The sequence below is a fragment of the Molothrus aeneus genome, chromosome 9, assembly GCF_037042795.1.
Source record: "Molothrus aeneus isolate 106 chromosome 9, BPBGC_Maene_1.0, whole genome shotgun sequence".
NCBI lineage: Eukaryota > Metazoa > Chordata > Aves > Passeriformes > Icteridae > Molothrus > Molothrus aeneus.
In genome coordinates, this window is record NC_089654.1 from 20,041,394 (window position 1) to 20,113,482 (window position 72,089).

A 72,089-nucleotide genomic window follows, 5' to 3' on the forward strand; every position below is an offset into this window, starting at 1 on the left:
CAGCATATCTTGTTAATCAGTCTGATAGGAGCTGTACATCCTATCCAGAAGGTTAACTACCTAAGCTGTAAAATGAAATATTCAAAGCATCTCTCTAGAAATATTCAACAGGCCCTTGACAAAATTATTTTAAGCTTTTTAGGAGCATTTCTGGTACAATAATAACATAGGGGAAAAAATTAACCAAACTTTAATATATCAAAATCATATGAAATGAAGAAATGATTCAAAACTATTGACCCCATCCTTTTTTTCTAAGGTGTGATTTATTCCTCTTGATTATAGTCAATGTTGGATCAATGCAGTTTTATCCCCTTGCTTACATCAGCATTATAACTAAGCTTTGTTTCAGTTTACATAAATGTCTTCCAAAGATCAGAGGGGAAAAGTCCCTGTCATAAAAAGGAAACTGATACACTGCATCAGCAGCAAAACCAGAGAGTGCTGGGACAATCAGTAGGTTTATGGACAGATGGCAGAAAGGAAGGAAGAGAATAAAAATAACCATGCCATGCAATCCAGAAAAGATGTAATGATTTGTTTTGAAAAAGTGAAGCCATTTCTACTGCACTAGAAAAAAAGAAATTTTGTAGTATCATTTCTGATATCAATGCTGGAATTTCCACCCCTGAGCTACATCCTTGCAGAGATGTAAGTACACACACATGCTGGATGTCTGTCTAGAATAAAATGTGCTGGGAAATAAACTTTGCAAATGCAAAATTTAGACTGCTTCCCTCCACATTTCCAAAAAGAATGTGCTACTGATAAGTCTTCAGGTTTCTCTCAGAAGGATGAAATACACCTTTCCATGGCAGAAAGGAGTCAGTTTCTCTTATCCCCTTTTCCTTTATTGAAATTCCATTTAGAATATTTGCCATAACGTTGACTGAAACATAAGACTGCATTTACAGCCCCAAACAACTGCAGCTGGCTCACTCCACAACTGGCCACACACATTTTCACTAATAACAAAAAAAAGACATCTAGTCAGAAAGAGGATACTGCATTGCACTGTGTGATTCTTCTGGTACACAGGTTGAGAAAACTAAAACTTAAATGTTGAGGCTAACATAAATTTTCTTAAGTAACCCATTTCTCAGCTAAAATTCTAAGTATTGTTTACTTCTACCCAGATAATTAGGATATTACTGTGGTGTTTTACAATTTTGGTGATAATTTCCTATAATATATTTTGTATAATCCACGTTCTGTTCTGCTTAATTCCTTACAGGTTCTGTTTTTCCAACTTAGGGCCTTTTAATATATCCAGTTGAAAAAAAAATGATTTGCCACATTAATGCTTCTCATGTTCTTGGCAGGTAAATAAGTGAATGGGGCTTTCTGATACATTTGACTTATTTGAGATATTTGCAATCTTTTTTCCCCTTATTCCTGGCATTATTATCCATTTAAAATCACCACAACATAGAAAAAGCTCTTGCCAGATTAAAAATCAATTTCTTTCTAAGAAAAAAAATTACCAGTTTTCACAAATAGCTTTACTGAAACCTCTAAACTGAGTTACAAGTGTAGAGGCTAAGATAATGCCTCACTGTTTTCAGCCTCCTTCTAACAATTCTGCTCAGGTTTTTTCCAGGCAGATTTGTTTTATTTTTTTCCCCCCTATGTTTGGTTGGGGTTTTTTGTTTGTTGTTTGGTTAGGTTTTCTTAAAACCTCAAACAATTTCTAAACAGCACTACTGAAGTTAGAGCTGCACAGATATGTTTTAATTTTGGCAAAGCTCTCTGATTTGTTTCAGCCCCAACAGAAAATCTTGACTAGAAATGGGATCCATTTTTTTTTCTTTTCCTAGTAGGACATGCCCCTGCTATTTTTTTTCCAAATAAAATGTTTCCTAGATCCATGTTCCTACATCTAAAGTATTATGGAAAGGATCATAGAAATCACATGCAATAAAAATACCTTACGGACAACACTCCTCAGAAAAAACAAAATATCTGTAATACAGTCTATTTCCAGTTATAACAAGTGCAGAAAATTGTTTCTATTGTGATTTTGACAGGTTGTTTGATGGGATGCCACAGCCATCCCAGTTTATCTGTCAGAGCAGCACAGAACACGAGCACCCAAAGACAGGGATTGCTTTGGGCTTTGCTACCCCCTGGAAGCCAGGCTGGTTGATGCAGTGGAATCCCTCCCAAGCACTGGTTTGGGGGACACAGGGGGCTCTGCCAAGCCCCTCATAGTGCAGGTGTGCTCCACACCTCCCTGCTAAGCAGCACCAGGGTGCAGCCAACTAAAGAAACTCCTCTGAAAAGCTCTGGTGGCATCAGCAGTGCCTTGCATCTCTGGGCAAGCACACTTGAGGCTGCAGTGTGCTTAGTATGCTCATCAGTCAGACTAAATAAAAAGCTTGAAACAAAACAATTAAGCTTCTTTATTGAGTGAGATAAAGAAAATAATAGATGGTACCATTAAAGATAGAGCTACATGGCAATAGCAGAGCAAGAGCTTACTGGGAGAGAGAAAAGCACAGCATCCCAAGCAACAGCTCCACACACAGGAGTGGGCTCATGGGTGTGTTTAAACTGAAAACAACAGGAAAGAAAACAGGACTTCAAGGAGAAAGCTCCAATACAAGAAAAGACATTAAAAAAGCATAAACTGTGGGAAAAATTCTGATAGTGTCAGTTGCTTTTGTGTTTGTTTTTTTTTCCAAACAGAAAACACACAGAGTTAGATATTGATTGTTTCAGGGATACCCAAACCTGCATTTCCCAAGTACTGACAACAGCCAGTCATGGCTGATGCTAGGGAAGGGGAGGATGGTGCTCTGAATTTATTATATATTATTTATGGCTGGCAGCAGCTGCAGATCCCAACCCCATGACACGTACAGAAATCAGGTGTTCTTATCCACCCTTTCCAACTGTACTCATCAAGCACTTCCTCCCCAAGAGTGCAGCCTTACTCAGCAATACCTCACTCAAGAATCACACATTGAAACACTTTTTTTTGCTTCCATTTCCTTAGATTATAATAGTTCCATCTCTGCAATCACTTCTAATCCAGACGGGCACTGTCTTGGCTAGAAGGTGCTGGCCCTTCATCTGTGCACAGGTGCTTACAGAAATAAGAGGCCAGCTGCTGGCTGCCTGCAAAAGCCATCAGAAACTAAAAATACTGAAATTCCAACTGTCCCCTATCTACTGTCTAAAAAGGTATCATATGCTAGCAGCATGAAAATTGCATCAAGTCTGTTTCAGATTCCTTCTGCTTTTCAGGCAGCTGTGAATAACAAAGCATGCATGGTAGCACATGAATCAGTATAAAGTTCTTTTCCTCCGCACATTCAGGAACAGTAGCACTTTCAACACCACCTTCACTTGTTTATTCTGAATTAGCCACAATCAGATAAACTGCTTAGGCTTCCCTTTAATGGGCTGCTCATACAAAGCACTTCTTAAAAATCTTTTTCTGGCCGTGGGCTGCTCAGATGCAATTACAGCTTAGCTCTTAGATTTACTTCTGTGAATTTAATAAGGTCCCAGTTTTGAAAGGAATATTATTTAGGGTATTATTTAGGGGTTTGAAAGCTTGATGAATTTGATATTTAAAGCCAAATTACATACTACTCAGAGAGGCCTCTACTGAAGTTTTCATGCAGCATTCTGTAATTCAGCACTTAAACAGAACCAAAGCACCTCCAGCAGGTTCTTCCACTCTGGAATTTGTTGCTCCTCACCTGAAATGCCAAGTGCCTTTGTGATATTTAAGAACACAGTGCTTTAGTGAGTCCAGCTCAAATGAAACCAGTCAGGTTATTCTACTTCTTCAGCAGGGAAATGCATTATGAAGCAGCAAGGTCACAGCTCAGGAGACCATATCACAGAATTGCAACCAGACCTATTAATAGGAGCAATGTAAGTTCACTGTAATTTACTCCTAGACAAAGCTGGTAACCTTAGTGACAGAATCAGGAAACCCTCCATTACTGTTACTGTAATATTTACAAAGAATATGTGTATGTGTGTGCATATATATAGAGGTAGTGATTCAATCATATTTCTCTATAGTAAAGTACCACCTGAGAAATAAAATATCACAGTCTAAGCTGAAAGAAAAGGAGAATATGTTTAATTGCTTCTCACTTATCATCACAACTCCTGCTGAAAATTATTTGGATATGTATATAAAAAATTAAGGAAGGATTACAACAGGATCCTATCTGCCACAAAAGCTCTATTCCCACTAGTAATAAGATAATTATTACATCTCTCACAATATTCTCTGTGAACGTGGCTGTGTGTCAGGGGGTCAAACAGGTTTCTGCCTTCCTTAATTTTGTTCTTCTCAGTGACACTGCCATTCTAAGGTAGCACTTTGAGACAAGAGCTGCAGATCTTTGTCTGAGGGCAGGAGGGGATTCCCAGTGAACTACACCACACTTGTGTAAGAAATCACAACTGAATTACCAATACAGTTGCACTTCTGAGGGTTAGTGCAGAAATACTTAAGAACACACACCTCAAACTCTAAATTGTGTAGGGAACCATTTCTTAGTGTTCCCAGAATGCAGTCAAGCTACTGACAACCTGCCCCACTAGAATTACTGTTTTTCTATAAAATACACTATTTCCCCCTCTGGCTTTTGAAAATACATTAAAGGGAAAGAGCACCTGCTTTTTCTGTATGTATTATGACTACAGGTTAGCAGGTTCAAAGAGCATATAATATTGAAAATTTGTCATCTTCCAGATTAATGAATTTGTATGTACTGGTGACAAGGTAGGAAACAAATCTTTTGGGCAGCTGAAAGATTTCACAAGGCATATTATGACCCAGCTTTAAGGTATCAACCCATAAACATGAGGAAAAAAACCCTAAACTTTGTGCTATCACTTACTGTGCTGGATGTGGATCTATTTCCTAGGGCAAAATTTCTTATTTGAATCTGAATTTTGTAGAAAAAAATTAAATACAATATTTAGAGATATGGAAAAACCCCATGTATCATCTGTTCATAGCTATATATCCAACTGTTGACTAAATATTAAAATCAACTCAGATGGGAACTGCATAATTGATTCCTTTTTCTCCTATGGGACAAAGCAGAGTTATAAAAATAATTGCTTTCAAATGGTTTGCTGAAATTATTCCTGTTGTAGTTACATTATGTCAAGTACAGAAAAAGCCTCTTGGGTTTAGTCTAAGCCTCACTGAATGTTATTAAATCATATCTATACAATTAATGCTTCTTTCTGTACACATTATGTTGCCTGAATTCTGTCAACAGCCAAAGAAGTCACTCAGGTTCCCTGCACAGTACTATTGGTGACACCCCAGGGAATCCAGAAGGCAGAAAGAATGATAATTAAACTACAAGATCCAGGGTCCTGGGTTGATGATCTAAGGAGAGCAGCCATGCCATAGCTCCAGGTTTTTGGTGTAGGCCACATTTTCCCACGGTTTCAGCAAGTGCCTCAACCATCACTTGGCAATGGGTGTATCTGGCCCACTGTTTTGGCACAGCACCTGTTTGGCAATGGCACTGGGAGCAAGCTGGTAAAAGCTAAACCCTCAATTATGAGGCAGGATTTGTTCTGGAGCTTGCAAATATTTGCTGTGAGCTGCAGTGAGTGACATTAACGTGTCCAATATACAAAGCCTAAAGGAATGTATGACTGAAGGGAACCTGAGGAATGAAGTCACTACAAAATGTATTATTTGATACTGTTGGGGACAGACAAACATGCTGCTTTCAGGTTTTTTCTGTTTCGCAGGTCTGTAGGAGAGACCGTGTGATGGTAAGAATCAATGTGTAACTAAATTTCCAGAATTCAGAAGTTTCACTGAGCATAAGACATATTTATTTTATGAATTTTTGTCAAAAAATTGCATAATATATTTTAGATATAATAGGTTACCTCTCTTTGATCTGCTTTTTCAAAAACAAGCATCAATTCCCTTATTTAGCATATTTTACTTAACAGCTTCAGTTTAAAGATCTGCAACTGTAAATGCTCTCTGACACAGCTAAAGGTTGGCTTTTTAACTACAATTATATCTTTAATGCTGATTTCATAAAGTGTAACCAAAAAAGTGCCAGTGCAAAGCGTGCCACCACCAATGAGTGTTTTGGGACAATGCTGTTCCTCCCACTCCCCTCTGAGTATTTTGTTTTCTCAGAGAAATTTTAAAATGTCTCCTTCTGTCCCCTGAGGCATCATTGCAACCAGACATGTAGCTGTGCTTCCTGAAGGTGCCACAAGCCTGTTAGTTAGCAAAATCCATAATTTACACGATGTATTTGGTAATTCTGCTTAATTAGGAAAAAAATCAAAATAAATGTCTTAGTCAGACCCCTTGCTGCTGACTTTCAATTAATACCTTACACTTCTAGCTGAGTATCAGAGAATACTATTTGAGTTGTAGAGGTCCTGAACAACAGCTATATTCTTATCTACAATTGTCACCTTTTCCCTAGGCAGATGCATTTCCTGTTGGATTTTATGCCCCAGAGAGAAATGCTGGAGAAAGTCCCAGGTACATATGGGAGTGCAGCTGAAGCAACATCCAGAAATCAACAGGAATTTCTGCAATAGGGAGACTGTGATCAATAGGTATCTAATTTAATTGTGATTTAAATGGATTCTCTAGAAAGCCATTTGCATTCCCATTTCAAAGATGCCTATGCTCTAGTAAGTTTAATTTTAAATATATTTTGATAACTCCTTTCCCCAAACAGATATCTTGTGCAAGTGCTTTTAAGTGCATGAAGAAATATCAGTTTGCATTGCAAGTTGCTTTTAAATAACGATTAGCCCGTTCTGCTCCAATCCACTTTGCTACATTAAAATAAAGAGAAGCTGCTAAAATTAAAGGTTTCATTTACAAACTTCTAGTTTGTAAATTGCTTTCATTTCTGTGTTTTCCTACAGCATCTCTTGCAATTGCTGCATGGATGGTGCATGGGAGGGCTGAGCTGCCCTGTTCTACACTCCACAGCACGTGGAGCAGGTGGAGCCACAGCTCATGCACAGATGAAAATACCAGGACAGGGAGAGTGAGAGCTGATATTGGCTCTCAGGATACTACAGGAAGCACAGCACCCTTTTGGCCTATGAAAGAATAACAGGTGCTGGCTGTGCAGTAGTTTTTGGGAACACCCCAATGTGCTGACAAACATTTAACTGATTTCAGGCACGTGTCACTGAGCTCATGAGACAGCAGTAGCTTTCAACACTGGTGGTCACTAGATGATGACTAGATAAGGTAACCAAGGAGTACAAGAGAGATAAGGAGATAAGAAGTACAAGACCAGCTACTTGCCCTCATTATATTCTGCAACCCATCACACTTTATCTTTTATTTTAGGGACTACTTAGGCAATGTTCACATTTTATTTCATTGCTGTTTCAGAAAGTGTTTTCCAACTATACTTAGATTAATAATTAATACATTTCTTTAATAAAACCCAATTTCAAAGTTGTTACAAACAGGCTATAAATTATTCTTTTTCTTTGATTTGAAAGAACTTGCTTACTTCTTGCTTCATTGAAAAAATCATCTCTAATATCTACATAGTCTGCAAGTGTGGGTGCATTTGTTTAAATGCAGAAATTGTGAAGAATGAAAGTTAAAGACCTTAAATATTAAATGTGCAGCAGCAGACTCATTAAACCAAGACATCTAAAAAAAAAAATGAATGCCCTATGTGAGTGAGTACATAATCCTGTGAGTTTTATCACACCTTTTGAAGTTTTTTTTACTTTTTTCTTGGGCAAATTTAGTGTTCCACATAGTAGGCATTTCAACTGGACAATCAATAGGCTAATCTAAAATTTTGTACACATGGACTGAACCTAGCAATCAGCCAGCTGAAGCACTACATTATCTTATCAGCTCATGGTTTCCTCCAATTAGGAATGTATGAACCTCACCACATTTCCATTAAACAATTAAGCCATAAGAATAGTAGCTATAGAAACACTGCCAATTTATTTCCTTCCTTATTTCATGTCCTTGGCTTATTACTAAATCATCCTGGAAAATAATACATGGGCCATGAATCACTCGGCTCAGTGAAATGATAAATGAACTGTAGGTGTTGCCTTGGACAAATATAATATCTGGCTCTGGTCAGAGATTGTTTTTCCACCTATGTGTGCTAGATGAATTAAAACTGAGCTTTTAACTGATACTTGCACTGTAGACCTTTTTTTTTTTAATCTATAATTCTGAGAATTTGTTTTCACATGGTCTTATTTTTCTTCACATGCTGCCACATACACAAAATAACTTTCTGCAGTAGTGTGGGCTTTCCATGGAAACCACCCACTGAGCAAAAACACAGTTCTGCAAATTCTACCCAGTTTACTTTTTCCGAATAACTTGATACAACACTAATTAGTCTGAGAGTCCAAAAAATAATTTAACTTGCTCAAGAAGACTTGGTGTAACACCAAAAATAATTTGCTACAATTGCAACCATTTCTTGGCAGTGTCTATTGTTATATAACTTATTTTGAGCAAACCAAGAGACAGTAATTTACATTTCCACAGAACACTTGAAAACTGACAAGAAAAATTTCTAAAGTGTTCTAAAATGTTAAACACCTCCAGTTTATCAGTTTTCTCTTCCATAAAGAGAGAGGTAAAACAGATTGATTCTTTCAAAGAGTTCAGATGCTTACTACAGACATTTATTCTATTTTAATTTTGATAATTCTAATTATGCTTAAAAAAACAACCAATGAAGTCCTTTTTCAAAGTAGCCCTTGTTTTTCCACATTCATTTTTAAAAGGGCTCTTTAGTCACAGGAGGCCAGTAGCACTGTAAAACACTGTCAGAAGGGCATGAGCTCTTCAGGCTTGAGCTCTTTTCCACAGTGCCACAGCAAAACATACATCAGAAAAAGCACAATTATAGAAACTGATACTACATTTTATAAACTATTAGACTAAATTCTGCTAAAAACTAGAACTCACAAGCAAGAAGTATTTGAAGAAAAGTGGTATATTTAGAAAAGCAAAGTCACATTAATAGCACTACGTAAGAGTACCATGCAGTACATTGTAATGAAGTGGTGCATTAAGGTTTTAGGGGTCTTACTCTAAAATATAAGGAGATTTTTGGCAGCTCCTTGGAGGCCATATACTTTAGAAGTCACAGCACTACTTCAACACAGCTTTGGTGTGCAACACACTGCATTTCATTTCAAGCCGCCTCACAGGGAGAGCAGATGAAATATGAATTTGTTGTTAAAATGGTTCTTAAAGGTAAAAATTCCCGTGATAACTAAGTTCTGTCAGACTGGAAGCTGAGCTACTGCTACAAAACGCAGTGCTCTCTGCCTCTGGGGCCCAGCTCACCCAGAGGACTGGGCACTACTGAGCTAACCAGTTTATTGTTCCAATAAGAAAGACACAGACTGATAAGCCTTTGCTATTTTCAAACCCTGTTTTTAGTCTCCTTTCTACCTCTGGTACATGTCTGGACATGAATAACCCAGATTCAGTCTCAGACTTCCTGTGACCTTAATGTTGCAACAACTTGAAGCAGATTAGGATCAGATCCAGCAGCAGGCGCTTGCAACCCATCTGCATTGCAAAACACAAGTTCAGCTGAACCCTCCTTTGATTTACTTTCCTTGGTACATATCAACAAATGTTGAGATGCCATTAATACTGGCACATCCAGACATAATTCATTACAAAGTCCCATTTCCCAACTGGACAGTTCCACATTTCCTGTGGTCACCTAATTAATGGATGTCTATCAGCCCCATCTGCAAACCTTACTGGGTAATACTTCCACAAAACTAAATTGAGCTTGCCACAGCAGAAATGATGCAGTACCGTGGGGTACAATTAACTATACAGAGACATACTTTATCCTAAGCCTTAGGCACAATCAATAATGAGTTTCTTTTCTGAGATGTTATGGGGTTATAAGCACGAGATGATAGCCTTGAATTACTTAAGTTTTGGTGACCTTTTTCTACTTGGATCTTAACTCTCAGCAAATATGCAGCTAGACAAAGCTTTATAACACAATAAAATTCCCTACCAATTCTAAAAATGTTTAACTGCCTAAATATAAAACAGTATCTTGTCAGTGAAAAATTTAATTTGTAATATTAATAAAACAGTGAGGACCAACAAATATCTTTTCTGTGCTTCCATTTTCTGGACACACAGGACTGCTTTTGATTTTTGCTTTTTTAAGACACTAATTTAGGCAAAAAAAGAATATTCTAACTGGCTTAGGAGAATTGGAAGCTACATCTCAGTCCAGGTGACAGTGCAAGCCTTGCAAATCTGCTGAAGACAGAGGATGCTTTGTCCAGCCTCAGTGTGAGCATCTGAGCAATGAAATCTCCAATCTCTTCAAATATCACTTGGAGATTGATTTTCACTAATTATGTCACTGTTTCAAGCATTTGTTTTCACTAATGTTACAGACAGGATTTTGCTTATTTACTTTTCCTAAGGGTTTTATATTGAGAGGAAAGACTGACTTTTTTCTTTTAACTAACCCCTTAGGATATTCTTATTCCATCAATATTTCTCTCAAAGTCCGCTAGAAATTCCTCCTCAGACACAAAATTTGTTTAATGGAATGAGTTTCACCTCAGCTACCTGTAGCTACTTAGGCTTAAGCACACAGTACCTGCACACCTCCAAACAATGGATAATCTCATTTAGCTGGTAGTCTGTTGGATGTCAACTGCCCACACACAAATTTAGAAGGCTTTCAGATTAAGTGAGACCAATCATCTAAAAATCTACAGAAGAGAGAACAAATACAATGTCCAGCAACCACCTCCATCCACATTTTCCCTCGACCCACATGGTCTCCAACCACCTCTAAATTTTTTGAGAATATGTATTCAAGTAGAACATAGGGATTTTAAGTGGATAAGAAAATCAAACTGTGCTGTTGGTTTGCTGTGCCAGTCAAACTTGTTTTCAAACTTTTAACTTTAAACAGATCACGAGAAAATTATTCATCTATTTACAAAGAATTTTGTTGCAGCCTTGAAGAAATAACATCAGAATGTACAATTTATTACATTATTTTATTACATTTATTATAATTTATTACATTAACATTTATGTACATTTATTACGTACAATTTATTACATAGTACTTTGGAAGCCAAACTATTTCAGCAAAAGCCTAAAGGTGATTCTCTCACAGGACTATAGCATGGGGGAAAAAGCCCACAAAGAAAGTTAATTTCAAATCTAATTTCAAAATTCACAATGTTCATGCCTCTCCAAGGTCACACAGCAAGACATGCAAAATCAGGGAACACAGCCTGGAGCACAGCAAGAAAAATGATTGGTATAGGCAGTAAGTGAATAAGCTTTAAAACCAATTAGCAGGTGTGTGTTATGATGCATTAGGATTGGTGCTGTATAGGAGGGCAGGCAAAGCTGCCTGGATTTGGACTCAGCTGCTGGATGTACCCAGCTTTTTCCAGCTGCAAAATCCAGCCAGAGCTATCCAGCTGCTGGCCTCCCATCTGCACTTGTTTGCTCACCCTGTTTCTAAATAAAGGGATAAAGGAAGCACAAATAATAGGTCCAAAGACTACTTAAGTTAGTTTACAAGTGGAAGAGTAAATAAACATGTTTGAAGCTGGAGATAAGTCCAAAGAGACAAAGAAACTTGCTAGATTATACACAGAACTTGCTGATGCAGTCCTGTCAATACCTTATCAACAGCTACAAAGATCTATTGCTTACTGAAAACCACCCTGCCTCACTCCCAAATAGGTAAATGTATATTGCTTGACTTTTATATCCTTGTTCAGGTATTGGAACAGTCTAAAATCTTCACAGTAACAGTCATTTGAGTTTCTTATCTTTCCTTGTTTTCTTATGTGGGGTTGTGAATTTTAACCCTCAAAATTAACACAGAATGATGAATCTCATCCTTCAGTTCCACCAAATCCAGTAATCCCCCAGGAATGTCCCCAGGAGGAGGCAGTCTCCAGGTAACACAATAGTGCTGCATATACCACCAGCAGCTCCTTCACAGGTGCAATGATGCTTTGCTGTCTCCTAGAAAATGTCCCTTTCCAAGTGGACTCTGGAGAACACTGGGAGCTGAGCATAAAATGGAGCAGCCTCGAGGCTACTCTAATTAGGAGGGGGATCCATCTTGACCCCTGCTGTCCCCAGAATCAGGGGGTTTGCTTCTGATACCCACATGTATTCATCGTCCCTTTGCCACTGCCAGACAGAAAATCATCCAAGGTGGTTTTATAGAGCACTTTTATGTAGGCTCAGAACATTCAATAATGTTTATTATCTACTGTAGCACATGAACTTTATGAAGCAAAGTTGATTCACTGGTGGTCATAATTCAGAATTTCCTTTATGCTCTTTTTTGGCAGTGGTATTTCTTTTTACTTGAAATGTAGGGTAATTTCTTAGACTTTTCCCACTAAACTCCATTGACAATACAAAACTTAGTTCTCAAACTGTATTATATTTTCATTAAATATATGAAATTAATTAAATAGCAATTATTTTATAGAAATTTCAGGATGGAAGGATTCCACAGTGAAGTTATTTTATCGGTGCATGTTTATTTCATTATGCAGTACTTGACTACATAGCATCTTAATTTCTGTTTCAGATTTTAAAAAAGACCCCAAGAGCTCAGTATCTTAGAAAAAAAAATTACAGGAGATTTCAGTGTGTTTTCACATTTGAGCTTTCCCATGAATATTTTCTGATAACAGATTATGAGTTGCATTAAACTTTCACAGTCCTGCAAAGACTAAAACTACTTCAAAGAGTGGTATATTCCCTTGGGTAATATCTATGTGGCAGATATTAACTTTACTTAGGACCTAGCCTTCAGGATTTATTCAGCAATCATAACAGCTAGCTTGCCAGTGTTAATAGGGTTATACTACAAATACACAGTACTTGCAAGAAAATTGATACCATTCATTACCTACAACACTGTGTTTCCAAAGCTTGGCAGTGTGTGCAGTGCAGCAAAACCCCACAAGAAGCGTGGAAGCAAAAGAGAGAAATATGTGGGAGCAAAAGAGGACAAGATGTTTGGAGACTACTGTATAGGAATGAGAGCCAGGATCCCTTTCTTGTGTGACCTTGGGAAAGCAAATGTCAACACTCTAATGTCAGAAGGCAAAAAAAGGCAAAGCCTAACTCACATTAATGAAAGCACCTTTGAGCCTCAGTGTGAACAAACTTAAAGTGTCAGCAAGGCAGCTCTATTACATTGGTCCTGGTGCAGCACAGAGCTGTTAGCAAGGAGCTTCAAGATCAGTCCTTGCCTGAGGGGACCTGACACCACATCCCCTCGCTGCAATAATGCTTCTCCTTCCTGCCCCTTTGCCAAGTGGGACAAAAGAGACTTGGCTCAGCTACAGATGCACATCAGCATCTCTTCAGTGGCATTGGCTGCTGGGCAAGCTTACACTTTTTAGCACTGAAAGAGAGGTACAGGGCATTTACCAGGTGAACTGCAATGCCAACCTCCACCCAACGTGTTCTGAACCACTTGGTCAGTTCATGCAGTGACAGTCATAAAAAAGCTGTAGGAGAAACAGCATTTGAAAACTTAAAGGAAATGGTCTCTTCTGCAGATGAAGATGTTTAGAAAGTAGGTGGTCTGAAACCTTTTTTCCTGAAGTACTTTGATATCATGTGAATCATGAACCATGTGGTGCTTATCATACTGCACAGCTCTCCAGGGTTTGGCAGAACTGCTGTGCCTAAACCCTGCTTTGTAACCCGTGGATCACTGGAAAAACCAATAGGTCCAAGAGCATACCTAAGCAAACAAACAGATAGAGACAGATATTCCTTGTGCTCATGCCAGGCAAAGAGATGCGGCTCCAAGTCCAAGCTCATTTGCACCCAGCCAGTTTCCTGCAGGCAGAGCCAGAGTATGACAGCGAGCTCAAACTGCATCCTTGCTCCAAACCTCATATGGTGCTTATTGAGAGCAGTGGAGACCCACAGTGCAATGACTAATCCCTGTGAAAGCCTGAGCCTGCAGTGACTCAACCAACTCCTGAAATTAAGACATTAGTATTAAATTTTTTTTTTTAAAAGCTTCTGAATTAAACTTTCTATTTAGTGGGGTCAGTCAACTTTTGCTCACCTCAAGGAGAGCAAACACATATCTTTGATTTCCATCAGACTGTTCTGGAGCGTGGCAGTAGATCACATCTGTCAACATTTGAAAGCTACCATATGAGGCAAAAAATAGGGATAGACCTTTCACTGAAATACTCTGTTGAACTCTATTGAAATGCATTAGTCTAAGAGATCTTTTGTTCCAGGAGAGCTTTCTAGGGCACAGAGCAGAAATGTGGCTGCTTTATTTGTTTGCTCTCTCCTTTAAGTAGATAGCAATAGAATAGCTAATAGACAGCAATAGAAAAATGTTTTTCAAAGAGGAGTTGACAAATATATGTTTAATATTTCTAATATACTTTGCTTTAACCAGGTTAGCACTTGGAATAATTGATTTACTCATCCTTATGACAAATTTGAAAGTAGCTTTGAGGAAATGCTTCATACACTTGATAGTTAGCTTTTGAGGTCAGAATTGAAGAGTGTAACCGTGTAGTCTGATTACTTCCATTACTGTGGCTACAGATTTTCAGTCAGCATTTTTCCTTATATGTAATGGGAATCTAATTATCTTAATAACGTAATTAATTCCTCTAACTAAGAAAAAAATAGAAAGCAATAATAGTATTCTATATTATTTCCAGCCAAACATTTAATTCAGTCTACAACATTTCCTAAAGGCTTTGCAAACCTTTGAGGTTCAGCCATAGCTGACATAGATGTAGTCCAAAATGAAAGAAAAAAATTTTGCAGCACCCTTCCAGCTTCCCTCCCAGTGCTCTGCCAGGCATCTCCACTCAGATGAGTGCATGACAACAACAGCCTGAAGATAGTTCTGATAAACTGGAACACAACCCAAGGACTTGACCTTCATCTGCATGTGGTATTGATGTGTCTTATAGTAAAAACCTAACAAAGTCCCTCCCCACAGTCTCTGGTGGTTCTGCCCACCAAGGATCATGGCACAGAAACCTGTTGCTATTTCTCCTCATTTTCAGCATTGACAGTTTACTCCACATCCAACTTCCAGAGAGCTTTGTTGCCTCCAGGGGTCTCTCTCATACCAGAAAAGAAGAGATAACAACGAGTAACCTGAGAGGAGCTGGGTGATGCTATTGCAGTTCAAGGATATCAAGGATTTCTAATGCTCCCAGCATGCTTGGGAAAAGCCTTTTTTTGGATTAAAGTGTTCAAGAGATAGTGACCTCAAAACTTGAAAACAGCACAAGAATGATCTAAATATTTGTAATTGTATGTATTAGTCAAGAGACCAATCCATACAAACCACTTTCTTTTGAATCTCTCACCAGTGTCCCCAATTGCAAAGACTGGTGCAGCCTGTGAAACAATCCAAATGATGTCTGGCCCTAAAGTAGAAAATGTCTTACAAAAAGAAGCCACAGCAGTCTCTGCAGTGGACAAAAGGCAGCAGTGCTAAGCCATTATAATAGATACAATCCCTAAAGTAGGGCAATTTCAAAGGAAGATATAATTTAAAAATACTGCTGTTCTTCACTATTAACCAAATACTGTTCCCACAAAAAAAAAAGACACAAAGAAAAGCCTCCAAAAATTGTAAAGGAACAACAGCTGCACTATTTCTATACACATGGTTTGCTAAATGTAAAGTCTAAAGAAAAGGAAACGTGCACTTGTAATACAGTGAACACCACACTCCAGCTCACAGTCATTGTGCCTTTTTGGGTGGTGGGGAGGAGTAAAGCAAAGGACTAAAACACACATGCTAGGTGGCTGAAATTGTCAGTAGCTAAGATGGTGTGGTTACATCCTATAAGTGATTGCAAAATAGCTCTGAATAAGCCTTCCAGGGGAGCAGTGATTTTTATACCTCAGCTTCCTCAGTGGTTGGTGTGATAGCTTACCTTTCACAGCACTGGGCCTGCTGTGGCTCAGCCTAAAACCTATTCAAGCTTCTCTTTCCTCCAAGGGTGATTCTTATACCATGGCTTAGAATTTTAAATAAAATTCTTTATTCAGTTGTGACTTTGCATGCAGGTACGTTTTCCATGGAAGCTTTTACATGCCACAGCTGACATTGGAAGTTTTACATTTAGTCAGTGACAAGTAAAAACTTAATACATATATCCACATCTGATAGTGATACAACAAGGCTCTGGGCTGCTCATTGCCCAAAGGAAACATTTCTGGCATATAAACAAGCTGATAGTTACAGCTACTTCCAAACAATGCTAATGATACTGTATTGAAAAAGATCCCAAAATGCCACTGTCCTTCATGGGGTGTCCTTTCTGCAGTCCAGCAGCAAAACAACTGCCAGTTAAGCTTCTACACCACATATGCTCAGCTCGAGCTACTTTCTGCTAGATTCAGCTATTGATGCAGCAGGTCACAATGCAATTTAGAAGCAATTAAAAGGTAATGAATGTGCTGAACTGAAACCACTGCCTGGGAGGCTTTTTCTGTGTACGAGGGAAAGAGACAGATTTGTGTCCTTCAGTGATTTCTGTTAGTGAAACGGCAAAGAAAAATGCTTCTGAAATGGGCCTCAGATGTCTGAAGGACAGCCTGTTTTTGCAAATGTGAGCACTGCTGAAGTGATGTGATACACCAGCTTAAACTCCTACACACAAAATCAAAGGAACTTCTTACACTACCCAAGAATTCTCCCTGCATAGTAAGGCTTTGGGGAAAAAGAGAAAAAAATAATATCATACGACTCTTGGGATACCATGCAGTTTCCACATAGTGCTGCATAGCTGTGGAATTAATATCCTATTAAACAAGGTAGACATAATCTCCACAGTTAATGACGGTGTATGTCAAACACTGATTAAAACAATTACATTCTATTAAGCCACATGTACCCTGAGTGGTTTATCCCCATTTGAAAGCTTTATTTGAAATCACATTTCATGGTTCTCTTTTCTTTAAAGGTATTGCACTCTGCATCTCCAAACACTTTGTTGATATTTCACAGTAGGTCAAGCAGGTGCAAAAACAGTGTTCTGAGCTTTCTACACCTGTTAATTTATGTGTATGCTTCTGCATTTTTAACTCTTTAAACACTCTTATTGGAATGAATGGATTAACTGGCTTTAGACCTATTCCAACCATGAGACATTCAGGATATCAGTCTTAGTATCCTAAGCAGCTACAAAAATATTGGAAAGAGATATACATATACACACTAGTATGCACAGTTTTAAAACCACAGTGGCTGTATATATTCTTTAAGATAGGCATATACCATGTACACACAGAAATAGCTTTGAAAATGGCCATCTAGATAATACTGTGACAGGACTATATCTGTCTAAAAAAATGACTTTTGCATGCACCCTAACTTGCAGGTATCAGAGTTTGCTGCCTCTTCTCCTCCTTAGCAGCATCTGAAGCAAGAAATGTTTTACAGCACATCCAAGCAGTTTATGCTCAGGTTACCCCGAGACTCTTTAGCAATGGTTTGAACTGTTGACATTTCCAAGAACTGCATAGAAGTAATCAGAACATTCATTGCATTATATTCTATTTTATGATCCATGAATTGCTCACACACCAATTGGATTTCTTGAAGCCAGCAGCACCAGGGGTTGCCAAAAGCCTCTGGTGCCTCTCTGGTCTCCCAGGGCTCCACACAAAGAGCGAAGGGAGACAGGGAGAGCAAAGGGGACAGACAGACAGACAGTATTTCTGGCATAAGCAGACTTACTAGTGACAAACTCTAGACCAATGTATTCAAAGATAATTTTCTTTGGGTATTTGAAAATTGATAATTCTGACCTAGACTTTTTCCAGAGATCAGTAACTCATAATATACAGTCATGTTGCATGTTGAGATGTGGTACAGGATTTTATTTCATTGAAAAAAGGAAAGCTCTCATACAAGCTGGTTTTTAAAAATAATTATAATCTTTAAAATATTATAGGATGGCAGTCTTCAAAACTAGCAATGTCTTACTCTTTGGAACAGAAATTTAAACTTGACTGCTGTTCCTTCAAAAACAGGTGTCAAGTCACTAGGTCCAAAACCTGCCCTTTAGGAGATGGCAGAAAAATATACTCTTCATTCTAGAATTTTTTTCCTGTGGTCCCACAGATGAAGAAAATTCAGTTACATGCATTTTTTTCTACTTTAATTTTTCTAAGAAAAAAAAATAATCTCTATTTAATCTGCTGTTTAACACAATCAACAATTAAATGAGACAGCTATAAAGTAATGCATAACAAACCATAATAAATAGAGACTTACTATACTAATCTTGTGTGCCCATAAAATACCCTTATCAATAACATTAATTCAACAATTCACTCCTGATATTTGCCAAAGGATTCTATCAAAATTTCTCCTCAAAATATATTTTATACCACACACACATAAAATCTTTTATAAGCCACAAATATTAAGATATCCTCATGAAAACCAGCTTATAAAAAATTGGCTAAACTTCTTCTAAGTTAGCATGCTTTTCTGATATTAATAAGGACTGCAGGATCAGGCTTAAAGAAGGAAAGAATCTGTATCAGACTACCCTTGTACGTGGCTATGGATTCTGTTTAAATTGCTATTTCCAAGGCTAGGAAGGAAAGAAAAAAAAGTCCAAGTGCCTGGGGGCGGCTTCCCAGCTTGCATTTTGTGAGTTTGTGAATTATTTCATATGACAGAGGATAACTGCACATAACCCCATTTAATGTGGTATGGCACTTTTTTAAAAGCAATTTATTTCAGCTGCTCATAAAAACATGATGAAATCTTATTAGAGAGAGTCTATCAGGGCTATCTGTTGTAGCTGCTTTACAAATCTAGGTATTGTGACTCTGCCACAAAGGTTAGCTCTGTTACAGGGTAATACTGAACTGCACAGAGCAGCCACCAGCTCTCTAGGATGGAAATCTCTGAACAGTCTGTCTCAAAGTAAACTGCTATTTTGACAGGAAATACTGAAATGTTTACAACAGAAGAGAAAAACAGAGAAACCAGGAATCAAAGAAAAAATGACAGTAATCGACTTCAGAGAGGCATTTTCTGAATATGACAAAGAGAAACCTTCCCTCAAAGATGCCTGTAACAAAAACCTGCACAGTCTGACTGGTGTCAAGGAACAAGCCTGAATCCATCCCTTCCACTTGAGACACAAACTCCTTGCATTTGTCTGACACACTTAAAAAATTATTCTGCAATTACAGGAAATAAAATAACTGGCTGAGAATGGCTGAAACACGCCCAAAGTCCCACAGCAGCCACCTCCAGACCTTGGCCTATGGAGGCAAAGTGAGACCTTTGGAATATAACCAGTGGTGAGGGGCAGAAGGGTCTGAGCTGCTGCTGGAGCTGGGCAGGCTCAGGGATGGAGCTGAAACCCCACACCTGCAGCTCCTGCTGCTCTCTGCAGCCCTGTCCCACCTAGGGGGCTCAGAGCACACAGGTCAGGCTCATCATCAACAACTCCAGAACTTGCCACCAGAAAAGAGAAAAGAGCAATGCTAGGCTTTTGAAAAAGCTGCTTTATGCATGTTGAGGCTGTTAAAAAAGAAAAGGGTGAAGGGAAGTAGATTTAGCTCCAATTTTTGAGGCCTATATGCATGCAAATAAATGAAAGCTAATGTGGGGTCATAAGGAGAGTCAAAGTGTTGGGGTTTTTTTCCAAACAACCTTTAAATCACAACAAAGTTGCTACTGAACTCAGATCACAAAACTCTGATAACCCACAGAAGCTGACCTGAAAACTTTGTGCCCACCCCAAAGGTCAGGTTTTATTTCTTTGCTAAATCATACTAAAAAAAGGAATAATCAAGTACTCTGCCAGGTTTTTTATCCTTTATACTAGACATTGGATTGAGAGGTCCCAGGTAAAAACAAAAAAGAGAAAAGCTTGTCTTCACTGCTAAAAGCATGATACAATCTAGGTTTGGTGTCAAAGTGTGACAGAGCTACTCCTCAAAGGGCATTGGAAGGGTCCTGTACAGCTCCCTATATCCTTCTCCTGCACCTTTAGTTTTACCTCTGCAGAGCACTGCTCCAAATCTCGAGTGTGTGTTTATAAGACAGTTTTTCTTCCATTATGAATATGGGAAATGTACCATGCTCAGCATCTCTGGAAATCAACCTACTGATTTCTGGAGCTCCTTACTCAAATCATAGTGCAATTTTAAGCCTCCCAAGTTATCCATGTTGGGCTTCTTAAGTTCCTTGACAATACTGATAATTCTGCCATACTGACAATTCCCAGTTCCAGCTTTGTGTCCAGTGCTGCTAAACCCACCAACAAGGAGTAGAATCATGTAAGTTACCTTGAAGGATGTAAATTCTTGAAACTTCTGGACTTGAGAATTTAGCCCAAATTTATCTTGCAAAGTCTCCTTTCATTTTTGATAGTAATGATCTGAAAATGTCATTTAAGAAACATACTAATTTTGGGGAAGAAACTTAATTGGATCCAATTCTGCCCTCTAGGATAACACATTGTCAGAAGGGGCCTGGTTCATACACATATTAATAACACACCTGTAGAGTGAATAAGTGAAAATGATCCTGGAGACAACAGCAGCAAAGAAAATAAAATGGTGCAGATCTTTATACATGGAAATAAAGGGAATAATTAGCATAGTGATCTTAACCTCAAAGTCTTATCCTCTTTCTTTAAGAGTGGAAAGATCAATCCCATTTTTACAAACCTATAGCTGCACCAAAACCAGCTCTGATTTAAAAAAAAAAAAAAAAAAAAGAAAGGCAGAAAGCTGTTTCTTGGGGTTTTATGATGCTCCAGTGCTAAAGCAGCATAATGTGCCTCTCTGGCTGAAGGTATTCAAAAGCTCTTGTTTTTCATTTAGGCCTCTGGGTACCTTAGAGTTCTGATTAAAAGCTGTGAAAGTAATGAGTCTTTCCTCCAGCTTCAGTAGGCTTTGGATCAGACCCTGCATCAGAGCAAAGCAAAACAGAGCACATATTCTGGAGAAAGCTTAATCACTCAATTCAAATAAGTCAAATAACCAAAGTAACTCCAAGTCAAATAACCAAAAATAAATGCACAACTCTACAAGCAAGCATGCCAGATGTTTGTGCTACCAGAGAAGTTAACTTGGATGAATTTTCTCTCATACAAAAACATGCATGTTCCTGCAAACCTTTTAAAGGATAAAGCTCACAGAAGAGCTAAATGTATGTAAGGGCTAAATTAAACATGGAGTTGCACACTTTGCCTGACTCAGTAGGATACTTAAAACACACTTACTCTAAGTGCATTGACTTTATAGGTTTGAAGTTAAGAGCATGTGTAACATGCTGGATCAGCACTCAGGAATCCATTTTACTGAGACCTCTTCCCAGGAGACATCACCTACTCCCTCAGACATGTCTACATCCCTCTTTGTACCCCTTCTCAAATCCTCATTTCTGCAGCTCCCTTGTCTGCCATTACAGGCTCTCTCTCCCTTGTCTGCTTACCAACATATCAGGTTACCTTCTGGTCTCTCCTACCACCATAAACAGCAGTTCCCCACTCTTCTGTATCTCCACAGGGCCTCACCCTTCCCTGTCCCCCTTTGCCTTGGGTTGGATTTGGTGCCCCTTGTCAGCCACACTCCCCTTGGTGCTTGGGGACAAGAGTTCTTCAGCAGAGCTCACCGTGTCAGGACATGACCACCTTCAAATTCTGATGACAAGCATTGAACTTGTCACAGCAATTAATTCTGATCATTTAATAAATCTGGAAAAGCATCAAAAAGTCCAGAAGGTGAGTTGCTGTATAAATGTCAACCACAACTGGTTACATGATTCTGTATTTCCACTGGACATGAAGGATGCTGAAATCACAAAGAGGTTCTTGCCACAGCCCTGTGTGCAGCAAAGTCCAAAATTCAAGTCACTGGGGATACAACAGTAAATATATCTAATGTAATATATATATATATATATCTGTGTAATGCAATGTAATGCATATCTAATATATATATCTGTGTTTTGATACAACATTGCTTCTGGTCAAGGTGTCTGGTCAAGAAAACCCCTGATAACTTTTTCAATAACTCCTGAGCTATTCAGAATAAAAAGGCATGGAAAACCTGACCATTATAATGAAGAAATCGTCTCTTTCCCTGGTTAAAAGAGAGAGAAGAGATGGTTACATAGTGGAAAATGAAAATAAAGATAAGCATTTTTAAAGGGAAAAAAATGTCCACGCCTACAAGTGTAACAGGGGACAAAAGTGAATGAAGAGCCATAGGGAAGAGTGAGAAGATCAGCATTCTAATTTTGCTGCTTCTTTCTACACCACACAGTGGTGTGGTGCTCAGTCCCCTAAGATATAACTTATCTGAAAAGAACTGGAAAGGAAACACCCCCTCCATCCTTCTCAACTGTGCAATTGCACAGCATTTATCAGGTGGGGAGGCCTCCTTTGAGAAACAAGTGTTTAAAAATTACACATCATGAGCCACTAAGGCTAGAAGCAGGTATTTGACACCCCTAAACCCAACCAGTTATTTTTAAGATAGATTACAAGGTAAAGAAATTCTAGTTGTGTCTGACATCCAAATGTACAATGGATTCTTTGAATCTTAAAATGTTTTTACCTGCAGATTTCAGCTATCTTCCCTTGAAATGCTGTATTCAGAAGCACAAGGAAGCACAGTTTTGAAGATTAAAGATATGGGAAAATCAGAGGTAAAAGCTGTTTAAGCTTTTTTATTTTCTCTTACTGGTGACATTTGTATGACATAGAGCCTCATGAAAGGCAAGATAATACAATTCAATAAGACATTCTTTGCCATATGTTTACAGTGATCTCCATACTGCTCCAGTAGCCTTACATACAAAGTGAAAGGTATTTTCCATGCATGCTGCAGCTCAAACACATTTTGATAAAGCCAAGGGCCTACTTGGCGGTAAGAATTCAAAAGCTTTCTTGTACTGGGACACCCAGTCCCTTAAATATCTCACCCCTTTCACTACTCACATAGTTTATAGGCCTTCTCTGATTTATGCAACACCACCACACCAACAAGTTGTTCCACACTTGAGATATAAACAGTTTGTGCTGATACGTGACTCCATTTCCAAAATAAAACCAGACAAGTTAAACTTATTTTTCAGGCTTTTTATCTTTTTAATAAAAGGTCACAATTTCCTGCTTCAGCAGTATACATCAAACCATACAATTCTTCAGGGAGGATTATTTCTAGCACATTACTTCCTAGAGCATGACTATTCTGTAATATCCCTTAACAATCAATTAAGCCTGAAACAAAGTCTGATATAGAATTAATGGCTTCAAATCTTTCCTCAAATCCTTTGAGCAAACCAGGACCTTAAAACTGACGACATTTGAAAAACCATAGAAATGATAATACTAAAACTATTTAAAAATCTTTAGGCTAATGCTAACTCCATCAGTACTTCTCTTCTAGCACCCTGATTTTTTGCTCATCCAATGAATTGATGAAAAATCATGGAAGCATCACTACTTTGGTTACTTTTAATCTATTATCAAAACTCATTGGTCATATTCAAAGCTTAGCAGTCAAACAACATAACACTGTGTTTTTGTCCTAAGAGCTTAACACAGAGAGGGAGGCAAGAGAGGGAAGCTGTGATCAGAGGAATCTGTACCAACCTCATGCCTCAATGAACAGACACCAAACACACAATTACCTTTTCTGCTCGTGACAGCCCTCAAGAATTCAGAGGGATTTTTTTTCAGGGCACAAAGATTTTCACATGCATACATAAATATTTCAGATATTTGGCAGGCTTAAATTCTCAGAGCCTGCCCAAATACCTGTATCCAGACACTGTGCAAGCAGAACAAGAATTTTGCTGCATACCCTGCAGCTACATGTGCTCCCCATGGGCTCTCTTTAACAAGTATACGTTGAATTCAGAAGAAAGAGTCTGGAATATTGGGGTTATAACCAGCAGCAGCTCCAAAGGCATTTTTGCACATAGTACAAGTTCAAGAGGAGATGTGTTACCTGTAGATGGCAGTATCCTATCGCATTGTCCCGACGGGAAAGTAATTCCCCAAGTTTTGGTTCTCAATGGTGAGGCGGGGGAACGGGGGCTAAACAAGAAGACCCATTTGTGACACCAGCGAGCTACAATTGGGATTTTTCAAAGGTTGTTCATTATTAGTAGTATCTGCAGGGATGGTTTCTTGTTAGTTTGGTTGTCTTTTTTGTTTGTTTTGGTTTTTTCCCTAAAGCATTTCTTTGCCATTAGAAGGTTTATTGCATTTATAACCCATTTTTACAGCAGGGGTACCACACCTAGACAGCACTAAGCTTCACAGGCAAACCCATTTACCAGCACTATCTACCTTGCTCTACATTCAGTTTTCCTTGGCAAGTTCCCTGATACTTTGGGGCAATGGTTGAAATAGTTCCTAGAAAGCAGAGATCCATGCCAGCACAAGCTGAGTCTATGTGGATTTTCTGTGCAGCTGGAGAGAAGGATAAGTAAACACAATCTCCTTTGCAAGTGGGTTTAGATTCATGGGTCCCCCCCGACACAGCATAGAAAAAGACATTTTTTATCACAGTTGCTAAAACCAGAAATCTTAATATGTGATTTCATCATTTCCCATAATGAAACACATAAGCAGCTTCACTTTGAAACACAATGAACTCCTTCAAACTCAGTCTACCACTGTCAACCTCATTCATAATGCCTTGTTCAGGCACAACATTTCAAAGAAATTATGTGATTGCTTTGCATAAACTGTGCACCTGTCTTTGAATTCACAATATGTTTTTGTATAAATTGTAATAATTTTCAGTATACTGAAGAAGAAACCATATAAAGATACACTGCAAACAATAAAACAGTGAACTGAAACATAAGAAATACCTCTTCAAAAAAAGGTATTATCCCCTCAAGAGAGAGGTACCTCCCTCAGATAAGTGGAGAATGATAGCTATACAAAACAGAAAATCCAGAATTATTAAAGCAAATTTGTCATAGTGACAGAAAGAAAACTTACGAGAAATATCTTCAGTGATCACAAAATCTTCATAAAGAAAAAGGTGGGCAGGTGCACACAAGAGCTCATCATCAAACTTACCATGGCCCTTCACCAGGAACATCCCCAGGTTGGAAACATTGATAAAAGGAGACTCATGGAAGAGTAAGTATTATTCTGCCACCATAAAATTACAGAATTCAGGGGGTGTGGGGGGAAAATAGAGTTTCTCAACACTCTAAACCAGTAGATAGACATACCTGCTATCAGATTTTTTTGCAGGTTTTTTAATTCTATTATTTCATTAAAATGAGACACCAAGTTAGATGTTAGATTCAGTAGCTTAATTTCAACTCTCAACTTTCATCTCAAAGCCTTTAATGAATCAGTTTACTCTTTTTAAAGGTAATTCAGGTTTTTTATTTCCCTCTTTCCTCTATTCTTTCCAAGGTCCCTAATCAATATATTCAGAGAAATCAATCTCCCTTAGTAATCTCCATTTTTAAGGTAACCTTCATTGCTATTTATTTATTGCAGATGATGGATACATTTAAGAAGTTTCTTTTGCTCTCTCCTAATTTCTCCTTTAGGGAAGGGAGCTGTATTTTCCCATTTGCCTCCTTGTGTAGCCATCTTTACATCTTGGAAAGCAGCGTCAGCTTTCTCACTTCAAATAATGTCCATTTTGGAATGTTTGAGGTTGTTGGCAAACCAATGCAACTCTGTTTTCAATAGTGCCTTATCTTCTAGGTAAAGATGTCTGCTACACTGAATTATTTAGCTTGAAACAAAAAAATTTAAAAGAGAAAATGACACTTTTCACAAAACTCAGGTTGTCAAAGGCAAGGAGAAAACCAGGAAATTCCTCTGACCAGTAGAAAGGATAAATCTGCATCACACAATGCAAGAAGATGCATTTCACAGGACTTCCACCTCATCCAATGCAGTGCTCAAAATACTTGGTATGGAGGAGCCAGGGTATTGGAGGGATGACTTTCAGCTGGAGCACATCAATGTAGTCATGGATAAAATCATCTCTATGAATTCTGTTTTGCTGTGCTTGCATGCAACACCTTTCCTTTAGCCATTGAACCATCTTTATCTCAACCCAGGATTCTCACTCTAACCCTTCAGATTCCCTAGCCTTCCTGATGTGGGGGGAGAGGGAGCAGCTGTGTGGTTTAGCTGCCAGCTGTGGTTAAACCTCTGCTTAACACCATGCTGTTAATTGCATTGTAAATAAACCTATGTTTCTGCCTCTGAAAAAACACACCCACCCCCAGCACTTCCATTATTAAAAGGAAAATTTACCAAAACAGGAATGCATTAGTTATCTGCCTTAAGTTTTTCCTTATATTTGACTTAATAAAAGCCCAATAAATTTGACTGTACTTATCACTGCATCAACTCCTGTACTGCACAATAAACATATCACTGTAATTCCCTGAACTTTATCATTCAAGTAGAAAAGAAATAGTGCACTTTGGCCAATAATTTTGTGGATTTTTGTTTGGCTCTTTGCTATGACCAGTAAAACATTGTATATGTCTTACAGGAGCACTTTGGAAGAATTATACTGCAGCTGGGATGTCTCTATGTGCATGTGTCCATCTAGTGCTTGATCCCAGTTCGTAACTTGTCTCCCAAAGGGCTCGGTTTGAAGCGACTCAAACAAGAAGTGTACTTTGACACTGCAAGCCTCTGGTTTTTAACTCCTCCCGAGCCTCTGCTTTCCAGGGAACAGAGGTGAGAGCACAGGAAAGGCAGGCTCTCTGCTCACAGTGGCCCCAGTCTCCTCCTCAAGCAAAAACTGTCTGCAGATCCCCATCCATGGCCCTCAACACCTTCATCACTCATGTTTCAGGTCTGCACCAGGAGCTCTGGCTGGAATGCAGCTGAAAGCTCTGGGGAAGGCATCAGGACCCTGTGCCAGCTAGAGACACCTTCCCATGGATCCCACAGCAGGGCAATGTGGAGGCTTGGCAAGAAAGCAGCACCTGTGGAGCAAGGGCAGCCTGGGACAGGGCAAGAGCCCCAGGGAGATTCCTGTCAGTGCCCTCAGGTCTGAAGCAGACATCAGCATGTGCAGCTATGCCTGTGAGGATGCAGCTCTCCTGCTATTACATCATTTCTAGATGCAGTTTTATATCATTATATAGATTGGATATACATATTTGTTATACATCTAAACACAATTGGGATAAAAAGGACTTTCCAAGAGATAAGATTAGAAAAAATTGGTATTTGAGAATAGTTTTTAAATTAAACCTAAACCATGGTGTAACACTACCCTGGAGCCAAACTAATTTGAGCTTTTCCAAGCCCTTAATTTGTCATGCTCATAGCTCAATAAATAGTTACTGGATTAGTTCCTTCCATTTAGCCTGCTTCTTCATTTGTTTTCCTACTTTGCTCCCTTCTAGATCTTCCTCAAATTATGAATAAACATTATCATTGACCACCAAATTATGTTTTTATTCTTCTCCTTGTCTCTAACTACACTCCCATAAGTTACCAATATTCTCCAGAGAATCGCTAAATGATTATCTCTCAGGAGGAATTCAGTGCCTCTTATGGTCAATTCCACAGCTTGCATTTATTCTAACTCTTGCTCAGAACATGGCACACATTTCCTAATATATGGCAATGTTTTGAAATATTTCCTTATTGTTGTTCTTGCAAGTTACATTAGTGGCACTTCTGCTCAACCAGTAAATGCTGTGTTTCAGAATCCATAAAATCTAACCTAGTACCTCACTTGGTGTGATCACAGTTGCAGATAAGAAACCTAAATTTAATGTAATAGGTAGGATACTGAAAACATTACTCTACAATACTTAAAAATAATCAGAATTGGTTAAGAATTAATCTTTGCAAGGAATGCTCCAGGTCAGATTCACTGTGGCCACCTGCTGTGAGTGTCAGAGCACAGACACACACTAATGGCAGAAGCATGTGATAAACCACGTTTCTCTCCTGGGCCAGCATTAACAGCTTTGAGCTCAATCCTTTGACCTTCAGTTACTACTGTTAGAAGAAAAATATGTGAATGGGGAAAGTGGGGGGGGGGTGGAGAGTTGTGAGTGGAAATAGGTAGAGGTACTTCAGCTCACTATTTCCCTAACAACCTTGTACAATGCAATTAACAGCTTCTTTTATTCTGAAAACACTGTTTTGGCCTAGTGGCTGGGGTCTGTCTCTCTCTCCACTGCGTGCTGTGACAGCACCCTCTGCACCACCAACAGCTCTGTCCATTCTGAGAGCATCTGTGTGCGAATCACCCTGCAGAGAATGCTTTACAGGATTACCTGCCTTCCACTTTATCACCCTAAATGGAGCTTATTCTGGGACTGCACCAGCCTCTACACAGTCTCCAGAGGAACAGCTGGAGAACAGGAGTAGGGTTGCTTTTTTCAGGGACTGGTGGCTCTCAGGATGCCTCTGCTGTGCTGAGCTGCCCAGCTGCAGGGGATCAAGAGTGTGTGGACACCCAGGTCCTTTTCTCTATGGAGTTATCAACCTTGAGGATGCTGGATGTTGTCAAACACCCATTCCTGCTGAAGCACCCCATGGCTCCAGTAGCTCCATGTCTTCATGGCTACAGCCACCTCACCTTATTATCCTCACAAACTGATCCAGCAGGACTTTTAACACCAACCATCGTTTTTAGACCCTCATTGCAATTACTGGAAGGCTGCTGGAGAACCTCTGAAGTTACTTCTCAGCCAAACCTTTATCCTTTACCAGACATACATTTGTTCTGAATTTAAATAGCTTTTTCTCCTCCCAGCACAGGAAAACAAAGCTGAAGAAGCAAACACTTTCTACAAGTGCATCAGAGGTCTAACAGTTGCACCTTTTTCTTTTTCATGGCAAGTCATCCATTCACATTACTAGACCTTTTCTTTATCTGTTCCCATTTGAACCCATCTTCTTAAATAAATAATTCTGGGTAACCAGAATTGCAGTCAGCTTTTTTGAGGAGTGTCACTAGATTACTTTGCTCAACAACATTAACATTTCCTTTTCTCCCTTGAGAAGAAGTCCCACATATTTTAATGCATCCTGAAGGATCACATTTATCTTTCTTATGTCTCTGTCTCATTAGTGCCTGATTCTGTGAAAGAGTACACAAAGTCCTTTCCTCCCTCAGTCGTTTCCAGCTGATGAGCTTCAAACTTAGTACAGAAATCCCAATTGTTACTTTCAAAGGGCATGAATTTGCATTTTATATAACTGAATTACAGTTTTATTGCCATTATTACAGTTCTCAAGTTTCATCTAGTTCTTCCTTTGTGGTATTGTCATCCACCTTGGCACTGGACACATCCACACAAGTAATACTCACCTCCACTACTGCTCAGGAAAAGGTCTTGAATAGCTACCTCTTTCAGCCTGATAAATCTTTGATTCATTTACCAAAAAATGAAAGAACTGTAATGGTTAAGAGGCACAATTAAAGCCTTAGGAATTTTATAGCCATCCTTGTATGCAAACACACACAAATCAAATACTAACGTTACATATAAAAATCATAACATGCAAGTGATCTTGAAATTTGCTTTTGCATCCAAGCACTACCAAACCATTGTGGATAGAGCTTTACATTTATACCCTCTTTACTCACATATAATCTTGTGTTGTTATAACAAGTTCTTTAGGAATAGATCCTCATCAATGCAATGATGAGGACACACCTCTTGAGTATTATTTTATTCCAATGTTAATGACATTAGTCCAGAAACTAAAGAGCAAATAAAAAACCCCCATCTTAATTATAAAACAACTGGCAGGCCAACATACAAAGCAGGGCCAAATTATGTTCTCCAGTAGAAAACAGTACAAGTTAGAAAGCACTAAGCTCAACTCTGTATGAACACCTTGTAGGAACTCTGTAATTAGGGTTTCTTTCTTGAATATCTGAAAACAAGAGCTTCATCTGGCTTTTTGTTAGAACAAAGTGGTCAGCTGATATGAAAGTTTACACAGATTTAGTTTTTGTACTTTCCAGACATTCTAAGTTAGCTTTGTGCAGGTGTTCTGCTTTGGGTTTTTGTTTGTTTGTTTTTAACAAACACCAGAAAAGACTTTGTGGCTTGAAACTTCGTGGGTTTGCTATAAAAAAAATATGCTCTGTTGCCTTTTCACAGTTTCCTTGGGAGACCTACCTCAAAAGTAAATTTTACACTAAGAAATTTTTCTTGAGCCACAGAACTGGATATTGGAATATCCTTCTCTGTTAACTATACCCTCCTATATGGTTTTAAAAATGCATATGTTAAGTCAATTATAATAAACCTGTCTCCAAGATTCAGTTTTTGAAAGCATCAGAAGTAACCTTCCCCAAGGAAACAGATTTGAAGTGTGCCAGTGGACAGCAAATTTAAATCACAGTGACACAGGTCAGGAAAGGGTCCCTATATTCCAGGCAGCAGCAGCAGAAGAGGGAAGGAAGTAAATGCTCCACTAATGACACCATTTTCTTATTAAAAGTGCTTGATTTAATGGGGCAGAAATGTTAGTATGATCCAATGTTAACGCTTAAATAAGAACTGCTTCTGAAACCAAATTTAAGAATTAATGACCTCAGGGCCTAAATATAAATGAAGCAAAAGGAATGTGGCTTTATTGCTCCATTGTGGGGATCACATAGGAATTCAAGTGGAAAAGGAAGTGAAAGGTGAGAATTGTGGTGTTGGGAAATTATAGTTGAAAATCTGGTAGAAAGAATGTTAAGCTGACATTAATGGAGGTAGATGTCAAGGATCTCCAAGCACAGGCCCAAGTCTTTTATGTGATACAACCACTGGACATAAGGCAAAGGACTCCCCTCTATTTTACACAATTAAACTAATATGGAATACATTCAACCAAAAACCAGCCCACTTAAATTTATACCTTCTGAATTTATCATTAACAACTTGTAAATCCCAAGCTAAATTGGCATCCTGTCTCAGGGCTGTGTCCTGGTTGTAACCTCCCAACAACTGTTTTGGAGAGTGCCACTACTTGAATCACCCAACTGCAGTCTGCAACTCTCTTTTAATCCATGTGTCCCTGCTGCAAGTCCAGAACCACCATAAAATCCCGTCCAGAGCCAGCCTGGGCCTTTATTCAGCCGTGCTGGGACAACACTGCTTGCTACCAGTGCTCAAACACACCTTCCCCAGGGTACAAATGTGTCAAAATTTGTCCTCCCTACCATGAAGCCCAAAGGCAATGAGGGAAAGTCAGAAAGCATCAATCACTCAAAGCTGCTGCACAATTGATGCCATTTCAGGCTGCAGGTTCTCCTGTTGCTCTTGGCCAACTTTAAATCTGTGTTTCAGAAAAGAACATGTGCACTGTGCTGTCCCATACTAACAGCATAACCAGAAGAACTAACACCACTTTGAGTTTTGGAACATATTGAATACATCCAGCTACTTCCTCTTCAGAGAGGAGAGCTTAGACTTGTAGGTCTATTTAACACCTGGTTAAACACTACTTAACCTCACTGCACTAGCCAACTACTTTTCATAGAAGCTGAATTTTGGCTAATAATGTCCCAATTAAACAGCAGTCATTGTCATTGACTATCATTAGGCTAAATTGGTTTCCTGGGAGATGTCCCAATAAAACAGCCATCCTGGTTAAATGCTCACCAGTTAAGTAAGATATGTGACACAGAAAAGGGTTTGTTAAAGAAAAAATTCAACCACTTTACCCCACTCTATGTAGATAATTTGCCAACAATTTTAAGATCACATGCACCAAACCACAGAAACTTTGACTATTAGTTTTCAAATATAGGTGTGTGTGAGAGCTCAAGCAGGCAGTAAATAGCATCTGGGTAAATTCCATTTCTTTGCAGAGCCAGGACAACATGCAACACAAACTTACATAATATATGCCCTTGAGAGAAGAAAAACAAAATGCTGCAGAAACAAAAAATTAGAAGTAGCTCTGTAGTGCTCTTCGGGATTGGGTTCAGAAGGTTAATTTAGAATAATATGTGTTTAATATTAACAACTGAGAAAAGTGATTTCAAGATTATTTCACAGAAGTCTGGGTCTTCCTTTCCAAATCCGGCATTGGCAAGTGTTTACCCAGAACTGCAATAAGTTGGGCACCCAAGGCAATGAACAATTCATTTAAATTTAGCCATTTAGAGCAAGCTGTCTAACCTAACTCATTTCTTGAGAATTTCTCTGATGTCAAAGCAAGGCACTTCTGGTTGCAAAATCATTACCTCTGATAGGAAGAATGAATAAATTTCTTCAGATACTGATTTACCTCTAATTCCCATAGAGTGTGCTCATCCAAGTTAGGTTAGGCATTTTCTACTATGAAACTCCACAGAAGCTGCCCCAAAAGTCTGGCAGAACTGAGTATGTGCCTTTCACTGTGCAGTCTTTTTATAGGGTAGAGAAGAAACAAGCATCCCTGAGATTGGCAAATCCAATCATTCACCTGAACAGGGCATGCAGCAAGCAGCACAGGCTAAAAAGGATGAGCTGTACATCAATCTCACAACGTCTTGGACAGAAGAACAGGCCTGAAAGAAAAGCAGCTTTTAAATGATCATGTCAAATAGATATAATGCTGTGGACACACTGTCATGAAAAGGTACTAAAACCACAGCTTTAATAGCAGAGAACAGAGACAATGTGTCAGGATGCTGCCTCTCTAACCCCATTCCAAGTTAACACACCCTGATTCTTGGAACAGAACCTTTGTAGGCTTTGTAAGACAACAGGACCACACTGCTGTCTACTTGTGACAGTGTGCAATTGCAGTCTGCACCATGGCTTGTACTTCATGTCAGAAACAAAACTGAGCTGGGACTGAAGCAAAGGGAATAATAAGTACATCAAATCACACCTTCTTTGCATATAGTTCTTGGAGCAGCAGATTTAATTAGAGCAGAGACTGATACACATCTAACATCTCACTGCTAGAGAAACTCAGGTGAGCACAGGGCTCTGTGGTCTGCAGTCACAGATGCACAAAGCAATTCAGACTTCCAGCAACTCCTTTATGGTCATATTGCCCTAAAAACCCAAAGAGATTGCACCACTGCACAGTTAAGTGATATTTATAAAAGTTTCCTCAACAACCAGGAGTAAAGAGAAGGGATTTATATGTTTTAAAGGCAAGCTAAAATTTTAGTACTATTTAATGTTTTCAGAGTCTGTGGGCTGTAGGGTCCAAGCATTGAACTGGCCACAGAACAGCTTCTGTACTTAGCGCAGCAAAAACCTGTTCTTCTAATGAATTCTCCAATCCTTTTCTTTCTTTCATGACAAGAGTCAATGAGTTGCACTATTTGCAAATGCTGACTTTATGGAAATTAGGAAACAAGCAAACATAACATGTTCTTTAAAAGCATCATTCTGAAAGGGAGCTGTGAGCTTCACTTGAAAACTTCTGCCAAAGATGGAGAGAAAAAAAAATTGAAAGTTGTTGCTGAGGTTAAAGGATGGTTGGTTTTCCCTCAAGAAAATGTAGTATCTGGGACAACAGGCACACACCAGGGACATGAGAAGAGCTCAAGAAGCTGAATTTAAAAAGTCTGATGCTGGAATACTGTACAAGTCCTTACTGCTGCTTTATTCCATGTTTCTTCTAACAGATATTAGGACCAAAGAATACCATGCTCAAGGAAATATGCTCTGAACATCTCCAAAATGAACCACCAGTAGAGACTAAATAAAAGCAATTAACATCACCTTTCGTGCAAGAATGCAACCTCCAGCTGCAGAAAACCCTGAATCACCACCCACACTCCCTACAGTCTTGCAGTCAATTTAAAGACCATGAAGATTTCTTTTTCCTGCTGTCTGTCCCTGCCCCAAGAGGAAAATCCCAGCACTTCCTGAGGCCTGCACTGCAGCCTCTCCCTCTGGCAGCTGTGGGGGCTGATCAGCCCATACATCTCTTGAAGAGGTGCATTATTTACCCATCTTTTCCCCCCTGCTGTGCATAGCTAATTAGCATGAATTGAAGTCCTATCTTTCATCATTCTCACTCATCTGCCCCCCTGAAGTACATGAATACCCATCTCCCTTGCTTTACTTTCCTTCCTTCAGCTCCTTGCACTTTGGTGTATTGTCCTCACCGTGCCTGCCTCACTGCCTCTGGTCAATAAAACGTGTTACAGACCTTGTCTTCACTCTGCTCCACACCTGGACATGACCTTATCTATTTGTGTGGCAGTGCAAGGGACATGCCAAAGCCTGTCTGAGCTTTTACTAAGAATAACTAACATGTGATAGCTACCCTGAGGTAAGAAACCCCACACCTTTCCTGGCAGTGAACCAGTTGTGTAACCAAGGTCTTATTGCTTGACATTGGGAATATTTGTTTTAAATATTTTATCTAATGATATCAAGTAAAAAGTGAATGGTAGATCAAGCACCAGTACTGAAAATCAATTCACGTGTCCAAGTGCATACAGTAAAAGGTACTAAATTATTTTCACCTTTTAAGCACAGATAAAATAGAAAAGGCCAAAACCCACTTATAAGTTACTTATTTTTACCTGTAAGTTATTTTGAAGGAACCTAGCCCTCCAGTTATTAGACATTCCTGATTGCACTGAAGTTTTGATCGCAAAAAACCAATTATTCTGGAGAAAAGCACATTCAACACCTAATTTATATTTATACAAAAAACTCCAATTCTTGAAGCTTAACAATTCAGAATACCAGACAGTTTAGTTAATCATTTTTCTGAAACACACCTACAAGAGAGGAAGTCGTAGGTCACACATTTATGAACATTTTAAAACATTAAATACAGCCATTACCTGGAAAAAGTAATCTCTTTGATGAAATTTTATACCAATCCAATCTTCAATTACTACCTACTCTTCCTTCAAAGGCTTGGAATATTAAATCCTGCTACCCCTGGGATTGCTGCTGGTAAACAATGACTTTCAAGCATGAGTGATAGAAGCTTATAGCATTTCTACCCCAAGTTTATGGGTCTGAGCACCAATGCTGCTGCCCTTATTCACAGCAATGAAGGGATGGGCCTGGGCTCTGCACCTGCAATGCATGACTGAAATGGCCCTGAGCACAGGTGCACATCAAACAAAGCGCAAGCCCTGGCCCAGCTTTCAAATAGATGATTAAATCACCGTTTTAATCTGCTCTCTCCACCTTCCTGAAAACTTCTGTTGTATTTAGCTACAGCTGCAAAAACATGTCATTTGTATTGCATGCTTAGGGAAAGGAGGCAAGTTAAAGAAAGAAAAGTCAGATGTGATAGGATGCTCCTTGCTTATATTTCTTAAGAGAAAACAGAATTTTCATGCTGCTGAAGCCCAGTAGCACTTGACAGCAACTTTCCCATGTCTAATCATCCTATCTGTCCACATCATCTTTATTATTTATGCCAATGACATTGCATCACAAAGATGTCTCTAGTGAACAGCAATGGGATTGATCTGCAGAGGTTTATTTCAAAAGTTCCATACATTAGAGGTGTATTAATGAGAACTGCAACAACCCTATTTTTTACATTCTGTTGGTAGTTGTCTAATAAATTCTGCATCCTGAACATCCTATCAATACCAAAGAAGCACTGCAAGCTGCTCATGCAAATTATTGTGTGAACTTCTGTCCTATTTCATCAGCAATAACTGCATAATAGATAAATGCCTGAATTTTTAAGCTCATTGGAATATTTTTAATGTGAAATGACCTTTGCAATCAATTGACGTTCATTCTGGTTCTTGCTTTAAAAATAACTAAAAGGATTAATGAGTTTGTGTAGCTTTTATGACAACTTGGGTATTTCTGGTTGAATAGGTCTTCTTTTCATGCCAACAAGACAATTTCAACAAGTTATGGCAATACATAGCAAATAATCAAAGCACGAAATTGGGAATTAATTTTTCTAAAGATGGACATGAGTGAGGTTTATATGGACAGTAGGGATAGGATAGAAGTTGGGAGGGAGAGAGTGTTGTAATTTAAGACAAATCAATTTGCAAGTACCAAACTCCAGATGTCCAGTGCAATAGGAAGTCATACATAGAAGATAAAATCCATTTACTGTCTGGCTGAAGGGGCTGGGTGTCGCACATCTGGGGATTAATTCTGGATTTATCAAGTCTGTCTGATGCCCAACACCCATTTTGCTTTCACTGCACTTTAATTATCAAATATTATGCTTGAACATGATAGAACTAAGCACGTTAAATCTGTTTGCTGCTTAGCATTTACACACATCTTTAGCAAAAAGAATAAGGGTCAAATTTTCCACTTAGCACTGATAAGCTCATTTCACTCTTTCAGTACCTTTTTCTTTCCTTCTCCTCAGAGAACTGAGTGAGCAAATTCTGATTCTATATTCCACATGAAATTAATGTAGGCAGAATATGCAACACTCCTGTGACATTTTACTACCCTTCTTCCTTAGGCAAAGTTCATCCCTGTGCAAAGGGTCAACATAAAAACTGTTCAGCTGCTGCAAATATGAAACTTGAGCATTGACTCTGTGCACGATAAGAATTTCAGCCAAAGTATATATTATACAGACATAATTTAAATAATGCTGCCTCTAACAGGTTCAATACACCATTACTTTATCTACAGCTTTATATAAGACAAAGGTGAGCACAAATATCAGTCCCAGAACTAAAGCTACGTGCCAGAGCACAATATTAATGTACTCTGCTCTAAATACTGCTCATGCCAATGAAGACAGAGCCTGTGCTTGCAGCTGGTAAATGCAAGTAAAATGCTGTTAGAAGAGTTCCCCATTCAGACAGGAAGTATTTTATCAAAATTTTAGAACCTCTACCCTATCCTCTATGCTTTTCTGGAAATTATCATGTGCCACATATCAATTTCTCTCTATCAGCTTAAACCTGTTTGAAAAGCACCCACTGGCCTAGCTCTAGCTGCTTGAATAGTAGGATCATCATGTGCACATATCCCTTGTGGATTAAATGATTACTGGAAGTTGATCCTTCATTAACATGGACTCCGAACCTGTCTTTCCATTGTTAACAATTTTAATGGTGTAGAGGATTCCACAACAGCACCTTAATATCATAGGGGCTATTCAAGACTTTTCTGACCTCTCAGGGTGTATCAGTTTTATGACATGAGGAATATCTTAGACAAGTTGTAGATCACAGGGCGTGCACTGAGGTTCTCTTCTCTTCTCCCCTTCCCTTTGCTGATAAACAGAAGAATTTGCAAGATTTTAAATGAGGAACTGCAAATCTTCCTTCATCAGAAGTGACTTAAATTTCAAGAACTGTGATTTATAGGCACTATCCCTCTATCTGACAAAAAAACTGAGATTATTTCACTTCCAGTTTGGAAAGTGATTCTGCACTTCAATACCATGTTCAATATATTCTCTCCTGGCAAAATCAGAGAACTGGAGATGCCAGAATGTTGGCAATTAGGGGTGTAAATTCTTATAGAGAGGTTAAAATTGCTGGCAGGGATGCTTGCACAGGTGCTAGACAGCTAAAAAGTCACCAGGGAAGATCAGGAGTGAAGGATAAGGCAGAAATCCCACAGGTCTGTGAATGTGCCCCATAACACTTGGCTGTTACTCCAGATATCTGAAAAACTAAATGCTCCTCTTGTGAACTGTGTCATGTGGCTTCTCAAAATATAAGCAACAGAGAAACACGTTTTATTCATGCCTGATTTTCTGTGTTCCCTCCAAATAAAACGTGATGGTGAATTTGTCAACTACATACCATTTTATCAAAATTGAGGAATTTTTAAAAGTATTTTTAATCCTTTGTTTTTAATAGAAGAGTAAAAACAGTTTTAAAGGAAAAAAATTACATTTCTAGCTTAATGAAAGTGCTTAACAGGTTCCTTGACCAAAGAGATGTATGAGAGGGAACCAAACAGGGAAACTGCAGAATAGAGTATATTTATATTTCAAACTCCATCATGCAAAAAGCAGCAGGTTCTCATGGACATTGGCATAGCATGCTTACCAAAATGGAAATAGCATTTGAAGTACCTTGTGAAGACTTATGTAACATCTGAATAGACACAAAAAAACTACTTTGTCTTTTTCACTTTTGTAACTCACAGATCCCTTTTCAATGAGAATGGATGGTAACAAATGGGTACCCTGCTTGTCTAGGCAGCCAGGCTTCAGCAGCAACCTAACTCTTCATCAATCCATTTATAGGCAGGAGTACCAAGTTTTCCCATTTTGCAACTTAACTGCCAAAAAATAAACTGACTCTGTAGTTCTATGTCTTCCAGAACTTGAAGTTCTTGCATAAAAATAATCAGTTGCACGAAATACAAGCTGAAAAGAAAATTTCTGTAGTCACAGATAAAAAAGTAAAATAAATTTACACTTGAAGATTTTATAGTATATTAACTTTATTTTCTTTCTTCCTATGGCACAGCTCTTCAAAATGAAAGAAAAAGGCTGATGCATCTGGGCAATAATTCAATAGTACAACAATGTTTATTACAGCTTCTATAAAATCAAAGAACTTTGTTACCTCTTCAATAACATCAACAATTATGCTAACAGAATAACAGTAACTGTGGAGGTTAATTACAAGCATGCCTTCAAACACTGTACACACAATTTGCTTCCCTGTTGTGTTGTCTGTGCAGAACTGCCCTGAAAGATCTGCTCAAACAGCGAAAAAATTCCTCCTGATAAGAAACAGATCTGCACATCCCTTGGACTCCACAAATTTGTTTGTGTGTCCTGGCAGCTTTGTGGTTGTCCTGTTTTCAGAGATACTTATGGAAATTTGATTTAGCCCTAGAAAATTCTGAAAAAGCTGCAAACCTCAGAGAAGCCCTTCTGTCCTACTGCTGCATGTGAACCAGTGAGAGGAGATGAAAAGGCCAACTGCTTACACTTTGTATCCCCTAACAGTTTTCAAAGGTATCTGTGCACTAACTTAAACTGTGGAGTCAAGAGGAGGCAAGGAAGGCATTATGAAGAAAACAAAAGGACTCCACTTTTTTTTTCTCCATAATTTTACTAAAACTGTGAAAATGCTACTGGAAAGCTTTAAGTGGTAAACTCTCCACAGGTATTTCTATAAAACTGGCACATAATGTTCTTAGGGGCACAGGTTGTTAGAATACAAGAGTATCCAGTAGAAAAACTCTGTGTGATACTTTCTGGTTTTTATTAGTCATCTATCACCTATAAAGATTTCTTTTTTTTTTTAAGAAAGCAACATGACTAGTACCAGGTTTAATTTTCTGATGCAACAAAGTGAACTACCTGAAGGACTGGTTGTATCTGAAGAGTTGAATCAAGATGAATTATACACTTAATATTTCTATATTTAGAGTACTTAATTGTTTAAGAAATTAATCACTGTCTGAATGCTACCATGGTCCCCTTCACTGGCATGGTTTTGTGCCTTACATGTACAACAAGGCAAACCAGCTTGGCAGCCAGAAAATCAGTCTTGCACAGATATAAACAAACACTCAGCTGCCAAACTCTGCAAAATAGGAGGGATAATCATTTCTCATAAGAGATCCTAAAACACAAAAAGGAACTGCAAGTTTAAGTGGATATAATTCAACATAAGGATGCTGCTGCTGTTCCCAATGAGCCAAGTGTTACTGTCACAAGGGTTTTCTTGCTGGAAATCAGCAGGTATCCTCAGCTGGCAGTGGGCAAAGGGCATCACAGCAGAGATCACCTGGGGCCAAGACAGAAGTGCCATGGGACAGCCCAAGAGCAGCCAGGATGCCCGGGAGAGTCAGGCTTGGGACAAGGAGGGCGAATCTCTGTGCTGCTGCAGCTGCTGACCCACACACTCCCGGCCCCTTCCCAGGGACAGGCATCAGCCTGAGGCACCAGCCTTTCACAGAGGCAGCAAAAGCAGAGCTACCCTTCTGCTGGACACCAAATTCCCAATTTAAAATCCAGATTATGTATTTTAGAGTAGAGTTTTGAGCTGACACCCCAGTAACATTCTGAGCCGGCTGTTAGTTCAAAGTGGCAGCCCCTCAGATCAAACATATGTAAAACACAGAGATTAAAGTCTAGAACTTAAATCACTTAAAACAGTTTGCCCATAAAAGAGATCAATACCTTCTGTATTTTGTTTTTGTCTTCACATTACTTGGGGGGAAAAAAAGTAGTTTATATCTTATCTGAGCACCTTGGTGAATTTTACAATTTGTCTTTTTTAAAACAGCACCTTTTATTACTGTCACAGGTCAAAAGGTAAAGTCTCCTTGCTGCAACTCATCCGATGAGATAAATTGGTAGCTATGCTGATGTGAAAAGTGGGAAATGTGCTGCTAAAAGGGACTGGGGTGGCACACAGCTCTACCAGAATCTGGGAAAAAAAATCTGACAGCTTCAGATTTCACACCAACCCATGTAAACCCACAAATTTTGTTTGAGCATATATATATATAAAAAATATATAAACAGGACTGCAAAATGGCAAATGTAAGGAATGATGCAGCACTCGATAACACAACCATTATTTTGAGTTTCTAATCACAAAGTTATAATTTGATCAAAATGCTGCCTATTAAGCATATGGATAGAGTTACCAAATGTCCCACTCAGTACTCCAAAGGTGTTCACTTGCCATGTGAACTTGGTATGGATGCACTGATAATTTTATGATCAATTTTGCTGCTTAGACAATGAAATGTTACCAGATGCCCATATGGCAATACCTCAAAATAACTCTACACCACTAAGACACTGAGAGAGCCATATTACAGTGTTAGAATAGTTTAGTATCCCCAGATGACAAGAATCAATTAATTCATGAATAAGGATGTAATGCCTCTTGAGTGAAGTTTTTGTAAATAAAAAAATTCACTCTTCCTTTCTGTGCAGTTTGACTAAGAAAGAAATGGCTTTCTAATCAACTTTAACAACTGAGGCACAAATGTGCCTAGATGAACCAGCTGCCTATTAAATAAATGTGCATCTTTAATCCAGAAAAAACTAGGTAATTCATCATAGTAGCAGCAAGAGAAGTTATATTTCTTTTAGAGGAAGGGAAGAGGTTCAAAGTAAAAAAACTTAGTTGTGTAAACATACAGAAACACACACGAAGAAGGTTTTGCTCCAAACCAAGTAAAAATAACTATAATCTCATTCTTGAATGTGCTTCTATTATTAAATCAAGGAACAGAATTGCATAAACCTGAAGTATTGCCTAGAAAGGTCTGACATTAATCTATCCCTTTGGGAGTGCTCAAATAAGCTTGTTGAAGGTTTTATTTTTTCTTTCCCCCAAAACTTTCCTTCTTCTTTCCAGTAATGGGCACATTCAATCATATTAGGTACTAGGGTTTCAATAATCATGTTATCTTTTCCCAAAGTACATGATGGAACTTGCTGTCTGAAATTCAATTAATAAAACCTACCCTTTAATTAACCTATTAAGTTGTTAAATGCTTGAAGAATTGCTTTAGCACCTTATAAAAGCTACAGCTATGTAATAGATAATAAGTACCATTGGCATGACATCATGATTAATTGAACAAACAGCAGGAAAAACATGGACAGTGCAATACTGACTCAAAGTCTGTCAAGGAATAAGTAAATGAACAAATGCAGCATTGCAGATAAGAATTTTTTCCCAAATAAGTACCTATGTCTACAGAGGATCACAGCATGAACATTTGGCAATTATTTGCAGAAAAAACCATCTATTTCAAGCGAGGTATAGGAGCAGGAATTGATAGGTGCCAAGAAGAAAGCAGTGCATGACTATGGCTTCAGCTGCTGCCCTGTTGAGGCAGATGCACCCACCCTACAGCCATCCCCCTGGGCAGGGCTGCCAGGCATGCCCTGCTGGGAAACAGGAGCACAGCAGGCTTCATAATCAAAACCTGAGCATCAATCACATCACACTTGGCACAGGGCCATATGCCTAGAGGAAAATAGGGAGCTCTTAAACTTCTGTGAGGAGCCAGGATAACAGGAGCAGCAGTGCCTGCCATGGTGTGTGACCAAGGAGCAGAGGAAGGTCATCCTGGAGCTCAAAGGAACTGTACCTTCTCTTCTGGAGAAATCCCACATTTCACACTTCTGGGTAATCCCAAATTACCTTAAATCTTGACAGCAGCTCTAAGCTTTTTATTCCACAAATCAGAAATCCTACACATCACCTTCCAGAACTTATTACGGCTGGTTAATTTTCCTAGCAGGTATCTACTGAGAAAGCCTCTCAGTGAAGTTATTCTCATCTGTCACAAAATTTTTTCTCTTAGCCCCTGAATTCCTTACCAAGAAGCCAGGAACTGAGTTAGAAATCCATTCCTGTACAAAATGACAGCAATCTGATAGAAGCTCATTGACTCTCTGGAAAACAATATTTTTTCCCCTCCATTTAATGTCCCTGCCATCTGAAATCTCTTGCTGTTGTAGCAATTCCTTTTTTTCTGCAAAACCTTCTTAGATTTTTATCTATCTACACCTGAGAAGATAAAATTCAGTTATAATAACAAAATTTTGCCTTTGAAAACAGTCTACAAAAGTTCAGAGATATTTTGCCAGGTCCCCAGTGGAGTAAGAGATACTGCCAAAACAAATTTTTTGGCACTAGTTTAGGATATTTGTCTGGAAAATTGATGAAGTATGTAAGGAAGATTTTTTTTAAAACATGTCTGAAACAGGTACACTAGAATAGCTTTGAAATACAGATATACCCCAGTTGCAGCATCTAATTAAGAACATGAATTGCAGCACAAAAACGATAGCAATTAGAAATTATATCATAATCTGTTTCAATACTGAAAATATTTACGAACTACAGGATGTTTGTTGCTGCCTCAGAAATTAAACCTCAAGAGAAGTGCTTCAGTATCAGCCAGATTCATCTTAGAGAAAATCTGAATGTCAGACATGTCTACACTGAAAACCAACAAAACTTCACCTTAAATTCCTTTCAGTCCATCCACAGGAAGGTGACAGATAAGGGCTTGGAATGAAGAGCCTATTCAGCCACGTAATATAAGCTGCATCTTGTCAACATGAAAAGCAAAAGACAAGTTATCTATGCTGCAATATCACTGTCATATACTTTTTTTTCTTTTGCTGTGCCAGAGATATTTTAAAGGGAGATTTGGCTTTTTGAACACCTTTAATAGGCTTCCTCAGAGTTTTAATTAGTAGGACATCCAAGCAGTAGCTGACAGCTGGCAGAATCTCCTGTCGTGAGTTAAAGTCAACCTAATTAAGATTCTGGAAGGAAAACTCATTCTTCCCAACACCCTTAATCAGTCAGGCTTGGTTGAAAATGCAATACAGAACCTTTTGCCTTGACAACAACATAACCTTCAAAATATGGTACTTCCAAACAACAATAATAGCAGAGTGATTTCTTCATATGGAAATTTAGTAGAACTCCTACTAAAGCTCTGAAATACATTCTCCACCTTTCCTTTAATAAATGTTAATATAATTTCGGATTATTTGTCATACTTAAGATTTGACATTTCATGACTGAGACATTTTGTGCTATCAGAATCACAGACAGTGACATATAAGCTGCCCCTAAGAGATGAAGCAACTTTTTTCTTTTCCCCCTGGCACTTGTAAAATTATCTAACTATTTACAGCTTGAGTGGAAATACAACTAGAACAGTCAGGCTGAGCCAGATACACATAAGCAAGAGGAGATTTGTCTCTACCACAAGCCAAGGGCTCTCCTGTCAGCCCAGGTTCAGGCGCCAGCCTGATCCCTCCAGGTGTCTGAGCTCTTTGGTCTCTGCTCTGTCTGGAGCAAGCTGGCTCTCAGTGCAAACAAAGCCTGGCAGTCAAACTTTACCTCTAAAACAGTACAGCCATTACTACCTCACACTTTGGGGTTCTGCAAGCTTAATCCAAGCTTTAATATAGCAAGCAGAAGTCTATTTACTCTATTTTCTTGGTTTTGTTTGGGTGTTTTTTTTAAGTGAACTGACAATGCATTTTGATGGCGCATATCAGTATCAGATTTGCCTTTATGTTTAGCTAAAATCATTACTGCCTACAAGCAGTTCCAAACACCTGGCCCACTCTTGGCATGTCAGACTGCAGAGATTTTCATCTGGAAAATAAGCCAGCTAAAAATAAACACCCCAGCACGAGCACTGTCTAGAGTAAGGGTTGCCGTGAACATCAAGACAACTCCCGGTGAGTCCAAGCACACAAAGATAGATTTGAATAGGAACCTCATTTAGAATTACAATATAGTCTCCACTGTCTTCTTTTCTCTTTCTACAGCCTTTCTCTACCATGTATTCACTTACACCTCAGAAATACCTTAATACACAGACTTTCTAGTCATTCTGCACATGCCCTGGCTCTTCATTGCTATATGCAATGTACAATCAATCTGCAAATGCAGTAATATCATAGCCATTCTAGTGGCATCACATATTATAGTCCTTTTACTCAGTGTAAATGACTGCAGAAGGTACAAGGCAGTCAGGAATCAGGCCTACAGTACTTAAGAGCGATTACAATGAATATGACAATAATCCCTCTCTTTGTAAAACAAAATCCCAGGAAATGTGTATACACGGAGGTTAAAGCCTCTTGGAGCAGCTGGTAAGATGCTGCTTAGACTACTCAATTATGCTCTTAAACCAGCAGCAGCCACCCAGGTGATTTGATTCTCAGCACAGATGCCCTGAAGTACAAAGCAGAAGATGCTGATTTTAATAGCAGATCCAAAGCAGCCCAACCAGCACAAGGTGCAACCACCATGAAAGAAGCTGTGCCAGCAAACTCTTGTGTTTCCCCAGTCACACCTGAATAGTCTAAACAACAAACATAATTGTGGCAGCTAACATCCCAGACCTACCAAGTGACTCATGAAAGGCACAGGGAGCTCTGACAAAAAGCACTGGAAGCAATGCTTCTGCATGCTGGCTACCATTTTGTGCTGTGATAATAAAATCAGTGACAAAGCTACCCTTGAAGTCCAAGGCAGCATTATTAATATTAATACTTAAAATTGGTCCAGTCTTATTTATCTTTTGGAGAGTGCTTTCAGACCCGCAGGATACAGCTCTCCTAGCAAAGAACAGGGAAGAGCTGCCTTTTTTCTCCTGATGTATTGCTCTTTAGATATTCAGATGGGTAGCTACAGGGCCACAGCCAGGAAAGCTGCATTTCCATTAAGTTACTGTATTCTATAGACAGGCAGTCTCCTTGTTTTTCACTTTCAGTACTCCACGTTTCCTTTTGTAAGTCAGCTAATTTTACTTCTGCCTTTTTCACTTCAGCTCAATATCTAAGTTACAGTTCCAAGTCCAGTGCAGTTAACATCTTACTCTCTTGTCCTTCTACCACCGTTTTCCTCTGCAAATCCACAGCACACAATTTATTTCCATTACCAGGACACCTTTCCTGACTGAAGCTGCTGTGACAGTCACACCAAGCACACAGTTGCAACACTTCCACTTCCATCCTCACTTCTGCCATCAGACACCAGGCAGCAATGACAGCCCTCTTAGCATCAGCTCCCTCCCTCATCTGTCCACACGCTGCCCCAGTTTCCCTGAGCCCTGAATATCCTCTCCCAGACTGAGCTTCCCACCTGCCCACCCTTCAAGGACTTTACCTGCACCCCTACAAATGCTCTTACTAGTATGTGCAGCACCTTTTAGAGTTAACAAAGCAAAGACTGATATTTAAATGAAGTAAAAATGCAAAACACAGTTGCTGCACAAGATGTGATCAATAACTACCTTTATGCTGGTACAATATCACTGACCTAACCAATTCTCTTGGAGGCCAAAAACCCCAGCTAAGGCTTCATCTCATCTCTAGAGCTCACCACCTAAACCCACATGCTTTTACAGACAAACAAATGAAGCTGGACTAGGCTTTTTTTTAAGAGAAAAAGCAAATAAGAAGGAACCACAAAGCCTTTCAGAAAATTTCATGCTTCAGGACATCAACATAAAACAGACCAGCAAAGCCCAAAACCTAATCAGGCAGATGCAGACCTAAACCCCCACCACCCCCCAGGGAAATTACTGCCCCTCATCATTGGAAGAGGCCTCAGGCCACACTTTGATGAAGCAATGAAGGCAGAAAGTAATGCAAAAACAGACAGTAATGCAGACAGGTTTCAAAAACAGGTAAAGAAAACAGAGAGGTACCTGCTCTTTTAAGGGTCCTTCAGGTGACTACATGAGGGGTCCAAGAGCAGGGCTGCAGCCAGAGGTACTTGGATGAAGCTGGAGGAAAAGAGGGGCCAACATGGACCAGCAGGAGCTGGCAGGGGGCACAAGCACCCTCCAAAGGCAGGAATCACTGAGCCAGGAAAGCTCTGAAGACAGCTCAGAAAATCGGGGGAAAGTCCCAGAGACTCAGAGAGAGGCTGGTAGACCCTTAAATATAGACAGGTGGAGCAGTTATGGTCAGTACCACCCCCAGCCCAGGTGAGCACAGTCAGGCACTAACAAAGAGCCCTGCCCAGGTGAAGATAATCAGGGCACTAACACCTTCTGGGCCCTCAGTACCATCACAAAATGCAGTTATTTCCCCAGCTGGGGTTGCAGTTGTGACAAACAAGCAGGCTGACTTCAACAATCTAATTTCAAAGCATTACATTTCCCCTAGTTCTCTTTACCAAGGAGCTTGCTGTTATTGTACAACTTGGCTCTTGTTTATGGTTGAAAGAAATGTCAGAAATCAGCTACACCTAAGCTAAACCCTAATTTTCATCCCAAGTTCATGCCAAAGGCACCAATCACACACACACACACCACCTTCTACACCAAGAGGGTGGAGCAGTCTTCATTGGGCATTCCTCACCACCTCTATAGGGACAGAAAAATGTGTGGGTGGCCTTACAAATATATATTTATGGCTCAAAAGTGAGTCTACAGCCACCTTAAAAGTACCCACAGAATTCTTCGATCTCAAAAATTGAGAAACAAAGGCATTCAATAATTAAGATGTTAAGCAGGTGTAATGCACTTTAGCTCCTCAGTTTAGGTCGTGTGCTGAAGGGTTTCTGTGACCCAGGACTTGGCACAGAGAATATCTGATTGATGCCAACAACTTTACACACATATTTCCATGCAGAAAGATTAACTAGGAGATTGGAATTGAAGTATTTAGGATTATGACATGATACAAATCAAAGACAAACTAGAATCTGAAGTTATCAATTCTCAAATTTAAACTTCTCCAGTGTGGAAAATCTCCCACCCTGAATAGTCATTTTTTGAGTAGTATCAAAAAATTCTAGACAATTTGGTACCCTGCCTGAAAAGGTGGACAATAAGTGATGCCTTGGAGGACTTTCTGCCCTGTGACAGCTGCTCTGCTTGCATGAAGCAGCACAAAAGCTGAGGATATGGAGCTAAATTTTTCCTGGTCCCTGAAGCAATCAGTGTATTCCTTGGAGTATGAAATTTGATTACACTTATTATCTCAGCTTGCATAACTCTGAGTGTCCTTACTGCATATAAAATATTTCAGTCCTGTTAGAGATGCTGTACAGTCCCTGACAGCTTCCTCAGGCAGGGGTGCTGAAGGTGGACTGGGCTATGTGAGAGCCCACCAACCCAAATGTCAGAATATTCAATTTTATCTGGAAGAGTTTACACCACAGGCCAAGGTGGAAGCACGTGATGATGGGGCAGCCTGGGGAAACTTCAGCAGTCATTGTAATGCAGCACTTGTCCTGGAAGTAAAATATATTTATACTCCATCCTCAGTGGCTGTCAATGCAAGCCCTTTCAGGGACACTAATTTTAACCTCAAAATTTGACAAATGATTTTATACTTAGCAGAAAAAGAGAAACAGTCAATGGAACCTAACTGAAAAAGAAATCACAAAACACCTGAAATGGAGAACATGTTTTTAATTGCTTACTTCACTCCCACCCTAATGTCTGTCTGTGATGGATGATGTGACAGAATAATCCTCACTAAATTCTAAGTAAATTAGAATTAGCAGAAGTGGCACTACATTTATCTTATTCAATAATGGTTCTTTGTTTCTCTCTGGTATCATCCTTTGGTTTTCTAGTTGATGGCATTATTTAGTGTGAGGGATGAGATAAAAAGGCTAGAAGATTAATAGGGTAGAGGGAAGGGGTGAAGGCCAAAGTGTTCTCATGACATGCAGATTAAGTGCATTAATGAAACACATTATGATCAAAATATTTCTTTCTCAATGACAGCATTTGCTAAATTACTCATTGCAAGAAATTGCTTCTGAATGTAGCACAGTTTGCTTTCACGTGGCTGACAAAGGCACATGCACAAAAAAGGGAAACTTGCTTTTGCCTTCTTTTCTTTCCACAAAATGTCTTACCTTGTTGCCCATTAAAGAGGTGAAGGATAACAAAGCAATCTATTTAAGAAGTAGTGCATTTCAAGATTCAGTGCAAAAGGAACCATGTCTGCTCAAGAATTAAAAAAAAAAATAGATATAGATATAGATATATACAATTACAAGTTGTAAGTTGTTCTGGAAAAAAAGCTTGGTCTTCTGACAGTGGTTGTCCAACAATATAATAGATGGTCTCTCCTATATACCAGAATTACCTAGCTAATTCTGATAAATACTGCCTGGGAGAAAGCACAACACACTGAGCCACTGAACACCAGGAAGTTTCCACCGTGTACTGTCCAAATAAGCTACATTTGCCACATTTGAGAATCCAGCACTGACTCAAATGGCATTATAATTCTAAGATGATTTATTCAGCAAATGCATGGAATGCTGCAACTTTCATTTACTGTAGTACTACAAGAATGCCTCAAATATAGGAATAATTATTTAACAAAAAACATGCTGCCAAGGTTGAGAGAAATTAATTTGGAAACAAGTGGCATATTCATGAGAATGTTTCCTTTGCTATTTGTATGCCTCCAACACAATCCTAATAAGCATTTCTGAGGAATAATTGACTTGGTCATTCAATCTGAACATGTATTTGAAGGTTATTAAACTCAGACACATGTCCACAGAATTAATATATTGAAAACTCAATTAAAATTGAAATACAAAATCAGTCATCTAATTCCTAATACAGTCATGCTGTCTCATGACAGTAAAACAGAGCAGCTCTCACATCAGCTGCTGACACTGCATTCCTCCTTCTCAAACCTTGCCTTCCCTTTTGCATAATTCCCAATTCAGTTACCCATTTTTGTTGCAACTCTGAACACCTGCTGTACTAACAATCTTACTTTTGCTACAAACCTCTATGCGTAGGTATGTGAGCATATAAAAAAATAAACAAGCAGCTGCTTCAAAACATGTCATTAAGAGGCACAAATGCCAGTAGCCATAGGTAGTTTTGTTAAAAGTTTCACCCTATTTTGTTAATCCCAATCTTTCCTGTAAAACTTGAAGAATCTGATCAAGTTTTCTTGCAAAAACTGTGCAGTTTTTTGACCTTAAAAATGGATCTGAAGTTACAAGGGCTGAAGATTGAAACAATACCAGAAAAGCTCTGAACACATCCATGCATATCTATTTTAATATAAATAGGAGATATTAATGGTGCCAATTTGTTTGAAGCCTATTTATACTCACATTTAGATACTGACAATTTTCTGGTATGAGAAGAATTTAATTTAAGGTTTAATTCAGTCTTAAACCTTAAATTAGTAAAATATCCAGTTTAAACCCACCCCACATTAATAACAGCTGTACAGTCAAACTACCACAGGGAAACTGTAGCATGAGCTACCATTGTCACACTAAGCAGGATAAAAACCCCAACAAAAAACAGTCTTTATTTTGTGGATGCAAAATTTTTGTAAGATCATATAAAAATATGATTTTTTTTTTACTTTCTATGAATATAAACAATCTGCAAAAATAAAATATATTTCCAGGATGACCAAGATATACAGCTCAAGTACATACACCTTGAAAGATTTATGATCTATTTAGATAGATGAAGATTCATGGAAGCAAATGTGAGTTTTCATAGTTGAAAAATGATGGATTGTCAGAAATAATAAATACAGCAAAATACTTCAGGTCTTATTAATTCTCAGATTTCATCTTAAGCATCAATAATTTCCATGTCTAAAAGCATAAATGCAATTAATTAAATTGCAATTAAAGAATGTTCTCTTTCATCACACCAGATTAATTTATCTCAGACAGACTGTGCTCATATTCTTAATCCTAAAATGTAAAGAAATTAATGGGAACTTTCAAGCTGAGTAGCTGTGGACATGCAGGGCTACTTGGAGCTACTGTCCTTATAGGTGAGTCAATAAAGACTGAGTTAAAAGTTCTGCCTATGCTATTGTGGCTTTAAAAATATTCAAATCATTCTGCAAAACAAGGCTAAGGTAACTGAATGTGTGTTCCATTTTATTTTGAAGCACTCATGTTCTCTTTTACTGACAACATAGAAATTCTAATAAAGGAATGCATAAATCAGGTACAAATGCAAAGTAACTATAAAATAAGCTCATTTATGCTAGTTTTAGGATTTTGCTCTGAGGGTGTATCAACAAATTTTTTAATAATATATATGTAGCCATTTGAATATTAAGCATAGAATTTTCAGAAGTACCCAGGTGTTCTGGGTACAAATATTTCCTTGTCATTCACTGGATTAGTTTTCCTGATAATGCCTTTGTATAGCGGCACACTGATACCCAGGGAGCCCCTGCACAGAGACCTCAGCAAATTACAGAGCTGGACAAGAACCAAGTGCATGAAAATCAACAAGGGCAAGTGCCAGGTTCTTCACCTGGGATGGGACAGCCCTGGATGGACAGACAGACTGGGGAATGAGAGGCTGGAGAGCAGCACTGTGGAAAGAGCCCTGGGGGTCCTGGTCAGTGGCAAGCTGGACACGAGCCAGGAGTGCCCTGGCAGCCAGGAGGGACAGCCCTGTCCTGGGGGCACCAGGGACAGCACAGGCAGCCGGGCAAGGGAGGGGTTGTCCTGCTCTGCTCTGGGCTGGGACAGCCTCACCTCGAGTGCTGGGGGCAGCTCTGGGTGCCACAGCGTGGAACAGACCTTGAGCCATCAGACAGCGCCCAAAGGAGGCCCCGAGGATGGCGAAGGGCCCTGAGGGGAAGCCATGAGGCCTGGCTGAGGGCACTTGGGCTGTTCAGCCTGGAGGAGAGAAGGCTGAGGGGAGACCTCACTGCAGTTACAGCTTCCCAGTCAGGGAACAGCAGCGACAGGCACTGACATCTTCTCTGGGGTGGCAGTGGCAGGACCCGAGGGAATGGCCTGAAGCTGTGTCAGGGAGGTTTAGGCTGGATATCAGGAATGGGTTGTTCACCCAGAGGGTGGCTGGGCACTGGGACAGGCTCCTTAGGGCAGTGCTCACAGCAGCAGCCTGACAGAACTCAAGAAGCATTTGGAAAACACTCTCAGGAAAATGATGTGATTCTTGGGGATGGTCCTGTGCAGGGCCAGGAGATGGTCTCGATGATTCTTGTGGGTCTCTTCCATCTCAACATATTCTGTGATATAACCTGTCAGTAGAGAGTCACTTTGGTTTGAGTGGGAAAATTCTTCTTATTTACCTTCAACTGAACTTATGGAAGATTGACCTGAAAAGAAGATGTCAGATGAAGCATCACCTGCCCAAGAATACCACTGCTTCCCATGGCTGATAGAGCAGAAAGCAGAAGCTCAGTTTAGGAAAACAGAGAGGTCCTAGCTCTGAATTCAGGGTCTGTAGAAGTATTTTGGTGCCAATGTGAACATTCTGCAGGATCACAGATGCAGTCCCCTGGAACTTGCTTTTGCAAATTAGTAGATTGTGCATGCTTGTACACATTGTTGAGTATTCTGGTTATTTTCAAATCCTTAGCTGCTGTTACAATGCACATTGAACACCATATAATAACATCAATGAGTTTATATAATTAAAAAAGTGGATATTCAGACATGTCTTTCCCAACTGCTTTTTGAATTGTGTCCATCCATTGTAGAAATGTCCAGTGACAATCTCTGAAAATGGCAATCCAGCTAATACAATACTTTCTCTGACTTGTTATGAGGACAGTATTACAAACTAATTTTTGTATGTGGCAGCAAATTGGATTTTGTTTGGGAAATTCAAGGCAATAATATTCACATTATACACATGTGCATATTTTTTTCTGTATTTCATCTTTGTCAGAAAGATCTCATCTATTCAGGATGAAATTTCATTCCCATTTAATAAAAATGCAGTGATTCAAAGTTTACACTTGAAAAGTGTCAAAAATAGACACTAAAGTGGTCATTCAGTTGTGTAACTTTTAATCAGGGAACCAGTATCAGTTCAATACAGTCAAACCCAGTAAAATTGCTTTTCCTTCTATCAACTCTGAATTTGGATATTTGACTTCAAAAGGACTTTTATTAAAAGTTAAGGTACCACTGGCACACAAGGCTGGAGGTATAGATTAGAAATATCACTGGAGAGGAAAAATAGGCTGAAACAGTTGAGGCTTGGAGTGAATGAGACCCAGCTTACATTCCTGTTGGGGACACTACATTGCTTTCAGGCTCTGGACAACTTACTTAAGATTTAGTGTTTTGGTCCTCAGGGATGAAGACAAAGGTTTCCTTTCTTTCTACCCCTACAGGTGCTTTAAGAACAATTTCTTAACTTATGCATGTATGCATGTGTAGACATGCATGTGTACACATCATACATATTAAATTATCATCTACACACATATATGTAATCTCCCCTTGAAAAGCAAACCCTGGTGTGGATTCCAAGCACTAATGTTATATAATGTTATATAAATGTTATATAAATCAGAATTTAACTATCTCAGTGCAGAAGCAAAGGGTATGGAAACAGAATTCCCCAGTGTTTCTGGGTGTCTATTTTTGTCTGCCTACATGGTTGCCCTGTGATTAATCCAGATTATGGTGAAAAGGGAGGGAAACATAAAACCAGATAATGCATGGAGAGCTTAACATTTCTGACTCTGAAAAGGGAACATGAACATCCCTTTTTCACTGCTGGTATTCTAAAACAAAGACATAAAACACATGACGTGACATAACTTACTTTGACACACCATCATTATTTATTATGATAAATTAATAAGCAGCACCTTTGGGTGCTGCCAATTCATTCAGTTCCTGTCACAGCTGATTAGAATTTCTGACTAACAGGTAATAAAATGGAGAGTGCATTAGTATATTATAGTTTCCTTTGTTTACTTAAAGCAGAACGATTACTGCTTTTTCACTTCCCCAATCACAATTTTCTCATAAACACTGAGCATTTCTAACTCTTGCTTATAGGGTTGATATGGAAAGAGTCATTACTCACATTTTATTATTGCCCAGAGCTCTTAGCTACTGTGAAATAGAGGAGCTGTGGTGATTTAAATATGTAACATACAGTCTAACTAATCACATTAGTTCAAAAGATCTATGATTAGCATTATTAAAACAAAATCACAATGTCTGAACCTTCTATAAATTTAATCTTAGAATATTGTACCCTCATTAATGATATTCCAATAGTGTGTACACTGTAGACAACTTCTCTAATATCAGCTTGAATATTACAAATATGAGTAACATTCTTGAATCATCTGTATTCCATTCCAAAAGCACTGGCTTTTGCAAAATATGTTCAGGTCATCCTAAATTTACTTCTCACTCTCTACACACTGAAAAAATAAAAATGCTTCAACTTAATTTTTTTTAGCTGTCTTTGATTACCATCATCCTATGGCATGTTGCAGATCTCTTTTCCTGTTACATCTGTAAATTATTGCCTAGTATCACTCCTTTTTTAAGTTTACTGCTACTACATCTTTGCTTCTGTAAACTGTAGGAATACTCTCCTGTAGTAAGCATATAAATACTTTAACCAATAACTTTCCATAGGGAACAGCAGCATCTTTTGCTTTATTCTCTTACATCTTCATTAAAGGGCCTGATTCTATTCTAAGGTGAATTCATGTCATTCTAGCAGTTTAAAGAGTATTTTCATACTCTGTACAGAGTATTTGCTGCTAAGGGCAGGTAAATGCTTACTGCACATGGGAACCAATCCTAAAGGGTTAAACCAAGACCCTGCTGAATTGTGATCAGTGCAGCTACCGACTTCAGTCAACCCAAAATCCCATTTTCTCTTCATTATTTGTGCTGAAGATCTTCACTGTATGCTGAACCTTTCCTGCTAGCAGGGTTCTCTGTAAATAGAGCTGGACAGTGTGAATGCTGCATTGGCTGGCAGGAATCCCCTAGCTCTACTGCTGGTGCTGATATTCCCACTGTGCCCTTTGATAAGTTAATGAAGTTTAATTTAGTAGGCACTGTGGGTGCTAAACACACTGGAAATCCAACCTTTTTTGGTGGGTTTAAATCACCTAATTTCAGGGAGCTAGGCCCCCTGTGCCACGTAGAAATTTCAGGCTTGCAGTTACTTTATCAGGACTAATATGATAATACAAGAAAATTTGCTAAGCATTACTATCCTATAGAACCACTTACCCATAAACTTTAGCTCAGACTTTCTGGGGGATATTTGAAATCACATGAACAAAAAATTTGTGAACAGGTAAACATCTGCCTTCTCTACACTTTGGAGTCTGATCATGGGTAAACCATAATAAAAACCTTGGGAAACCTTTTCCATAAATATTTACTTGAACCATATTGTCAAGCTGAACACTTTTAGGGCTTTTATTTGCATAAGAATGTCTCACAGTCCTTAACAGATTTCATCTGCAGATTACCTTTGGGACTTTCTATTCTTCTCTGAAGACAAAAAGTGAAGTAAATGGGTTTGGCCAAGGTCAGACAGAAATTTGAGCTGAGCTGCAATCTTTAAATGAAATGGCTTTTGCCTCCTGCCAGATTTTCTTCCACCATTCTGTGCTGTAAGACAGAACTTTTTTTTGAAGTTATTATTGCCTTGATTTCTTGTGTCACCGAAATATACAGGGCATGGGAAAACACAGCAAAACACACATGTGGAACAGCAGCTTTCAGAAGCTGTAATTCAAAGGCTCCTAGAGGGAGCCTGCTGCAGCTCCTCCCAGCACATCTCTGTGCCAACTGCAGCCATCAAGGATGGCTGCAATCACTGCCCAAGCTGTTGTAGCCCGGAGGCAAAATCAAGGGAATTAAGCTTTTTAAGCTCCTCTTCTTTCTTGTAGCTGTTGCCCAGACAGTTTTCTGCATATGATGAAGAGGTAGCCGGTGGCTCTCTTGGGAGAAGGTCTTGGTGTGCCACAAGCTCAGGCCAGCCCCAGAGCCTCATGGTCTCCCTCTGTGAAAAAGGCAGCACATTTTTGATGTGCTACAAACAGCACCATTGGTGGTGTTCGCCTCAGATGTGACGGAGAAGTGAACAGATGTTCTTCTTATGTATCTTTGGTGGGAAGTCAGCATTTCATGGCACTCATGCTTGGACCATTTCTCTTCATTTAATTAAGAAACGTGGGGGGGGGTGATGGATGGAAAGAGCCTGGTCCCAACCCCAACAAGCTCAAGGGAATGACTCTTCAGATAAATGGACACTGCATTAGGGGTTAAGTGCCACATGGCTGTACATATTGCTGACACAATCACTGTAATTTCACAAAATAGCTTGTTCTAAAGAGACACCCTGAAGTCTTCATGTGTTTAGAAAAAAGAGAAAGAAAGAAAGAAAGAAAAAAAGAAATTTTCCTCCTAAGTCTGTCTAATCTTCTTAACTGTATCAAAAGGCATGGGAAGATTTAGGAAAATGAAGCTCAGAGGAGAAGAAAGAGCCAGCCAAAGGATTTTTGAAAGGATTAAATATTAGTAGGGGATGATATGAAGGAATACAATAGAGCCACAAGGTTTGAAGATTTACCTGTTCTCTGCCATTAGGTGCAATGATTATTTCCTCATGTACCATTGGGAAGAGATGCTTTGAGGGTAGAAAAGGCATTTTTGTAATCCTAACCATCACTCTTACTGTTATTATTAAAACCTTATGTAAGGGAAATCCAATAGGTTCTTTGAAAAGCAAAGATCATATTAAAGAGGGATTTCACTTGCAAACAGACAGCCTGTAAACATGAGAGACAAAAGGTAATACAAAAAATACAAACCAACTCTGAAAAAGCCTCATCAAGTTATTTTAATTATTGCTGTCCCAGATTTAAATTGCAATTAGCTTTTAGAGATTTTGTACAAATGATATGTACTCAGGGTTCTTCTGTTTCAGGGATACAAAGTTAAAAGCATCCATGCAGTGATTATGCAAAGTATAGCCTGCTCTGATAAGACTTAATGTTGTCTGATATGAGCAACAAATGATGGATAAAAGAGCATCCAAGCACCTGGAGAAAACCCAGAGAATCTAACTTTGCCATTTTGGATGTTTGAACATTTCCACTGGAGTTTAACACATATGTATTGCTTGTTCTTTTAAAGAATGATTTATGACTAATAGTGTAAAAGATAACTGCCATTACACAGAGCTTGAACAGAAATAAAGCAGGTTTATACAGGTATCCATAATTTTAGAACAGGTTCTAACTTCAGTTCCAATGCATCATGCCTTCTTCACACACATCTCTGAATTTCATGGATTATTGTTCTGTATGGCATAATGGGCTAGATTTTCAAGGTGCATTGGGTGACATTTGGCCGAAAGGAATACATATAGGAAAACTTGTCCTACCAACCTGTCAGTACCTACTGTCCTTTTGGATAAACTGGTCTGGCTGTGAGGACCTGAAATTCTATGGATAAAAACAAACAAAAATCCTGCTTTCCTATTCTTTTCCTCATACCATCTTCCAGCTCTTACTCCTGACATTGTTCCCACCCTTTAACACATTGTTGACAATACCTACAGATAGAAGATGGGCCAAGTCTGCTAGGTCTATCAACCAATCCCTCTCCTATCATTCAGGTAGTTCAATGTTACCTGTGAGGAAGTATAAAGGAAAGAAATACAGGAAATATGTTCCCACAAGTTTTTAGCACAAATCGTAGAAAAATAAAGAGCTGAAAAGCTTCTCACCAAATCGATAAAATGCTGGCGTCATGCTGAGGGAAGAGAAGGGGAATAAAGGCCAAGCAGCTAAATCTGATACTAATAGGTCAAGATTTGTCAAGTGTCAATAGAGACAAACTCTACACCTAAATTCCATACCAAGAAGAGTTGGGTTTTCAATCTTTGCCTTGACAAAAGAAAATATTAGCACAAATATACTACAGTAACAAATTTAATTTATTATGAATCCTTAGCATTCAACTACCACTCACAGATGTATATGTAGCTTAAATATCATTGATATTTGAAATAGCTATACCAATGTTTGCACTACAAAGCATGCATCCAAAAATAACGGCTAGTATTCAAAGGGTTTCAAAGGAAATCTCCACCTGTTATAAGTAGTATTTTATTTGGAACAATTGGAAAGCCAATAATTGTACATTTTTTGGATCAATTGTTGTTCTCTGCAGTAGTGCTGAGGAACTGTCAGTTCCATTGCTGGAAATGATCCTTATAATGTAACCTCAATCAAAAGATATAATAATAACATTGATTTCAAATCCAGCTGTTAGTTTTCCAATAAACTCCAGACATAACAGCTGCTATTTTTTCTCCATGAATCATATTTTGACTGTGATCTCTTTGTGCGACTGCATCCTACTGGGTTATTAGTAAAAAAGCCACCACTTACAGCTTTTCTCCTGGTTTTCATTTAGTCAAATTTTGTATTATTTCCTTGACCTTAGTAACAGAATCTAACCTTTCATTTATTTAACCTTAGTCAGAGAGGAAAAAATGTTTTTACAGTCCAGACAAGAAATCTGAATAAATTGGTACAGTGAGTATGAAGTCCACAGGGTAATGTGTAAATGTACATTCTGCTTTTCATTATAAAATACAGCCATGAAGTACTTACATGTAAAAGCAGCACTAAATTTTAACAATACACCACGTTGCAAATCTATATTTTAAAGTGCTGGGATGTTTTCTACCAAATAAATTTTTATCTGTGAAATAGAAATATGGCCTCAGAAGCCTATAAATATGGTCTTTCCTTGCCTTGGAAGGTTGTGAGATTTATCTAAATATGAATTGTAGGTAACAGCAATGACACACTGTAACTTACCATGATTAGGTGAAGATAGTTACATCTAGGGAACTGTTTCCTTGTATTACAGGAATCATCTTTGTGGGAGGATAGAAAAGAACAATGTAATGTATAACACACCAGGAAAATAAAACAACACTCCACTCTGTTTTTTTCATTCCTTCAAAGTGAATGAATCCCCATTTTATATTTCAGGGTGATATATAGTAAACATTTGTGGGAAGGGGTATATGTAGCAAATGTTATTTAAACTAAAAAATCATGCAAATTCACAAGGACAATATTTTTTACTTATTTGACTCTTCTATCACTGTTAAAAATGGTCTGTGCCTTCAACAGCATTTCTCATCCAGCAGCCTCAATATGTATGTTGTAAAGATTAATGGATGAGGTGTTTAGAGTTAATGATCTGTATCATATTGCATCCATTTAGCTAAAAATATATAATCCCACACAGTTTGGTTTATATTGACCCTTATTCAAGAACTACATCTTTAAAAGGCCATCATGCTCTCCTGACAGGTTAGAAGATGAGAATAAATAAGACAATATACTCAGCCTTCTGTTTTATAGATAAAGTCTACAGGCTATTTGATAGTTTTACTCCTTATATTTTACAGTGATATTAGAGTTATTTATTACCAAATTACAGTCACATTGCATTTTATCACTTAAACTTTTTGTGCTTTGGAAACATTTGTAGTTAATTTTATTTCTGTTAGCATAAACATATTCTATATCTGAGTGTGCATGAGTATATATTCTGAATAAATACATCTGATTTCAATGATTTTTATGCATCCCTATCAACTGCATCCTTTTATGTCTACAGAATGAGATTCACCTCAAAGTAACAGTTACCAAAAGATATGGTGCAATTTTAAATAAAATAATTGCACAGAGACTTAGTACTAGATGTAGTTTTTGGAAGAAGAATGATTTCGTATGTTTCCTGAGCTCAGAGCTATTCTGTGTTTCTTGGTTAATGCTGCCTCTTAGGATTACACTGCTGTGCTTCAAGTCAACTGAAGAAAAGTCATGGGTAGTTTGTGTTTATTTCCTCAGCTGTGGTGGGTCAACAGGGCTGGACTGCAAATGCCACATTCAGAGAGGACATTTTCATCAAGTATCAAAAGAAAGGCTGTAAAATGAACAGTGACTCATTTTGCGGCCTTTGTATTTTTGTTTCATCTTTATCATCTCTAAAATAATCTGTAACCTCCAGTATACTACTCTCAATAAGAGCAGATAGATTTCACAAAGTAACCATTGTCAGGTTTCACCTAAAATATGTTCTGTCTCCACAGCCTGTGGTCCAATATTTATATTTCTCACATAATAAGTTCCAGGTGTTGAACACATGAACATGCATCTAGGCAGTGTAGAACAAACTGTCTGCAGAGTCCTAAATATTCATTTATGGATCATCTGTGCTCTCAGCAGAACCAACACCACTGATAACTAAGTGTGATGCCAGGCAGGAATTACAGTAATTTTTTGAGATAGATCAATATCTCAAAATATCCTTTTACCTCAGGACAACCATAAGTTCTCCTATGGTAAAAGGAAAAATCCTGAAATTACTCTCTAATTGATAATGAAAATCACTTTTCACAGTGGTTGGAGTGGGTTAGCTGTTGGGATCTACAAGTATCTGCAAGAGAACTTCAGGTGTGCCTGAACTTATTTATTAATGATCCAGAAAGAGCCTCTGCAGTGACAGAATGAAATTTGCTGATGAGATCAAATTATTTAAGGTACTAAAGACAATATCTGCAGAAGGCTCAAAAGGATCTCAGGATACAGAGTGACTGAAAGATAAGAGTGGCAGATAAAATTCAGCATCAATAAATTCATAGTGATGTATTTAGAAGAAAACCAATTTTTACCATATGGATACACCAATGGCATATAAATTAGACAGCACTCAGAAAAGAAATTTTAATGTTTTCATGGGCAGACAATAAAAGGGTTATCTTATAAAAGGGATGATGATGATAAAGATGATTATGAATTGTTAAAACAGAATTAAAGAGCTCATCAGAAATTACCACTGGTGTCACTGCACCATCATCCCTTGGTTTACCTGTACCTTGAATATTGCATGCATGCTTGTTTTCTTCACCTTAAAAAAGATATAGCAGAATGAAGAAGACTTAATGAAGACTCACAATTATTATTAGATCTATTAATAGATCATCTTCTGTGAAGGGAAAGATTAAATAAGACAGGATATTTTAATTTGGAAAAGAGATGTCCCAAGTAAAATATGATAGAAAACTATTAAAAATTATTAGAACAGAACAATGATAGATAACTATTTTAGTTTTATAACAAAATAATAGAGAACATAAAACCATATTGTTAAGAAACAAATATAAAACTACTCAAAGTACTTATCACACAGAAGGCATAAGCAAATTGTTCACTGCTGCACAATATTCCTGAGTAACAAAGAAGGTATTTGTTTGGGTTGGTGGGGTTTTGTGAATAGCACTATTTGAAGAAAAAATTACCAATTGCTACTAAACACCAGACTCTATCTTAGCAACTCCAATAGCCAGAGATTGCTGAAGAAATAAGTCTATCAGAGACAGTTTGACTGAACTCTTGATCTGTCCTCTTTGCTTCAGCTTTTAATGAAGCAGGTTGCATGTTGTGCTCTTTCCATACACCGCCTTACTGACAAATTCTCAGCAAGATAAACGTTTACTTTCCAAAGTATGAGCATACCTTCCAGTGCATTAAGAGGAACTACTGTTTAATACCAGAGATTACATCAGTTCTACAGATTTTTAAATGATCTCAGCTGAAGAAGCCTAAGTCTGACAAGGCAATTGCTGTAGGTGTCACTATAAACAGTGCCTGACACCAGCTCTAAATAAATCACTGAAATTACTTCCATTCTTCAATAGGCTTATATCTTAACACACTAGAATCAGCCATGCAGACCCAGATTGAAAAAAACAGAGAGCATTTAAAGATGCATCTCTAGTCACAAGGTGCTAAGGAATGGATAGAGTTGTACTTCCAGCCCACTTTGTGGAACCCCAGTTTGGAAGAAGGAGCTATGTGAACACTCACCTCTAATTTCCCTAGATTATGAGGCACAGACCATGTCAGAGTCCAGTATCTGACACACAGGGTCAGAGAGCTGCAGCTTTTCAAGCTTTGATGAGCCACACTTTCTGCTTCTGGCAGGCCCTGCCTCTGAGCCTTCATGCTGCTGATACAGAAATGACACATGTGAGAGACTGAGACAGGGCCTTGGGTGTGTGAAGGGTGTGCCTGTATTTCACAGACAGCTGCAGTTTGCACATGCAGAGGAAGGCCATACCTGAGAAGTTAGAAGAGAATGGAAAAGATATAGTCCTCATTTGCAAAGATACAGAGCAACATGGAAAGTCAGGGGACAGTGCACCTCCTGGCCAGGTGACATTTTGGAACACTGCTTTAGTCCAGCCAGCCCAGTCTTCTGCAATCCTGAAAAACACAGATGCCTACAGCAGAAGAAAAAAGAATGTTCATGTAAACCAGCAAATTTCAGCATAAACTTCCCTAACACTTGTCCATGACTTCTTACTCACCTCTAGATGGAAAGTCACTTCAGAAAACAATCATACACTTTGTCTCCTCCCTGCTCAGCAAAATCAAAATTCATTCAAATAATCCTAACACCGCTGCAGATGATGTGACCTGTTGGATTTTTACTTATTCATTTACATGAACTGCTGAGAACTCCAAAGGTTCTGGAAATGCTGATAAAGGGGAACAGGGCATTTCCAATGTGTGTTTTGACAGAAGACAACCTGAGCAGGATATATCAATTAATGAATGAATGATATATCAATTAATGAAAAGAGTGAAAACCTTTGGACTGAAAGAAATTTGCTTTCCCAGTGAGTGGGTCCACTCTGCTGGCAATATGTCTGGAGTAGACGGTAGGGCTCAGCAGAGTGTTGACAGTCAGCCTCATTATGAGGCCTTGCTCCCAAATTGCTAATTAAGGAATGTGCACTGCTTCCTGTAACCCCATATATAAATGGTGGAATAAAATCGTGCCTGGGGGCCTTGACTCACATTTGCCTCTATTTTCTTCTTTTGCTAAAGAAACAAATGCAAGTTCTCACTAAATTAAGAAATCAGCCTTGATGAGGTAAATTATTATGCATTCTGCCATGCAACATCCCCATGGAAAACTCATCCTGTGTCATTCTTGCTGCTTGGAAATATTTCTTTTTCTCTTCTACAACTGCACAAGTGTGTAAAACTTCTGCTACTACTCTCCACCAATTTTCCTTTTCCTTCTATTTTCTCATATCCTGCTTGTTTCTTGATGTATCTTTTTCACTATAGCAGGGACAGAAAATTGAAGCAAAATTTGTGAAGAACTTGTCTTATCTGAAATGTCATTGGCTACAGATGTTTGGTACAAACCAGCACTATTTACTTTTCTGAGTATCATGAGATTCACACGTGGTGGTATGGCAGAGTAGAAAACACTTAAGTCCATAAAAGTGATGGAAGGAGAAAGGGGAGGGACAGGAACACAAAGCAACAGTGAAAGAATAAACTGCCAGCAATACTAATCTTTTCCTTGCTGAGTGACTACTTAGCAAGAGAAATAATTCCATTGCTGTGAACACTGTCCAAAGAGGAGCAGGTGAATGACTCCCAAACCAGCATCCCTGAGAAGCAAAAAATCCCACTTGGATGGGGCAAGTGGACAGGCTGGAGTCTCTTGGCTTTTACCAGCTCTTTACATCCTTTTTCTCCAATGGTGTTGTGATAGTTTGATCCCAGATCTCTCTGTGTTTAGTGATGAACTGCATCCTGTCAGACACCCTCCTCTAGGCCAGCATTGCACAAGAGCTGCTGCACCCAGGGAATACATTCCTGCTCTAATGTGGCACTGTGATGCTTCTTCAAGCAGAATAAATCTGTTTGGGGTTTATGATAAAAAATAATGTGCAGCATGCTCAACTATGTTCACACTCTTTTAAATGCATTTCATAAAACTTTATGATTTGATTCTTTCATGGTTAGACTGGAGGGTTTGATGAAAGGCCCTGTGAGTGATGGGAGGCCTGTGAAGATGAGCAAAGGTAGAAGCTTACACTGCCAGGAGCTGGGACTGGGACTCAGTTTTGTAGTAATTCCCTTGGAGCAGTGGTTTGATATTAGTTTAGAACTTCTATCTGCTCACATTTAAATTAATCTAGAAAAAGCTGACAAGCAGCAAAGAGAAAAAGAAGGCAAAATGAGGAAAGTCTGAGCTTATGCACAGAGAGCCATTAGCATTCATACTGAAAACTTTATCATGCACAGATCCCTTAATATTACTTCCATATGTTATAGAAAAGGGAGAAATGAAAGAAACTAAATTTGACCACAGCTGAAAGAGATTTTTAGAAGCATAAATATAAAATTAAACTTAAAATTTAGATACAAATGAAATATTTATATCAGAATATCTGAATTACCTCTATGTTTTTAGAATAAATATTATGGCAAGGAACATATCAACATTGCAAGTTCTAGTCTAGTCTATCACTACAACTGCTGGCTAATTTTGTTTGAATGTTACTCTGTCATCAGAGTATGGTTCAATTACAGTTATATACATAAACATAGCTGTTGCTTAGCATTTAGAATACTCTTGCCTTATGTTCACTGATTTTTTTTTCTGTCAAATATTTCTCTATGTCCTTTCAGCTCCCCCGGTGAATTATTATAATCAACATCACCATCAGGTCTTTTCTGCTGCTTTTAGTTCTAATTTTATTTTCAACTTTAACCTTTTGTTGCTTTTTTCTCATCTGCACAGACTGAAAAGAAGTCATGAGGCTTCTATCTGTAAATCCCTCTGGAATTAACCTTTCTGCCCTCCCCAGACTATTAACTAATATATTCACCTCTTCTCCTTAAACTGGAATCATTGCTATCTCCTTGTCTGTGGTCATCACGTCTGAAACTTCATCCTTAAAGTGCAGACTCTAAAAATCACTAAAGATCTTCATTGCTTCTTGGGCCAGATGACAGAGTTTACATCCCCCAATCTGTTTTCCACTGCATGAGAAAAGGGTTTCTGGTCCCTGTCACAAGGTGTCTCAAGGCTGATCTTGCATTGATTCCAGAGCAACTCTCAATGCAGTGATGCTAAACATGCATGACCTGGGATTTTCTACTGCTCTGAGGAATACCTTCAAAACGCTTTTCTACCTCATGGGTTTAGATTTACAAAATCCACTTTATCCTCTCTCATGTTGTTTCTCATCTCTTCCATGCTGCAAACAGGAATCTAATTCACTAGGAAGGGAAGTATGACTGGTGCTGCTACATGGCCAAAGACTGAACACGTTCCTTTTCCAACTGATTTGTCTTTCCAATCCTGTCATCTGTCTCACGCCCTTTTAGCTTGCAAATCCATGATTTGCAAATCCAGGGTATATGATTTACAGTACATTTTTAATAGCTGGGATGTGCTGTGTTTGGCTTTCAGTAGCAATTTAAATTACCTGTATTGTTTGCAGAGTTTTGGTTTACTTTTCCATAGCCTAAGCAGATGAGAGCTTTGCATGTGAAAAAGTATTTTTTACATTTTCCCTCTTATTTAGTTAGCAATGACAATCAACATAAACACTCCCAGAAAACTTTATTTTTTACCATTTAGTTTAGTTTCCTAGAATTTTTTTTCCATCTAGAAAGACACACATGACTAAGCCTATTTTAGACGTGATGGTATAAAACTAGAATTGTTTTTTATTTTCATTTTCCTACCCAGCGATGTATCAGCAATGTGAAGAGTAAAATTCCAGAGTCCATGTCATAAAATGAAAAGAGGACATGTAAAACAAAAGCAGACAGAAGGGAATGAACAAATACACACCGAAGATTGAAATAAAGGATAGAATTACCTTTTGATCTGCCATTCTGAGAAGTCCCTGATGTAGAGGGAATGATTTTCTTTCCATGGAATCCTACAGAATCACAGAAGTTTTCCTACTTGTTAAATACAAAAGGTTAAGTAAAGTGTTAGGAAGCTAATTCAAAATTCAAGACTAATTTAGGTTTCCTGAAATAATTATTATGACCAAATCACTAGCCTCTTCTTAGTTATAATAAAGTTAAATAATTTAAAAACCTTTCCCATCAGGAGAGGATTTTATGCTCAATCTTGAAGAATGGTACTTGAATGCCCAAGTAAAGGACATGCCTACAAGATACTAAATTGATTAATTGATACAGAAAAGCTGAATTAGGAATTTGAAAATGCCTTGAAAGATTAAGGCTGTTTTAGAGGGGAAAAACTGAAAACAATTAAGGAAGATTGAAATTACAGAAAGAACAGTCTGAAAGAAAACATGCCTAGTATAAAAGATTGACTAAAAAGAATAGAAAGGAAAGCAGATGAAAAGATAACACCCTATAGACACAGTAAGCCATCATAGCTCTTTTGTTTTATAGAGGGTTATCTTTAATCCAAATTTTGCCATCTCTCATTGTCATGGTGGATTTAGCCACTTTCAATAAAACATGAGCCTGTTGTGCTGGCACTCGAGCAGGTGCAGCTGTGGCATTGGTCCCTCAGCCCCCAGAAGGAGGGAGCTGATGCTGGGCTGTGTGAGCCCAGCTCCTCTCTGGGTACCGGCATCACGGGGGCTCCGGCTGCGGAACCGCCAGCGCTGGGACAGCCCGGTGCCACCGGGGACATTGCTGGGCTGCCTGGGCTCCTGCAGCTTTCTCTGGGCTACTGCCTTTCACCCCCCTTAGAGCACGAGGGGCTTCTGGTCATAGCTCAGCAAAACAGGAGGGTGCAGATGCACTGACTGCTGATGATGCTCAAGTCCTGCACAGCCCCCAGGACACACCAGCTCCGGCCAGCGCAGTGAGAGCGCAGCTTACAGATGCCAAAAGTTTCCAAGGTCTTCTGTCAGTCAGCCTAGATATAATGGGCTTCTCCAGGAAGCAGAAGGGTATAATCAGGCTTCTTATCCTCACTTTGAAAGTAGACAGTAATTTCAGAAATCTCTAAAACATATCCCAAATTTTTGTATTGACTGCTACATTGCTTTGGAGAAAATAACTTCTCTCAGAACTGAGAGGGTTTTAACTTTTACTTATGAATGACTTCATACCTGACTTCTGTATTTTTAAATGCATGTGCCTCTAAGGTTGAAGATGTAAAATCTAAAATAATTACTAAGCCTTGTAGCCAAAAGGAAAAAAAAAATTAGAATTGGACTTCTGTGCTGGAACTTTAACCTATCAGAATTACACGAGGCTCAGGTTTTCACACTGGCCAGGGACATGCTATAGCATGCTGAATAGGATTCTTTATCTAACAGTGACACCTTAGAGTGTTAAATTACAAAATAATTTTCAAGTCCAACTACTGGAAAAACTTCCTCCACTTGGGTTAGTCACAGTTCACAAGCAGGAGCAATTTTACCATTTTATACTTTCAGTGACATCTCCTTTTAATATTTTTTTAAAAAACCCTGTCTCCCAGAGTTTTTGTCCTAGGCTGTTGCTTGAGGATTTAAACTTTAAATGTCAAAGTCTATCAGGAATGAAAATGTTCCTCTGGAAAGGTGAATCAACTCATGCATTAAGGAAACCATGACACAAATAAAACCTTCATGTTCAGAAAAATACTAAATCTGGGTCTATTGATAAAATAAATGCTTAGTTCCAGTGTTTGGTTTTCAGCTATAATCAACATGATGGGACTGATCATACAGGCAAAGATAAAAGCAAGAATAAATGCTTTTGAGAGGCAATTAGAGGCAAGCAACAATTTTTGCAAAGTAGATTGATAATAATTAACAAATAATTAATAAATAGAATAAGTATTCCCATATGGGGTGAAATAAGGATTTATTTTAAATAAAGCATATTATTCTCATGACTCATACTGGGGGGGTTTAAAACAATTTAATATTTTAGAAGAGCCACTCAGGGTCTCTCAAGGATGTATGAATGTATGAAGAGAGATCCTGATGGAAAATTATTTAAGTTAAGCAGTACAGTGTCACTGGACTGAACTTTTTTTTCCGAGAAGCGATGACAAATTTTTCACCTATTTTCGTCCAAAAAATCTACTGCTCTTCATTTCTTCACAAACTGAACCAGAGATGTAGCTCTAATCACAGAATTAAGTAATTTTATATTTATAATGGGTAGTTACACTGCAGTAAATTTTGGAATGTAAATTACTGTCTGACTTCATTATTATATAATTACATTCTAATGGTCTAGATTGGATACAGTGTTTGATTCTACTGCTTACACTACACTTAATAAACATTATTTCATTTAAAAGAATAGATATTTTATATCTATTAAGAAATATTTATTAATGTAAAATAGTATCTCTAATACATAGTGGAGCATCATGTTTCACATAGCAATAATATTTAATAGTAATACAGAGAAATATCTTAACTGATGTTACTAAATGAAAATTTGCCCAAATACTGACTACTATTATTAAATTCTAACTGGTGCTAGTTAGCAAGATGAATCTCACTAAGCTCATGCCAGTTTGCTGTGGCTGTGCCAAGGGGCAATGTCAGTAAGGAAGAGTCACACAAGCTGCATTAGAGAGGAGGATGCAAACTGTGGAAGTCACACAGCCTCTGGAGCTCCCCTGCATATCTGCCTCCCTGCTGTGAGGGCCAGGGGAGCATTGCTGTTTCCTGCCTTTGCTCAGTATCAGCCTCCTACCATCCCAAGCTTACAGATGATCAAATGAGCTCTATTCTGCTGCTTAGTGTGTGCAGGGGTTATATCTGTTTATATTTACTGTATATACCCCTGAAGACTTGGGTCTAGAAGTACTACACGCATAATTTACATAAAAATAAACATAAATCTAAGATGTTACATAACCATAAAATCTATGAGGCTTCTTACATCTCAGCAAGAACTTGGTGACCTAGTAAAAGTTACATCTGTGTCTGTGTTTGAACATTTCACTGAATGAAGATTGCTCCCCACATGGTGACCTATAAAAACCAATTCTGCATCCAGCCAATGGCTTCAGTCCTTTTTTCAGTTCTACCACTATATTTAGGTATGTATAGGATCCAAAGGGGTAAAAAAAACCTGGTAATTGCTGTAACTTTATCTACCCCAGCCAGATCCACCAGAGCTTGTTTGCTTAGAGCTTTTGGGCACCAGAGTGACCTCCCTGTTTTAAGTGTCATTCTGGAAATCTTGCCCTTCTGTCACATTCTTTCCATTTTCTATCCTTTTCCTGCACTTTGGACCCTTTCTGACACGAGTGGACCAGCTGCATGATGCACTTTAGCACGGAACAAAGCATGGCCACTTTGCCTATTATTTCAGTTTGTTCTGGTTATTTTCTTTTAAAATTGCTACCTAAGGAAAAGGGAAGAAAAATGCTATTTGGGGACCTGGAATATGCTCTAGGTCATGACTCTCAAGCACAGTACTGCAGCTTTTGCAGTCAATCACAACTGTACATTGTAACAGAGAAAATGAAGGCAGAAATCTCACTGCATCCCCCAGTGCCTGGGCATTCCCTCTGTGGAAAACCAGCCATGGTACACACTGACACTCACCAGCTTGGATAAATGCTGTGTTTTGGGATCACATGGACAACCACAAGGATTTCCAGCCTCAGATGTGGGATGTAATAGCAACAGAGAAGTCATTTATGTATAAAATTTACAGTGTGCTGTAGGCTATTCATCTCCCTGCTTCCCTCTCTGACCCTGTGAGGTTTAAAAGGCTGATATACATTTTACATCCTTTCACCACACATGAGGTAAGAGCATAGAAAACCTCAGTATTCTCAGGTCTAGGACTCTATGACCCTGCAGACCCCAGCACCATTCCCTGGGTTCACAACAAGTTCAAGTTTCCAACCTTTAAAGAGGTCAGGCTCATTGTACTGTACAAGGCTGGTTATTTTGATGTTTATGTTGAGTAACAGAAACACACATTTAAGCATTTGCCTTAAAACAAAGAAATAAAAACCAAATTTTCTGACTGAATACTAAGTGTACCTGTGACCTTGACCTCAAAAACCTCTCCCAGGCTGATTAAACATCCATTAATTCGGTGTATGACAAAATATTTTATTTAGGGTAGTTATGAAAGACCTAGACTAATCCCAACACTTATACCTTAGAGAAACAGCACACGACTATGATTATAAATCTCCTCTAGATGCAACAGCTAAAGATCTTACTAGCCCTCTGTTATTTTGAGAAAAGAGGAGGAAGAAAGGAAATCTTAGTCAGTGAGCTTCCCTGTGGCCTGAAAAATTGCCTCATCCCTTGCCACTAATATGAGCTTACCAAGCAGAATTAATTTCTTTGCCACCATGATCTTTTTTCTAGCCCAGAGATCAAGGTCATGTTACACCCACAGAACATCAACCAGATGTGTACTACTCTTCATGAGTAGTACACCCTAATTCTTATTCTTGAGGCAGTACCCACTAGTGGCCTATTAGCTATTATATATTATAAAATCTTTCATGTATTTCTGTCATTTACAGCTCCTACAAACTGCCCTTGCACAATGCAGTAATACATAAGGCTTAGGAAACTGACCCCTAAAGAATATTAAATAGCTGTGTGGCAGATAAAAACCAATTATCTCTGTGACTATTTAGATATACCTAGTAATTTTTAGCATTCATAGTGTTGGTAACGATCCCTCTTGGTGCTTTGATATCCCAAATCATGGCTAATCTATGCCCACTGCTTTGTGTTACAAATGCAAATGTGTTTGCATTGATATAAATACTAGACAAAATTAAATTAATGCCTTATTATTTTCAAGCTTATACATGCAAAGCTACTTGGAGCTGTCATTTTCTTTTCTATGATCTAATTACAAAGCCTAGAGGGATAGAGAGAGGAAACCAAGTATTTGAGGACATGGGATATACATGCTCCAAGGGTAGTCACGAGCTCAGTGGGCTGCAGGAGCAAAGCCCACCAAGCCTAAAACAGGTTAACAGCCAGCAGAATGTGTAGGAACCATAACAAATACCTAAGTAAAAATGAAAAAAGCATCCCAGGAGAGCAGTGTAACTGCTGTGTGTAGGAACCTGTGTAGGAAACAGCTATTTTATGCATTGTTAAAAGAATAAGTAAGAAAGCAAAGTTTGTGTGCCAAGCTGTGCTCCCTTGGCTGCACTCAGGCCCAGCAGGACCTAATTTTGCTGCCACGCTGAGAGAAGGGAGATGATGATTCCTATTTCTAATGAAACCACCTGTCCTTCATGGTAACAGGCAATTTCTGAGATGTTTTTACTCCAAGTTAGTGATTCTCCTGTTCTGCACAGATCTTTAAGCATGCCTGGAGACAATTCCATCAGAGTAATAAAGATAATCTCAGGTGGTTTGAAGGAGATTGAGGGAAATAGGAATAATCATGTTTCATATGATCAACCAGAGTAGCATTTAAAAAAAGTAGTATCATGGAAAAGGAAGTAGTTAACTTGTAAAATTTTACCTGGGGTAAAAATGATCCATTATGCAGTAGTTATGTAGCCTGATTCCTCCCAGCAAGGCCCACATCAAGGCCCAGAACTTCCCTACATTTAGATGAAAAAGGAATAAAATTATTCAGGATTCTGCATTCCAGTACACAACAGAATCATTTTTACCAAAGTTGCCACACAAATATTTAAACTACCTGTACAATGTATAGAGCTATGCATGATTTAAATGTCTTCCCAACTTCAGAAATTAGCATTGCAACTTTGCAGCTCCTAAGCAAGTTGCTTCTACAATAATAGAACTTTAAAACTCTGTGGAAGTATATGTTAGAAATTGCCTGTTCAAAGAAATTTATGATTTTATTATAGCTGCATATTGACTATTCCTACAATAACCTGAAGGCAGAACCAAACAATTTATTTATTCAAACTGCAAATGAAATTGGGCAAGAAAAGTAATTAGCAAGCAACAAAAAATAATGGAAAAGCACCATAAAAGCGGTTTTGAATTTATGTGGGTTGTCAGATAGTTAGAAAAATAACAGCTTAAATTTAAAAAGATCAACATTTTCTTTTTTTTACACACGGCACACAGTATATAAAGATTAACCAGGAAGCTGGTTTTGAAAAAGCCCAGAAATCATAGGGTACTCTGCACATTGCTCAGCCACTGCTGCTTATGAGCAGAAATGTTAACTCAAGAATCAGAGGTGCTCCTACAGGAACCCTGGGGGATAGATTGAAGCAATGCAAATAATATAAACTAAAAGAAACTAATCTTCCACAATACAGATCCTGTGGAGGGTTCTTCCCTCCGCAGTATTCAATGTCTACATTAATAGGCTACATTTCTTGTCTGTGAAAATGAAGACTTCTTGGAACTAGCAAGTTTTCTGTAGGGCCAATGATCTGCTCCATTTTCCTCTTAGCTGTACCTCCATACAGCAAACTCTCAGCTACAGCCCTGCCCCAGCTCAGACACCAGAATGTTCCAAAACCAGGCAGTTCAGTCCCTCTGACTTTCTGGGACTTCAGGTTCCACACTGCTACCTAACCTCCTCACTGTCTGAGGAAGGACTTCAATTTCCTGAAAAGGCAATAGTTCCTCGAATTTCTGAACTGAGTTTAAGTCACCAGTTAGCTATTTTGGGGAGAAATCTGAGTGTCACTTCATGTGGTAATGTTGCTCATCTCCCATTTAATCCATTATCCTTTCTACTATCAATCCTCTGCCTTAACTGTTCAATCCCTTTCATTCTAGCTCCAAATTTGCCCATTGCAGTTTTGGTTTAATTCTCTCTGAGCTGATTTCCATTCACATGAAATGCTCTGACCCCTGGTGCTGCCAGTCCTTTGCCAGCTGGGGAAGCCAGGGACAGGAGGACAGAGGAAACACAGGAAAATGAGCCCCAGAAACCCAGACCAACACAAACCCAAACTGCCCAGGGCCCTGGCCAGGGTGTGTCAGGACACAAAAATGCACCACCAATGGCAAAAAAAGATCATGCTGTTTTTTGCCTTTTTAATGATACTAAAACCTTCTCAAAAGAGACACTTTAATAAAACTCTCATTTCCCCT